Consider the following 72,089-nt stretch of genomic DNA (forward strand, 5'->3'; position numbering starts at 1 on the left):
TAAACAACCAGATTATCAAAGAAGCAGTAATAACAGTTAACTCACCTCTTCAGGTCTCATTACCCAGTGGCTGGCAAAGTGGAAGCCCTCTTTTGGAGCTTTGTTCCCCAGATACATTTTAAAAGCAATCTGCCTTATTAATACTAGTTTGTTTTCTGTGTAGATAACATTGAAAGGCTTGAGGCTGCTCATCCAGGATATGCTAATTAGAAACTGAAGGGGCATTTTGCAAGGCATGATTCACTATGCTTGTATAGTGAGTGATAGTGTGCATTGGCAGAATGTATGAAATTTGGCAGCAAAAAGGAATTTGTGCCTGTGATATCTTCCCCCAAGTATTCTCAAATTCAGGAAGGTCAGAAATGATAGAATTAGAGATCTGGAAGACCCATGATACATCATCAGATAAAGGGATACAATCCAACATTGCAGTATACTTTCGTGAGGACGATATTATTTGCTAACTCAAGGACCCCTGGGTCAGAGAGCCAGGATTGTGCATCCCATTCTGCAGGCTGCTTCACACTGAAGGGAGATGGGTGCACAACCCGTTCCAGAGAGCGCTGAGCTAAATGGATAGACTACTGCAATGAAGACACCAAAGTCAGCAGATCTTCATAAGCCTCTTAGGATCGAGGTTTTATATAAAAGCAATAGCAAGCCATATAAAAGTCACAAGCTGTAGTGGACTCTGAGCCACTGAATAAGAAATTACAAGGTTGAAGATGAAAATACACAGAACATGTCTTATATAAAACAAGTATCTTATTTTGAACGACCTACCTATTTTTGAATGACCTACCTCCTCCTTCCTCCAGCGAGCTCCAGCTGACTGTTGCCTATTCCCTACCCATAACATCCAGAACCTTCTCTGAACTGTCTCTCTAGGTATATATGGACAGGTTCATCCAAACCCAGACAAGGGAGGAATATAGCAGTGCCTCCAGACACGATATGGTGCCCTAACACTTGGGCGGGAAGCGTGTGCTCTGCTGAGTAGTATTGGTGACAGGAGGTGGGGAAGAACAGTCTTAGTTTTTCCCAGAAAATTCATGTCTAATGTATAGAGACATCTCTTGCTGACAGAGCAGTTTGTGCCGCCCCAGACAGAATAAAAGCCTCATCAAGGCTGGGACATGCTCCTTCACCCGCAGCCATCTTGGAACTGCTCTCTTTTCCTTTCTGTAGCCTCACACACCACTGGAAACAAAGAGATAATCAGGAGGACAATGTCTTCATTTAGAGATTGATAGTTCCCCCTCCTTTCTGGTAAAGGCTTAGGCTTGTGGCTGAAGGTCAGCTGGGATCCAAGGGCAGCCAAGTAGCTCTTTCAATCCACAACGGGATGGAGCAGCCATTTTAATAAAAGGGAGAAAGAACTGTTTCCTCTGTGGCTGCAAAAGCTTGTAATTGACCTGGCAGAGCATGCAAGCCCTGGTTTGCATGGGAAATGCTCTCTTTTCCCTTACACACGTGCTCCTTTGTAATACTGCTGGGGGCTGCTATGTTGCTGTCTGAAGTATCCAGCTCTTAATTAAGTGCAGCAGGGTCTGTCGACAAAGTGAGACTGAACAGGAGGCTGGTGGTAAAGCTCTCACCAAAGACAGCTCAGACAATGCATCCAAACCTGGAGGGAGAAAAAGCAGCTAAACCAGGGTCTTGTCTTCTCACCCCCAAGCATGCTAGAAGAAGACTAAGAAATCCCTGGATCCAAATTGCTCCCTCCTCTGTTTTTGCTCCCTGCATAGCCTAGAAAATGACCTGGAAGAGGCTGCAAAAATGACATACATCGAGCTGCAGATCAAGGTGAATGATACCTTTAAAAAGAGGAAATGTTAGTAAGACTTTTGTGTTATGATTAGCCCTTTTCTGGGCTCCCCTCCTTCTTGTTTGCTGCACAGACACAGGTGAGAAAAGGCATCCTATCCAAAGAGCTAAGTATTAGACGCAGTGGACAGGTGTATATAGTAACAAAAGGACACAAGGATAGTTTCTTGTTCTGTAGCCCTGATAGTACTGAAATTCAACCGTAATGAAAAGTTTAAGTGCACTGAAATGGGGATGGAGGAGGGAGCATAAACTCTCAGTATGGGGAAAATGAGCATGAATTACCTGGTAAAGAGACACTGACTGTGCATTAGATGCTTACAGACCCTTCCATGGAAACTGCTGACTCAAAGGAGGTGAATCTGAGAAGTTTCTAAATCAGTGTGTTAGAATTCAGCATTCATTAGATCCTGGCTTTGCTGAGTCCTTTCATTGTGGGGAGAGGCATCACTGCTTTGATTCCAAGAGCTACTCAGGAATCTAATTTCCACCTATTTCTTCTTCCTCATTTCTTTTTCTCTGATGCCTCACTTCCTCTTCAACTCCTCTCCTATTTATTTTCTCACCATCTGTCCCCAAACACTACTGTCGTTTGCCTGCTGAAAAAAAATAATGATGCAAACATTGACAATTTATGCGTATGTATCTTTTCTTCCTTTCTCTTTGTGATATACTGAGTCATGTAAAACAGAGCTGGAAGAATGTGCCTGCCTCAAGGCAGGATTGTCTTTACCTAAATGATTTGTCTAACTTGCTATTAAAACTGTACAGTGATAGAGATTCCACAACTTCCCTAGGCAAATCTATTGCCTAAAAATAGACTTCTGTTTAATAAACAGGAGTCTACAAACTATGATCTGTAGCAAAGAATTATCTTATGTGCTCTACAGTATCAAGGCTGGGACAAACAAAGAGGCCAAAGTAATCTTCTGCCATCATTCAGGATCGGAAGAAGTCCTTAGAGCATAATCTTATGGGCTTAGTCACAGCAAGTCTCCTGGCAGCTCTGTGTACTGAAGTTAAACTGCTTGAGCTGGTTCTGATATGTATATGTAAGGCCTCACAGTAAACAAAAAAATCAGTATCTTATTTACTAAGATTACAGTTCTGAGTTGTGGCTACCTCCCTCCACTCTCAGACATCTACAACCACACCCACACCTTCCTTGGAGATGATCTGGGGTTTCAGTTCCAGAGGAGCAAAATGTGGGACAAGATGAGATAGGTTTTCTGGCAGAAGACTGGATTTGGTGGGTGTTGGGATTACTTTTACCCCAACATAGACAATTAGAGGCCTTCAGATTCTTTGGCATTTCTAAAGAAAGCTATTATCTGACAGTCCAGAACACTGTGAAGGGCAGGAGGCTGAAGTGCCTGCATTTGAAGGCCTGACTCAGACAACAGGAGGCATCAATAGAAACATGGTTTTGCAGAGGCTCATGGAGCCCGTCTAAACTTTTTTATCAACAAATGTTTATCTGCAAATATAACAGGAGATCTCCTCTTCTCTGGGCTGAACAAACCAAGTGACCTCAGCTGCTCCTCTTATGTCTTGTCTTGCAGACCCTTCACCATCTTTGCAACTGTGCTTTGGACACAGGTTTGTGAGGTCTTCTGGAACCCTGTCTTCTTTATGACTTCTTGAGTATTCTGCTCCACAGAAGTGTCTAATTCCTGACTTGAGCTGTATTGCTCAGGTTACATGAGGTACGACCTCCAGGCATCATGGTGGGTTAGAACCACCGATGATTTAGGAATAAAATATGAAGCATTTCCTGCACCCAGTGTTATAGTGAACACGGTCTTTCCCAGGAGGTGAAAACTTTTCTAATGCCTTCCCCCACATCATTCTGCTGTGTAAAAGAATCAAGACTCCATGTGCCATTGGTCCTCGATCCTTTTAAAAGATTTTTTTTAATTTTTTTTTCCTGCACAATTCAACCAAGCATCAAAGGTGAACTGTGGTTTCATGTGCTATGAGTATTTCAATCCTTATATGTAGTGTTCTGTCCTCTTATAAAAGAAGTTAAAAACAAATCCATATTTTCGAAGAAAATGACTCCAGTTCCTATGTACATGATCTATGCCCTGCTTAACTGAGGATTGTGCAGCAATTCTAGAGATACTCAGAAGCATCCCCTCATTAAGTGCCTAGGTCAAATACTTAATGTGGTAAAATGAAATCAAACCCCATGCTGCTCATTAGTCATAGGTGTGGGTCTTAGACAAAGTGTGACCAATGAGATGACAACCAGATCCTACTTTATGGGGTCTTTGTTCCCATTCCATGTGATTCACAAAGTTATATGACAATCTACACTGTTCACGAACATATATCCATTCAAATGAAAGCCCTATGTTTATTAAAGATAATGACCTTTGCCTTAGAAACCTTGCTTTCTTTTTTGGCAAAGCCATTTAACCCACCCTCAATGAGGTGCAGGATTGCTTTTGGCTGACTTAGAATCATAGAATCATAGACTTACTTTATACTTTTGGGCTATGGAATGCAGATAGGTTTCTAGGATGAAAATGGCTGACACTTTCTCTACATATATACCACTGGCTCCATTGCTAGCATCAGTGATGGTGGAACCATTGACCTCAGTGGAGTTTTTCCCATTTACTTTAGCGGCGAATTTGGCTCTCTTTCTATGCATGTAGAGTTACAAACCTCAGAGTGGCCTGAATTCACCTTGACTTTCACTGCACTTAAATGAACATCCATAAAGGGAACTTAAGAGGAGTCAGTGCATTTTCCTGTCCAGAATAAATGATTAGCTCCTTTCACCCAAAGGAACCAAAGACCGTACAAGAGCTCAAGGATGTCTGCCTAGTAACAATTGTAACAGATGCTGTCAAACAGTAAGTCTTTTTGGAATCACAGACTGAAGTTTCCATCCAGGTATTTCATTTTCCAAACAAAACCAAAATTCAATAGATAAATAAAAGACAAGCAAAGTTATCATTCTTGTAATTATTATTATCTGTCATTCTAGATCATATCTTGCCATCAATGTTGTTAAATCTTCAGCCTCCTGTCCGAACATGAGGGAAGTGTATTGGAATATTTATGGCAGCTGTTAAGATAAGGCAAAAGGCATCCAGCTGTGAGTCTGAATGGCTTTTTTTTTTTTGCAGCTGCACATGGCATTGCTGAGATGGCCTTGATATGCTGCTTAGTGTTCCCAAATTAGCTCCCAGCAAAGAAGTTAAGCCTCTAAGCTGAATGATGGTGAGTGTCTCAGTGTTCTAACTTTTGCTTATCCTGGGAATTGAGGTAAACACTTCTGGCTGCTTGGACTGTGAAAAATACGATTTGCCATTGAAATGTGTCTGCGTTAATTATCTTGAGGCCAACATTCCTAGCTCCAGAGTGATGTGATCCTCCAAAGGGTGTGATCTCAGACATATCCCCTTCCCCATAAAAAGAGTACTGAGGATCTGAGCCTCGTATAAATAACAGTGCAGTGTCCTATGCCTAATGCTGTTGGAAGAGGCTCTTTGGTCTCTGAGAACTTGGATCCCATGAGGAAAAGTTGTCTGTTTGGCTGATGTCCAATGCCAATCAAGTTTGCACAGGCTGGGAGGAATCTGGCACAGCTCATGACTGATCCTGAAGAGGAAGATTATTGCCTAGGAAAGGGTGTTGTGTTGGGCCAATGATGCATGGCCAAGTCTGATGAATTAATAGGATGAGGAGGAGCTTAGTTGAGTCTCTCTGAAATATTTCAGTCTGTAGACTAAGGTAGTTGCTTTTCATGGTGCTCTAAGCCTGTAAATTCCTTCTGGCCTGAATATTATTATTATTTTTAAGCATGTAGACTAAACACAATCCATACATTTCAGGGCTGCCCAATGAGCTATTTTCCCTGCATTGGGAAAACTGGGCCCTTTGGATTGTTTATAGCCAACTTTGTGCTTTGGATGGCTGACTTTGCAGGACCTCTCTTGTTTTTTGGTGACACAAGAGAGGCAGCAAGGAGGTCACTGCATCCCCAACATGCCGTACTTTATTCTTAGTGACTTGAATGAGCACCACACATAAACTCTGCTGGGACAGCTAGTTTCTGAGAAGACAAACTCCTATTTTGCATGGAGTGGCACAAATCCAGAGTCAATTCACTGAAATCAGCAGAGTTATTTTGGAACAGGACTGTTGTCACCAAAGAGAACGTAGCCTTAGGTCAGAATCTGAGTCAAACAATCCTCAGAAGATGCAGAGACTAGACAGTATTTACTTGGAAAGCCAAAGCATATTTGAAGATAGTTAGACTTAAGCTGTCTGACCTGACACAGTTGAAAGTAGCACCAGTTTTTAGCTCCAATCTGACAAGGGACATATAGGTTCTCTAGCTAATTAACAAAAACATTGATCAATTCACCATCTACCTCTAATGACTCCCTTAATGGCTCTCACAGGGTCATTAGGATCATCTGTTTTTCTGCTTTTATTACTGGGGCCACGACAGGACATTTTCTATGACAGACAGAGCCTTAGGTAGAGACAGGGACTGACTATGGATGAATGAATAAATGGGCATATGGGTGGTGAAAAGGAACACAAAGAACAAGAGAGAAATCAATCCCTTCCACAATGTTTTCAAAAGGCTCTTCTTTGCATAAAGATAACCTGTCCCTAATACATCCCCTCAAAAAACAATAAACAGACAAAGAAACAAACAAAAGTACAACCAAACCAACACATCAGAGGGAAGAATTTTCCATTCTGTTATCATATTCGTGATGCACATGGAAAAGAAATAATCTCATTTCACCTTGGCAGTATTATTTCTTTCCAAGTACTTTTCTGATATGTCTCCTATATTTGGTTCCACACTGTTTGTGTGACTTCTGGACATTACTCCAGCTCTGCAGCTAGAAAACCTTACATAGTCATATCGTCTTCTGCAGCAGAAGACCTAACTTGGCTTCAGACAGTTATAACTCATACCAAGGTTTGCCCTAGTTCAGACAATAACTTCCAGAGTGTAACAAAGTATTCTCCCTGATTTTTTTTAATTGGATGGGCTTGAATTTTTTATTTGAGTATCATCCACATGTCACAGAGGCTTCTAGGAAAGCATTCACTTTTACACCTTTTTGTTAGGACATTGACTTTAGGGTTGATGAAATTCTTACTTGAACCATCTCTATCCAGGAAGAGGGTGTCTACACCACTCCCACCCAAACAACTCAGGAATCTATGGCTGAGGGTGATATCTGGGGTCCATAGTGTCCCTCATTTGTCTTTTCATCTCTTTGTTTTGGAGTATCAAAGACTCAGGGGATGTCCATAACATTAAGCAGTGTTTGGTTCAAACCAAACTGGAATGATTACCAGAGGAAATGCAGCAGGAAAGAGGAGCTGGAAGCTGATGTTGTGAATCTAAAGGACTCCAGTGGATAAAACGAGGCAGAAACAGCAAGATCTGAAAGATATGGGGTAAGAAGAAGGAAGGATACAGAGACAAATAGACAATGTTAGGTAATCTGCTACAGCATAGCAGAATATACTTCTCCTTCTAGTGTTGCTGTTTGTGGTGAGCAGGGTGGAAGTAGAATGCTTTGAGCTGTCCCAATTAAATGGGTTTGTTCTGTTCAATGGGTAACTACCTGATGGCCAAAAGCATCTCACAGTTCTAAAATCTGCTTGCTTGCAATTTCCACATTTATTCCTAATCACAGAAGTATGAGTCAGAGGGGCAACTGTAGGTCAAAGGAGTAAGAATCCTCTATGCTTTTATGAACTGTCTTCAAATACCTATGGAAAATTAAAGCTGTGATTTCAGTCACCTAACAACTTATCTCCTGTCCTATTTATCATTTCATAACAACTGACCCCAAAGACTGGTGTCATGTAAGGTAAAGATTCCACAGTACGTGGCACATATATGAAGAACTGTTATGAACTTGGAGTACCATGAGTCTATCTCTCTTCTTCACAGTGAATGGTCCTAGACTATTTGAAAGTAGTGGAGAAACCGATCAGTAGAAAACCATCATATGTGTGCATTGCATTATTAAGTTCATACAATTACATACCCCTCCACACAATACATCCAGCTACCCACCAGCAGTTATACTACAGAATAACTGTCACTTCTTGACAACATCTGTTCAAGCATGTTTTCTCCAGCACAGATGACTTTGCCCATTAAGCTTGGCCCCAGGCTTTGAGAAATCCTATATCCATCTTCAGCTCCACCTCAGTTTTCCTGAACAACGTCAGAAAAATCATTTAATCTACAAGGATCTCCCATCTGTGATACTTATTCCTAGCCTCCTAGAAGCTATGCCAGGATGCTGGATGTGTGAGAGAGTTTTTGCAGTGGTACAGGATGCAGAGGTTATCGTGAGCTGGACCTATCAAGGTTTTGCAGGTGAAACTTGGCTGTGTTTACACCTGGCCTGAAAACTGCTGAACAGGATAATATTGGGTAAATTTTGAGTTCAGAACTAGATGGCAAAGTGTTTTTCTTCTGGTAGTCCATTATGCACCCCTCAGGGCTCACTCCTACATTTTCCAGAGCTGTTCCCAGCTCTGGAAAAGCTGTTTATAAAAATCCCATGAAGTACAAAATTGACACAGCAAAGCTGGCTGTACAACTCCTTTTAAAAACCATTTTAAAACTCTGTCACGTTAGAAATGGACAACAAAACAAGATTTCAGAAACTTTTTAAAAGATTTTCCTCTTCTCCCTGCCCCTATGAGGAATGCCTCTTTCTCAGATATTAAATATCTCTGGTTCTAGAAGGCTTAGGCTAGAAATTTACAGGAAGGAAAAAACATGTCCTTTGGGTTATAAAGTGCTTAGTAGGGACAGGCAGACATTTCTTCTCATTGGGTACCTGCTTGGCTTAAAATAAAAACAAAATATTTCAGATGATTTTAAAGTAAGATGTTTTGAATGAACTGAAATTATTCTCAAAGTATTTTTCAAATAATTCAAGTATTTTTCAAAGTAATAAATAATAACGGATTTTTTTTTTAGGAACAATGTTCAAATTTTTTTCAAATTTTGAGTGTAATCAGAAAACCTACATTTAAGTAAAACCTATTACTTTTCCTCATCTTCTAGTGAAGTTGATTTGGACTCTTAAGGTACCACTGCAAATCCCTGATCAGATTAATGAGTAATTTTTACTGTCAAATTAGGAGCATTCTTAATGTCTTAATAAACAGAAGTATTAAAAAAAAAAAAAAAAAAAGAGTAAAAACTGTCCTCATTAGCACCTAAGTATCAGGTCTTCACATTTTGTCCAAAGGTTTACAACAAAATGCTTGCAGCTTTATTTCTAGATTCATACTGAACATATTCAGTACACACATCAGTAGGTGTTGGATCTTTGTAAGTCAGGCCACCTTCTGTAGGCATTCAAATATGGACATGAATGCCTACTTGAAACACTCATCTCAAAAGCTATATACTCATGCTTAAAAAGAATTTCCTAGAGCCCATGTAAAAGAAAACAAGCAAACAAAACAAACAACAACAAAACTCCCACAAATTAGGAGAGAAAAAATCAAAAAACATCCAAAAAATCAAAGCAGAGTGGTGACTAATGTCAATTCTGGAAGTGCCAAGAGGTAAAGAGTGATGTCCAAGCCAGAGACTTGATATTTGCTCTGTTGCAAAGGTGAAGATAAAGTTGATCCAGTTTTGCTTAAAAATTATTTTAATAAAACCCATTCACTTGCTGGCCTGTTGGCTTGGCAGCCACTGCTTAATGCTGTCAACTGGAACATCTAAGTTTGGAAATAAACTAAAGTTCCCAGGACCTAGGCTGGCAGAGGGTAAGTGCATTTGGAGATGCTGCGCTTGAGTCCCTTGAGGGGGGAAAATGCCTGTAAAGATCTTCAGGGCAAGGAGATTCATGGAGTCTTGTTACAGTAGGCTCCCTTATGACTCATTTGTCTGCCTTTCTGGCTATGGGGAATGGCTTGAGTGGATTGGGCCATGAAGGAAAACAAGGGCAAGAAACTAGGTTTTATTCTGGGCAGTAGGCTCTAGACAGGCATTTTATGCCAGACTATGGGAGAGAAAGAATAGTTCTTAAAAGAGGGAAATGAATTAGGGTTACAAATAACTCAAGAAGGACTTGTGTGTTAACCCTGTGGATGCTGTCATCACTGGAAGCACCTAACTGAAGTGTAGATCTTGCTCTCTGTGACTGCAGGTGTTGGAAAGTTGTTCTGTCATAGTGTGACATTAATGACCCAGATTTTAAGAAATGGAGGCTGTTGAATGACATTTTGTGTCAATGTGGTTACCCATCCCTTAGGAACCCAATCAAGATTCACTACCTCGTTATGCTGAGGGCTCCCTGGAGTCCTTGGGTGGAAATGCTATTGGCTTACACTGGGCATGGGACTAATGTGAAACATTGCATTCAATTCAGCCAGATTGCAATGAACCACTTTTCAGTAAGCTGTGAAATTCTTGCTGGATTCTTCTCATGAATGGGACTTTGGTCCAACCACAAGAAACTCTCTGAAAAGAGAGACTCTCTCTGCCTTTTTCTAGGTCATCCAGCTAATTGCATTAATTTTAAACTGTGGCCCTGTTTGTAAAGAGGCAGCAAAGACAGTGATTGTTTTTTGCCAGCAAGATTTCTCAGTTTCTCTTTCAGGAGAGCCATCTGGACTCCAGTTCATATTTTCAGTGCCACTTCCTGGCATCTTACCTATCCCCACTGCTGGGTTTCTGTGGAAGTGAAAATCTTTGGCATGATTCATAATGTTAACATTAAACCCATCAGTGGTACTTGGGGCAACCCCGTATGTCTTTCCTTCTAATGCAAATTTTGTTTCCTTCCTTGCAGTCTGAAATATCAAAGCCATTGCACTCCAGCATTTCTTCAGAGAAATATCATTCTAAAAGGGCTGGAAACTACTCCACCTTCTAGTGCTGATATTCCAGGGTCACTCATTATCTCTTTTTTTTCTCCCTCAGTGGTCAAATAAGAGTCTGTAAAAGAGAAGGAAAGAATCCCAATATCTTTTGATGCCAACTATAAAAAATAAAGGTCAGTTGCATCCAGATATTTCCCTTTCTATCACATTCAAGGCCTCCCTTGCACAAGGACCTGGCCTTGCTCTCTGTTTCTGTGCTTGTAACCTACAATTACAGCCTCTGACCTCAGGCCACTCAAGAGAAATGAAGCAAGAAGGGACATCTTGCCTGAAATTTGGTAGCATTGAGGTTGGTGGCTTGGGGCCTTATCGGAATGTCTCAAAAACATTTCAGCTATTTAATAGCAGGAGCTGAGTTTCTGGGGTGGGTGTGAGAAATAAGACACTTTCCTATGAAAGTCAGCCTCTGAGGCAGAAGTCAGGAGATGGGATGGATCATTTGCAGCATTATGCTGTAGGATTTGGTGGGGTTACCCAGAAGGAACTGGCCTCAAAACTGGCCCTGTGCTTCTTGCAGAAAGATTTCACCACTAACACTTTGCAGAATTACATCTACCAGTTATTGGCTGCCATTTCCTAGCAGAAGTAATTTATACTTTTTTTTTCCCTTCTAGAAAAAAAAAAGAGAAAAGAAAAGAAAAACCACTGCCTTTCTGAAGGAACATCAGAATGTTTAACCAATAAAGCATTTTCTTTCCTTCAGGGGAAAAAATTACCCTTCAATTTCATATAGATTTTATATGAATTTTAACCTTTCCAGGCTTACATTATAGAGCCTGCAGTCCTACTATGATAAAGCTGACTTGTATCCTGGAGTTAAGGATAATACTGTAAGACTAGGAGCTCTGAAGTCCTTGACTCATTTTGTTGAGGTTAATGAAGTGTGTCCCTTTAATGTCAGCTCAAGTATGGCTAATGGGGAAAAATAATGTCAAAATTAAGCAAATTACAGGAAAAGTGACACTTAGTAGCAATGTGAGGCTTATCCTCGAGACAAACATCAAAACCTGCTGTTTGTCATTTATGCTATGTGTTATTTCAAGTTGTTCTGAGATAAGTACATGACCAGATCAGATTTTTCTATACTCTGTCATAACAGGAGATCAAGCCTCCATGTAAATCTTTCATTTAAATACATACCCCTAACAATTGTAGTTCTATAAGTCCACTCAGCACTGTGCTTATGAAAAGACAGGTCTAAATGAGGCATATTCATCAATGTGCGAAAACTTTGTTATCTAAAGTCTGTCTCATGTTAGCTTGTCCTTGTTATTGTTTCAGCAAGGACACAGAAGGGGTGATCTGGGTATTGGCATGTCCTATTTTTTGAGCACTCTGCAGGTTATATTCTTTCAACATACCTAAACTAGAGTATCTGTGTGAACAGAAAGGTTGTAAAATTAAATAGCATAAAGTAAAGTTCCCAACATTTCCCACAAAGCCTCAGCAGATGGCAGGAGTCAGGTTGCTCTCGATGCAACAAGAAAAAGATGATTGTCATTTTATTTTCCAAGAGATTCCTTCTTATTTTCAGTTTACAGTGAGCAAGTTGGATTTATCCAGGGCCTCTCTCTCTTGGATGAGTCATACACATGGATTTTTGTGCATACAGTTTTGGATTAATCAGCAATTTCACTTTGACTCACTCCCTTTCTGTTCTCTCCTCATTAAACATTCCGGCAAATGACTTTGGGTTCAATCCTGTGCTTGTCCAATCCCACAAATTTTGGCATTCTCTTAAATGGTGAAAAGATGAAACCCATTTCAGGCTGCAAACAAGTTAATTTAGAGAGAATGCTTATGAAGACCAAATTTAAAATGAACCATGTGGAAAAGCTGCCCAATCAGAATGGATAAGTCCCAGCAACAAATAGCCCATGAACAGGCTAGGGAAAAGGGCCATTTATTTGAATGACTTCACAGCTGGACTCACACAATATGTATATTTGAAGGCAAAAATGAAATACAAGTCATCCAAGAAACAACCTGCTATGAATCATTGACAAAGAAATGCATTTGCAACAAAGAGTCTCAAATAGCAAAATTTTTGCACTAGGCAGTGTGTTGTAGATTCAAATCTTACATGAGACCAATGCTTCTGAATGGACCAAGAATCTAAAACATAGAAAAAAAGCAACTCTAATACCTTTTAGCTGCATTGTATTTTGGGAAAAACTCAGGTATTAACTCTTTCCTTTATGTGATCTCTCTGACAATTTTTTTGAAATGGCACTTTTGCAAAACCAGTGTCCTTTTTTCTCCTTAGGAAAGGCCTGGGCAGCAGTGGCTGGTGCAGTCCAAGAAGTGCAAGCAGAATGACTAAAATCCTGTACATAGCTCTGAACACATAATCTAGACTCTAAGTCACTGAGCTGGCTTGCCAAAAGGACACAAATGAAAACCAACTTCAGTTCCTGCTGGCAGCAAGCTTGGAGGAAAGATGATCTGTTTAAGTCTAGTCTCTTTCCTTGGGCAGTCCCTTGTTCAAAATAAAAAAATTAAAATAATGTCACAGTGCCAATATGTTTACTGAAGAACCCTGCATGGCGCAAGCACTGTGCGGTCCAGGTGACTATGAGCCAGAGTCTGCACTTAGAGCCGTGGCAGGCTATTCCAAAATCTTGCTCTCCCTGCACACTCCTCTTCTAGAGTCTCTGTACTTCCACAGTCTTTTGTGATGCAGTAGGAATGGCCCTAATGACCCCAAAACCTCCAGTTTAGATTTCAACCTAAATACATTTATCAAATTATTATCAAATACATTTCTCCCAAGAAGGCAAAGGAAGGAGCCATTCAAAACCAGTTTATCCTTTTTAGTCCAGTTTTATAAAGCAATCTATCTCTCTACCTTGTTCATCTTGAAGGAAGGTTAGGGTTGAGGCTGGATGTCATTTCAGGTCCATTTCTAAAATCTCATGGTCACTTGGGAGCCCAGTATACATTTATTTATTTATTTTGCACTGGGAAAATGCAACGTGTTTTTTCCCAATAGATTGAGGATTTTTCTGGGAATGAGAGGGTGTTGGGTTGAAATTTCACAGATTTCATGGTAAGTTACCCAGGTTTTCTTTGTAAGGGATATCTGATATATTTGTGTGTCTACGGAATATTTGCCATCCTCTTCTATGAGGCATTGAAGCCAGGCTTCCAAATGCTGAGTAAATTTTTATTCCTTTTTCATGCCCAGCTTATTTTATTCCATCAGCACTGGCTACATAAAGACATAAATCTTCTTATGGAACAGTACAAAATAACCAGCATCAATTTGTAATTTCTAATGATTGAGCTGCAACTGGCAGGTGGCCAGGAATTAGTGCATTTCATCTTTTCCTCAGGCTTCATATAATAAAGTGAAATAATTGGGGTAATCAATTTTGAGGAGAAAAAAAAAAAAAAAAGCTGCACCTGTTTTGCTCACAGCACAATTTGGAGACCGGAACCCACCAGTTGGACTACAACATCCTGGTCAGTAAGAGGCCATGATTTAGTTGAAAATAAAGAGAGGTCTTGAAGCTCATGGGGAAAGGAAACATCTTGAATATTCAGCCATGTCTCCAGAGCTGCCCTAAGTCATTTGTCACTGGAGATCTGCTGAAGGACAAGGTCTTTCATGAGGTTTCCAGCTCCATCAACTGGGTAGTGAGACAGGAAAAAAAAAAAAAGAGAGAGAGAGAAGAATCAGGTGTCATTCTTTCTAGCTTTGATCTTCAAACTCTGTGTACTGCTAAGAACTTCAGCTACTCCAAACGTTTGCTTCAGTGGAGGGTGGGATTTTATGAATTCAGGATGTTTGAGGGAAGAGACATTTCTAAAATAAACATCTTCCTAACAAAAGTTCTCTTGAAGTAGTCTGGATTACCTTCTACCCTCTCCTCTTTCATGCCTCCCTATGAGAAACTACACCAGAGGGAACAAGCCTATATTGGGAGTGGCTTCCTCATGGTATTCAGACGGTGGCTGTGGGGAAGCAGTAGCTTGAAATAGAAGAGTCTCTGGTTAACATGCTGAGGAACTAATCCAGAATGGATGTGAGAACACATTCAGATCCTCCTCTCCTATACTGGCTGGCAGACTCAACAGGCTGCAGTAGACTTAGGTCTTTAATTCCTCTGGGTAAGTACATGCTATTGGGGGTGGGAAGGGTGTGCATGAGTCTCCTGCATCAGCTAGAGAGCTCACTACCTTTGAATGTACATTGCATATCCACCGCGTGAATTGGAGGTGCAACTGGCAGAGGTAACATGCTGTTACTGTACAAGAACAGATGGTTAAAGAGAGATGTGATACATTTACATCTCTTTGCTTGCCAGCAAAAATATACGGATATTCAAAATCCTGGCTCTTCTTCCTGGTTCTGGGAGGAAACGTGGCCTAAGCCAGTACACTCAACATGATCAATCACTTAGATTTAGTATGTAATCTTTCTAAAAGGCAGATTGTCGTAAAAGAGATCTTAGCTCTGTATACATCTCTTATAAAACCTTTCCATAAACTTATTTTTAAAATGTATAAATGGGTTCTTATCTGCCTCCTCAGGCGGTGATATGGGGCTCCCTTAAATAGAAAACTGCAAAAATGAAGAGTTGAGACTAATAACCATGACCTTCACTTAGGCTGGCAGCTCACTGCACTTTTTTTATCTCAGAGAACAAACACTGCTGTGACCACCTATATTGCTGTTGTTTGCAGTTATGTCTTTCTGTTTAGGGTTTCAACTTATCCGCCTGCCACATAAGAAATTTACAGAAACATTTTGCACACAATGTTCAGAGATTTTAATGTCTGGGTGACATTCAATTTTTATAAACTTTAAGGACCATAAGGACATTGCCATATCCAGGGGTTTAACCCCAACATAACAGCACCTTCCTCTTCCCCAGCTCATTCCTTCTCAAGTTTCTTCCTGAAAGCATTAAGATTTCAGACTGTTTCAAGAAAAACAGTTAGGGAAAAAATGTCTGGTTTAGAAGAGTAATTTATTTTCCTTCATTTCATTTTCAGAAATGACCAGACATAATGTTAAAACATTAATTAAAAAAAAAAAAAAAAAGGAAAACCAAAGGAAAACCAGCCTGAGTCACAGCATAAACATGGAAAGTTTCAGTCCAAATGATTAAAATTTGACAAAGTAATAAATCCATGAAAAGAAGACCTTACACTGGAGAGTGTTAAGAAAAGTTTAACACCCATATTGTTATTCTCAGAGTTAATTACATAATGCATTAATAAATGGGTAGAGGTTGTTATTCACATAGGTGTGTTTGGCCAGTACTGCACTTAATGCCCCTTAGGAATTCACTTTCTTACAGCAGCTGCTGGAAGAAATGCTATCTGCTGGGCAGACACTGCTGTGTTGTTTGGAATTGTAAGAAAGGAGTAAGATCCCATGTAAGGTTATGAACCCCTTTTCACCTTGTGTTATGCATCATCAATCTTTAAACATGATGTTCCTGTTCGTAGTCAAGCAAATACCATACTGCTTTAAAAGTTTCTTAAAAAAATAATCATCAGACCAGTTATAAAGGTAGTGAACAGAGAAGCCAATTCATTGTAATAAGCTCAAATGAGAGATAATGATCTAAATACCTCAACATTTTAGGAAAATGTGCACCTGGAATCTACCCAGGGCTTTCACAATGGGCTGAACCAGCTCCTTCAGACTCTGGGAAAGTTCAGACCCACATTCCCACTCCCTAGCTCGGAACCATCTCAGCTTTGATCTTGTATATATTTCATCAAGTTGCACACCAGTGGTTCCCAATTGTGGCTCAGGTCAATTGCGTCATTTAAGGAAAGTGTTACAGAAGGTGTGGGGAAAACAAACATTTTCAGTCCACAATCTCTACAAACATCCAACCCCCCCCCCCCCCCAAAAAAAAAAAAAAAAAAAAGGGTAAAGAAAAGAAGAAAAGAAAGAGGGAAAGGGGGAGGGAGGAGGCAGCATGTGATATCATGTGAACCATTTTCAACCAAGCCGTGTTGCTGCAAGGGTGAAAAAATGCTGCCTTCTTAAGATCTATTCATTCTCAGCCAGAAGTTATGGGCCCAAAGAGGGGATTTCCCAATGAAATTCTGTGGCTTGTGTTATGCAGGAAGTAAGACCCTATGAGTTTTAATGGTCACTGAAAACTTTAAAGACATTTCAGCATGCTTGCAAGATACACACATAGTTTTACTGAGCAGGCCACTCCAACCTACATTCTGGCAGCTGGATAATTTCCATTGGCCTCACATTTGCTTGAGTGAAAATGAAGATTTGGGCTTCTGATTCCCAGTTCAGACTAGAACCAGCTTGAGTCTGTGGCGTTGTTTCCAACAACATATTTTTTTGGTTCTCTCAATGAGTTCAGCCCACATACTGGTGATTTGGAAAAATGAGCCAGAACAAATGGCCCAGCTTGGGAGTGTTTTATAAGTACTGATATGACACACAGGAACAGGAGTTTACATGCCTGGAGAAGCATTAGCACCATAAGAGATCTTCCAGCAAATTTGCCTTCTCTCTCTTCAGGGCACTGTGATTATGTTTCATGGGGCTCCTGACAAGACCTCTAAATTGGCCAGTTAACCCAGACATAATCCCACCAGAAAAACAAACAAACAAACAAACAAACAAACAAACAAACAAACAAAAATAATAAATACATTAAATTTTAGAATTCAAATATTTCTCATTTTGAACTCAAAAGAAGGAAAAAGAGTTCAAAGAAGTGATTTTTAGAACCATCCACCCAACTTGTTATGTCATTTCAAGAAATACTTTAGGTCATTGTTTTCGATAGACAACAGAGGAGATGGACCCTTCACTGGTAAGCACTGATCACTCTCTGTGCTGTGCTTCTGTTTCTGCAAATGAGGTCATGCATGCTTACTAACATCTAAGGAGCTTGTGGAGCTGCACTGGGAAGGGCCACAGTGAGCAGAGCTCTTCTTCCTCATTTCATTCATCTGGATCCCATCATAGAGCATACTGTGGGCAGTATGCTCCCTGTGTTGGTATTTCAAAGGAAGGTAGCCCTACATTCATAGTACAACCCAGCTCTAATGACTCCTTGGTAAAAAAGCAATGGGAGTTTCTTAGTGGTAAACAGCATTAATCACAATTTCCCATCGGTGCAGACTATTATGAAGCGATTAAAGACTGTTACAAAGAAGGAGGGAGGGTGTCATGGGGGTGGTATTTGTTTTGACAACCATTCATTTCCCAAAATCTCTGGGAACCATGTTCCTGGTTTAAGTACATGGAAATCTCTGAGGTCAAAGGACTGAGGCAAAATATTAATAGTTTCTCACTCCCTTGTGTTACAATCTTCTTTCTCTGTCTCCATTAGCCAGCGTCAAAAAGTGACACTGTTAAGGGTCTTTCATAGACCCTTACCTTTCCCCCAGGAGGTTGTGTCTGTCTACTGCTGGGACCTCACAGCCCATGGGAAGCTTTTGGAATTTGAGTAAGCAAATGGTTTCTTCAAAATTTGTTTGCCCAAGTGCATTTAATTCTTTTGGCTTTGGTACAATCTTGTATCACTGCTGTCATTCCTCTGTTACCTGATATAAACATTTTGAGACAGTTTCTTTGTCTAATAAAATGCCTACAGACACTGCAGGTTGTTTTGTTCATGCCTGGCAAGTCTCCAACAGCTAACCCACGTCCTGCTCTTTTTCCAGGAACCTTCCTCAAATAAAATTAATTGTTGCTTAGGTGTACTTTTGTCATCAAGCCAAAACTATAGGGATCAGAGCCAATTAACGATCAGAAGTAAACAGAGCCACAGTGATAATATTAAGTTCATTAATATTACTGTTGTTTGGTACTTCCTGGTTGCCACAATATGGAGTCAGGGATTTCCTACCCTTCCTAGCCCTTCATATTCTTTTCTTGTTGCAAATACTTCTTTAGCCCTATAGTTTTTCCAATAATAATAATAATAATAGTAATAATAATAATAGTAATACTTAAAAACACAAAATTGCATTTTACTTCTTCTCCAAATATGGAATGTATCAGTTTGGGTGTGGTGGTATTCAGCAATTTTACATGGTTTTGGCGGTAGTGGTACTTAGCAGTGCTTGCAAGCAGCTTGGTATAAGGAAGACTCTGTATGAAGGCTATCCCACTGTGGTATTAGCAGGTAATTAGAATAAGTAACTTCTCACTGTGCAGGAGATGTTGTCTTCCTAGACATGCTGGGGGAGGCACTGGGGAGAGAATAGAGACAAAAATGCTATTTTCATCTCACAGAAAAGCAAACAAGACAGGAATGTGATATAAGATGTCTGAAATGGGGCTTAGAAATCACAGTTAGAACTCATGAAATATAGGAAAAGGCATGATCCACACATGTACTCTTCCTCTGGGATCTCCAGCCAACAGCAGGAGTTGAAGATAGTCAGCATATTGCAGGATTTAGCTCAGACTCTGTTTTCCAGAAAAGTAAAGGGGATTGAATATGAAATTTGTAATACGTGTCTTACCACTGCAGGAAAAGTGCAGAGGACACTGCCATGCTATGTTAATTCCAGGTCTTGCAGGGAGTGCCAGCATCTTGACTGTAGAGGAAAAAACATAATTGTGAATAGGTGTAATACACAAAATCAGGAACAATTAGCAGCAGGGGCAAGATTTAATGGCTTTTTAAAGTTTCCATCACTCAGTCATAGGGAGGTTTTTCTAACATAAACCAGTGACAAATTGCTAGTGAGAACAGAGCCAAAGGAATGGTTCTGTTTCAACATCAGGAGTTAATCGACCCAGCATAATCACACACTTTGGTTATATTTATCTAATATAATTCACTGAGAAAAATTCTTGAGTCAAAATAGCAGGTTTCCAGAGTCAGTCAGGGAGCCTGTTAAATAAATACCATGTTTTGAGGGGAAATATATCAAAAGGAAGTTTCACGTTTCTCAAGCGAAAGGTCTGAGCCCTGGCATTTTTCTCTCTGCTGTTCAATTCCACAAACATCTGAAATAAGACAGTCTGCTTGCTACTGAAAACTCCCAATGAAACCTGAAACTGAGGGAATATCCTGCAAGGAAAAGACTGGATGCTCTGGTGTGAAAAGCTGTCTTCAGCTTGAGGACAACACAAAATCTGCCCCTTGCATGGCCTTCTTCTGATTTTCTGCTCTAGGGCAAATTTCAGTTCTGAATTACTGAGTTTAGCCAGTTAGACCAAACTAAGGACATGAAAAAGACTTATAAAAATCAAATGGCTTAGCCAAGAAAGAGTGTTCTTTAGATTTTTTTTTTTTCTGGTTTTATAAGTTTATTTCCCTAAATGATCAACTCTCACCATCTCTGCTTCCAGAGTTGTTTCTGAGTGAACCCAATCAGATACTGGGAATTATTGCGGGGGTTATAAGAAATTCCTTGTGATAATTCACTCTCTTTTTCTCAGGCACCTGAACTAGCATGAATATCTTGTCCTGCACCAGATTAATATATATGCTTTGAGTCTCCCAAGTAGAGATAAATGACCACTTTTCTGCCAGGCACTTTTCCAGATACATTTATCTTCAAGAATTACTATCAAAAGATGCAAAAAGAGAAGGTTCTTTCCTTAATTTAGGGGAGCAGTGTTTTTTCTGAGAGCATTTTTGGTGGTTGGTGGCTTCTTACTATTTAGAATTGATGAACAATTAGTCCAGTGAAGCTGGCTTGTCGAGATCACTATTTCATCAGTCCCATTGGTGTCAGTGGCTGAAAGGGCACAACCAAAGACAGAAACACTCCATGTAGCATCTCTGTGTTTTAACTCCTTTCATAAACTCAGATTATGGCCAAATTCAGAGATGGGATTTAGGAATCCTGGACCTTGAACCTGGTCATTTCTATGTTTTTATGAATGATATGTTTCTGTTGAGGATGACAGAGAAAGACATCTCTTCTGCTGGGATTTCTGAAATGTTTGACTGTAATCAAGATGTTTTTGCATAGGTATTATTTGAAAGATTCCCTGAAATGTCTATCCTCCACCTCGAACCTAAGGTAGTGCCTAAAATTTCAGACCAATTTCCTCTGCTGGAAAGTATTCACATCCAGAATAAATATGATCCCTTGTCTGAAGGATTTTCTAGGAGCAATGCAAGTGAAAGCTGAGCAGATGATTATTTCCAATGATGTCTTAGATCTTGTACAAAACAGAATAACAGAGTGAAAGGAATTTTGGAGAGATTAGGAGAGAGGTATCACTAAAGGCTCCAAATGAAGACAAATGGAGTGGGGAAAAGCACTATCTAGGAGACTGACAAGGATACCAGAGGGAATGGAAAACAAGAGAGACAGCCAAATCAAGTAACAGAGAGAGTGTGCTACTGATGATCCAAGGACTTTGTCAAAAGGTTGCCAAGGTCAGAGAGACCTGGAACAAAGGGTCCAAGGGTCCAAGGGAGAACCCTCCAAAGCACTGACAAGAAGGGAGAGAGATCAATAATTCAGGGAGACACTGCAGGAGTCTTGCCTTGGACTCCACAACAAGGAATACAAATGATTTCCAGGTTACTTTAAGAAATACAAGAAACCTGTAAGGAGAGGAGAACTGTTTTTTTTTTGTTGTTTGTTTGTTTTTGTTTTAAAAAAAAAAAAAACAACTTTTTTAAAAAAATGGTAAGAAAAAAAATGGTTTTGTCAAATGCATCCCTTGGCAAATGTGCATTTGAGAAAGATATATTCAGAATGTTTTACCTCTCCCAAATTCTTGCACAGTTCCTGAGCAGTAACTAACCTGAGGGCCTCTTGCCCATCAAACTTGGAAATAAATGCCTCCTTCAGTGGAAACAAAATGTTTTTTTCTCCCCTCCTCTGAGTTATCTCAGTAGGTTTATTGCTATGAAAGGACTGAAACACGTCTTTTCAGCTTTTACTTAATTTTGCACTTGCTGTTTGAGAGCTTGTTGTATGAGTAAAGGATAGCCAAGGAGCCTTGACCCAGGCTTGGTCCTTTGCCCTTTTTGCTCATGGTGAAGACCAACATGGTGTGCAAAGGGCTACCTAGAGAAAGGTCTTTGGCTGATGCAAACTCCTCCCTCAGCAAATGCTGTAAAGGGTTAAATGCAACCCAGTGGGGAAGGAGAAGAGAAGAGAAGGCTAGCCAAGCTGTTTCTTGTGCAGCAGTGCCAAAGCAGTTATTTATAGCATCCTGGACCAGAGGCTGCCATTTTCCCTTTTCTCACTCCCTGTGAGGTGAGAGGCATTTTCACTCTCCCCTGCTCCCTCTCTCATAATTTTGGCAGCTCTGCTCCTTGAACTTGACCAAACGCAGCCAACCTCAACACAGCTGTTTGATAAACAGAAACAGGGGCAGCAGGCTGGGCTTTGAAGAGGCTTTTGCAGAGCAATAACTGAAGGTTTGAATAATGGTGCACAGTTGGCTGAAGGCTCCTCTAGTTTGGAAGGACATCAGGCAAAGCAAGAGTTTGTCAAATAATTAACAAAAATTGAGAGGAGAAATAAGCCAAGACAAACAGGGGCCTTTGAAATGGTGCTCACTTCATGGCCTCTCTTCTAAACATTTGGTTATGCACATGCACACACACTCATACTGAAGGAATCGCCTCATACATGTGTGTTTAAACAAGCTTGGTACCATGGTGAGACCTCAGAGGAAGTTCTTGACAGACCCTGTCAGAGAAGAAAACATGACACTGGTGAGAAAAATTGGCTCTTTACACAGAAATCTAAACATTTCACCCACCTTTTTGCTACCACATTTTGCCTGCCTTCCCATGCACAATCTACAGACATAAAATGGGGCAACAGTAATGAAGGGAAAAAATGAGCAAGCACCCAAAGTTAGAGGGAAGTGAAAAAAGTAAATGATATGCTAATACCTCCAGCCCCCTTGGAAATATGAAAGACTGTTAAGAGGATTTGCTAGCCTACCTGTGAGTATACATGTTCCTGTTCTCTGATGTGGGGAGTATTCAAGAAAAGGAAATGTCTTCCAGTGTGATGGGCAGTATGGCTGTATTTTTTTAAGATATTCCTTTCATGAGCTGGGCTTTTGGGATTACACCAGGATGTGGAAAATGTTTAAAAGGAAAGGCTGATGCTCTCAAGATGGGTCAATACCCGTATTCTGGAGCCTTTGGGACATTTACCTCAGAGTTCAGTTCTAATTTGATAAATTGGCTGGCCTTTTGTTTTAGATCTGGCCTTGGACATCTGCTTCTAAGTGAGTTTCAGCCCCATTCATTTAGACATCATTCTTTAAAGGTGAAAAAGATCTGATGAAACCCAAAGCTCATGTTAAGCCATATTACCTCAAAGAAAGCTTGTTCCTAAATAAGTACTGTTGTACATTGCCTGGTCTTTTTTTTCAGTATCTCAGGAAGTGGATTTCTATTCTCCCCTTTATAGCATTTCCCACTGATCCAGGCCCTGACACCAGAAGCTTTGGCAGACTGTTTTTCCCCCTATTCACCTACATATATAAATATATGTATTTTTTTTTTTCATTTGAGGGTACAGGAGGAATGAAGGAATAACAGACTACCCCAAGGCTGTACTTTTTCCTCAGCTTCTAGCACACGCAGGACTTCACAGTTCCACAAGCAGCTAGAACAATTGCCTTCTGTGAACTCAACTGGGGATTAATTTTGCACAAGGTGTTTCTGAAGGCTTGCAAATAGTTCCTGAATTTCAGTGTCAGTGAGTGCCTCTGGCAATAGGTTAACAAGAGTGTTAAAGAGAGAAGGCTTGTCTTTCCTCACCAGGCTGACAGAGTATGGTCGTTAGCAGTGCCTGCTCTCCACCTACACAGACCTGCTCTGGAGTTCTGTCTCCTTCACCCTATCAGCCTGTTTCTTTGAAGGCATTTATTTCTGTACTCATACTGGGGCATGCCAAGTAGGTAGGACTCTGTCCATTACGCAAACGTTTTAGTCGAGACCCCTCTGGGTTATACTAAATGCCTCGCCTGCTGAGGAAGCACAGGCATGTGTTGATGCACAGCAGAACCTGGGATCAGGCTGTGCATGGATGAGAGCCTGGAAGCTAGGCTCCCATTTTCTCCAACCAGTGATGTTTAAAAATGTGATCAGAACTTGCAAATGATTGGGGCCCAGTGGGATTCTGGGAGACTTGCCCCTGTACTGTTTGCTCTGGCAAGGGAAACGCAGCACCTGCCATCTGCACTGGTGGCATGGTGCCAAGAAAGGTTTTGTGGGGTGGCACCTAAGGGAAAGACAAAGTTTTACCCCTTTCTCAGGCCTCAGCATTGGGTGTGGACACAGGCTGTGCTGACAGAAGGCAGCTTTTACTGGCACAACAGGTAGTGCAGACGAGGCCTGACACTGGCAGAAAAGATCTGAATTCGTGCCAGCAACAATGGTGTTTTTTTGGACATTCATCTCAAAGGAAGGGGACCAGAGACCAGTGATTTGCCAAGAAGCCCTCAGATGCTAACCACTTTCAACACCTCTAGGCATGAGCTGGATTTAATCTGGCAATTTCTGAAGTAAAGCACTCCAAAACCCATTACCTCCTCTCTCCACAATCTCATCAATAAATAGTAACTGGAGGTGCAGCCCAGCATGAGGGACCAAGCCTGTGACATGCAAGAAGGGGCTGTTGCTTCATGACAAGTCTGATAGTGCCATGTTTTTGGACTGACTCCATTAATATGACAAGGGACTAGCAAAAACGATGTCTAAGTGCTTTCCCTCTCTCCCAGATTTATCCTGGGGGCAATTTTTTTCATCCACAAGAACCCTGTCTATGAAAACATGTGAAACAAATGTGTCATTTCTCTCTTCTCTCTCTCCTCAGTCTCCTCACTGTAGTCTGGCAAATGTCTTTTTATGAATTTGAAAAAAAAACACATTGGTGCACTTATTTGGGCATGCTTTTATAAGCAGTATTCCTTTCTAGGGCAGGTGCCATACAGTGTAGAGTTTTCAATGTGATTTCTTCTTGCCCTTGTCAAAAGGAAAATTAGACTCCAGGCACCTACAGAGGTGGTGATGTGCTTTCTTTACAATGGTTAAACAAAAATCTTACACAAAATTTAAATTCAGTGGTTACAAGACTGAAATCAAAGCCTAGTGTTGAACCAGAGGGGGCTCCAGCGTAGCTGAGAGTAAATAAATGAGCCAGTTGGGCAACTTGATTGAAGAGAGTGAATTCACAAGCAAAACAATTACATGGAGCTCTTATCACTTACATGTGAAACGTGCTGGCCTTTGAGCCCTCTCAGCAGGGAAACAAAGGGAGACACCTAAAGCATACTTCTCTAGGGAGATACACTGGAGCACCTATAGAGGACTGCCAGCCCTGGAGGATAAGTGTAAAAAACCCCACCTGTCTGTAAGTCATGAGGTGGATATGTGGTATTCAGCACTGCCAAGAGACAAGTACAAGTGTGGTTCTCTGTTTATGTATGTTAACAAACAGCAAACGGAGTCATAAAACCATGAAAACATAAAGAGGCTCAGTCCCTGCTCATGTGTGAACTGGTAGCTGAGAGGTAGAGAGAAGACCTCTAAGTCTTAAATGCCTTTCCCCCAAAGCTATTGCAGCTTCTGCGAAGTCACCACTGTTGACACAGCCTAAATCACACCTGCATTTGTGTCCCCAATGGCTAATGGCTAAATGTTCCCTAGTGGTGCTAACATGAATTCACCTGCTTCTGGGCAGCCGAGGAGCTTGCTGAGGACCATGGCAGAGACACCCCACCTCTTTCTCTCTCAATACTATGACGAATTTGTCTGAAGAGGACATGACACAAAATGTTGTTATGTGCATGGGAAACATTGTGGGGGTATATTCCACTATTCCAGGTTTAGCCCTTCCTAAACCCAAGCATGGGCATTTCAATCTTGACCTGCAGCCAAGAGCGTGGTGAAGCTACAAGCTATAGACTGCTTAATTCTCTTCTCAAACAGTTTTCCCCCTGTGGTGTAGCCCTAACCTGTTTAAAGGCAGTTGTCTCAGAGCATCTGTAGGAGACCTGGGCACCGATGAAGAATTTTTGAAACACGAGGTGTGTGTATGGCAGGGGAGCAGCAGAGCAAGCCTGGCCAGACTGGTGCTTCCTTTGGGTCAGCGTGGGGACTGTGGCTGCAACGTGTTGGAAGCCCACCAGCCAGGCTGTCAGTGACCGGTTGGAAGGAACAGAAGGATCTGAAGGGTTTGTTCATGGGGTTTGTTGCACTGCGGAGCTGCTGGCTGCAGAAACAGCTGGCCTTAAGGCAGGGTCATCCAACTGGCTGTTCAGCACAGCCAGCTCTTGGAGCAGAGGTTTCCTCGGAGAGCAACCCTGGCTAGCGAAGTCTATCTGATACTGCTTGCTCTGGATAATCACTGAACCCGGATTTCAGGTTGGATGATGTGTTTCCCATTAAATTTGTTCTGTCTTGTGCTTTCTTACATGAATGGCACTGCAAACGGTACCTCTTTTTCTTAAATGCCTTTCCAGATTTGCACCCTCCCACCCCTGCAGGCAGGCTGCCTACTCATATTTAAAGGCACAGCACTCAGAAACCCGAATTAGAGCTGTGCAGCCCACGCAGTCATGTCTGCAGGACAAACATGTGCATCAGTAAAGTACAGAAGGCAATGAATAACTTTTTTCCTTCCTTTTTTTTTTTTTTTTTTTTTTTCTTTTCTTCCCTTTCAGGTGCTATACGATGAAATGAAGATATCTAAGAACCACAGGAAGCATTTATTTTAAGTACAGGCTAATGCCATGAATGTTATTTGCATGACAGCCCAGTGAACCGCAATATGAATAAAGAAAGGAAAAACTAGTGTTTTCCTGACCAGTAAATCTCTCTGTTGCTTTCTCAGCCGTCCTATCAATGCCAATTTGCATTTCTTTGCAGACCGTTAGTTATGTCAGTAAGTAACAGACAGCATCAGTGAGGGTTCAGAATTGCGCGAGGGTTTGTGAATAGACGCTGACATATTTCTGGGGGGCAGGAGCTGGGGGGTGCAGGAGCTGGGAAAGGAGGTGTTGGTCTGGCTGATATCTGTCCCTTGATATATAGCTGGTAATTTAAGCCCATCAAAGTGAACTCAGTTTTGATATCCTGGAAACAATGCTCTCTTTGTTCAGCTGCAAAAGAGAGACAAGCAAGCAGAAGCAAAATATTCTAGCACAAATATCCTGCTGGTTATCAGGCTGATAGAGAGAATCAGGCAGAGGATAACCTCTGTCTGAAATGGTCAGTGTCCTGGCAAATATCAACAGAAGTAACTCGAGTTCATCAGCCTGCATTTAGGAGCAGATGCAGAAAGCCCTGCCCAGACACAGAGCGTTGTCTTGCATTAAACTCTCAACCACCTGAGTACCTCAAGTGAAGTGTGATTAAGTGTCCTGCTGACCAGCTGCTCCGTCCAGCTGAGAGTAAGCTGCTTTTCAGTAGCGGGTACAATCTCTTCTGCATAATGTCAGGTAGGCATCCTGCCAGGAAGCTGAAGATAACCATCCCTCCTCTTGCTGAGCGGGTCACAGACCCTCTCTCAGCATTTATGGCTGGGAGGCTTGCTGGGTCTTGCTTCTCCTCTGAAAACTACTGTCAGCCACTGCTGGTCTAGGGATGCCATAAGCTCCTACTCTCACTGTCAAGGTTTTCCATGAAGGGTTGTCTGGTTGTCTGCTCACACCTTGCCCCAGTTTCACTCAGCCTGTCCTAGGAGAGGGAATTTGTCAAGATCCCAAGTGGCTGGTGTCTCTGTAAGGATCACAGAGAAAGTGAGCCAAGAGTGGCCACCAGCTCTACTAGCTTATCCACAGCAGGTGATTTGGAAGGCCAAATGGTACTTTCATGCTGAAATGTCAAAAAACAGATGAGGAGTTGGTTCTGTACGGGATAGGCATGCAGGGAAGTTAAAAGGCAACCCTCAAAATGATACAGGGTTTTTCACAGGAGCAAGAATCCCTACAAAAAAAGGCCACCCACAGAGAAACAGAAGGCATCATTTCCATTAACCAGAGTGCTAGTTTAGTTTCTAATGTTCAAATTGGATGACAATTTCTTCTGCATCCTAAATTACAGAGAGGATGTAACTTCTGGAGGAACTGGATTTTGACATCCCCACCCCATTGTTCACCCCTTTCCTTCAGGCAAGGAAGACAGCAGCAAGCACCACTCAGCTCGTGCGTGAAGGGTCATCCGATACGAGAAAGGTCCGTAGCTGTGTGAACGTGGTTTCTCTGGTATGAAAGAAGAGGCCCATTAAGATTCAAGCCAGTGTCAACATGACTCATTGGCTAATACATCCTTCACTGCAGGGCTCAGGAGGTCACTGTAGGTTCAAGTCTCACACTGGGACTTGGACTAGTGCTTCCTGCTGTGGGGAGGGAAAGGGAGGTGCTGCAATTCTGGAGGTGCTTCTCATTGGAGGAGAGAGAGATTTTAATCAGATATCCCTGCTGGCAACTATTCCAAAGGGGAATTAATTAGACCAGGACAAATTCATCTCTGGTGGAGGCTCCCTTAGCTTCAATGGAGCTGTGTTGGAAATGATTGTGTTGGTATTTTGGAGAAAGGCTGAGTGCTATTTCTTTCATTTTGTTGTTGTTGGTTTGGGGTTCTTTTTTTTTTCTTCTTTTTTTTTTCTTTTTTTTCTTTTTTTTTCTTTTTCTGGGTGACCTGGTCTTCTGGCTTGTGTCCCCCCTGGCAGACAAACAGGTCCAAGTAGCCAGAGGTGTATGTGTTTGTATGAGTCCTTGCAGAACTGCTGCACGAGCTTCTGGCCTGGATAAATTACCACTTCATCGTTTTGTAGATCTCTTTCCTTCACCTTTCTGCTAGGACCCAGGGTCATGGGGAAAGGGGTATACTGTCCATCTGTCTCTTTCTCCATTTCCCAGCCATGCAAACCCCTAGCATGGATGAAGTGATGGGACAGCCACATATGTCTCCTGTTCCCTGCACAGCTAGCTCCTTTATGCTTTTCCATCAGCAGCTCTGTTTTTAACACTGCTCTGTCTTTGCAGAGAAATACATGAAGTTGCAGCATCTTGGGGAACTGTGCACCAATGGCCATGGGCTCAGCAGGGGATAACGTCAGAGCAGGTATATCCTTCTTTCCTGTAATTTCAAACATCTTGCTGGAGCTTGGTTAAATGGTCTTTTGCAGAGTGATGACAGCTGAGGAACACACAGAAAAAACAGAGTTCTTCCACAGCCAGCTTCTAAAGGCTTAAGTCCCTTTTTCTTGCTGAAGCAGAAAGGAGTATTCATCCCTTATGATCAGCTCAATTGGCAGTGAAATACAGCCACCTCTGTGGTGAAAACACAGCACTGTGGACCAGAAAGGGAGGAAAGTCCTCATTGTGAAGAAAATCTAGTAGCAAATTTAAGGGAAGGTGAATGTCAGTGTTGTCTGAGCACAGCTGGGCTCATTCTCCTCTCAGAAAGAGGCCTCTGTGGAGGTCTTTAATTCCAAAAAGTGTGCAGCACCTGGTCTGAGGGCATCATCTAAAATGTGAGAAAAGTGGAAGCTGTCAGAATCTCTCTTTGTGGAAATATTCTGAAGTATGAAACAGGCTTCCTTACAGACACAACATCTTGGTGTAGAGTAACCAGTAAAAAGTATCCAGCCCATAGCTCTTTTTGCTTCTTTCTCCTGAGTGGCCCCTTTTATCTATCCCCTCTAAATGATCTGAGCAAGCTGCTTCCATGATCACTTTGAATTTTCTTCTTTCCCATTTTTCAAGCAAAAACCATCCACCCTCGCTGTCAGTTACCCACTAATAACCTCGAATCTGTCTGCTGATCAAGTTTGACAGAGGGTGAAAAGCAGTATTGCATTCCTACTGGTATTGTGAAAATAGGCAACTAGGGCAGAGGGAAGAGAAACCCTCTGAAGGGGAAAGTTACAGCAGGGAAAACACTATTTTTAAACAACACAAAATCCAGCCAAATAACATTATGCCCCAGAGTCCACACAGTCTGTTCTGCTCTTCACAGGACTGATTGTTTCTGAATCAGATGCGCAGCAGATTTGACTGGTTGCTGCCTGTCTCATTCGTCATCTTCCTTCTAAAAATCACTTTTGTAGAACCAGGGAGAACAGAAATAGTTCAAGAGAGCAATCCAAGGGGCTACCACTTTGGGAGAGACGTTGTGTTAACCTAGCTGGCAGCTCATTTAAGGGGACAATGAAGTGGGTCAAGTCATCAGCTCTGAGGTCATTTGAACGCAAAGGAATAAAGATGGGTCAAGTCATTTATTTGCATTCAATTTGTCAGCACATACAGGTGATGCTGACTGGATAGTTTTAAAATCTCCCTTTTAAATCATCAGAACTGAAGGTACATAAGCAGCCTGATGATGTTAGTGTAAAAAGACTCATTCTAAGGCTTTGGCAGACCCTGCTGTCCTGTCTGATTTTCCACAGTATGGATAAAGGAGGATCTTCAGCAAGGCTTGCTCTGAAAGAGTTAATATATTTTACAAGGAAAGCTGCCATCCCTCAAGGTCATTTTATCTCTTAGTTACATGAATTCTAGGAAAGCAAAGATTCCTTCCAAGTAAGTTGCTGGTTTATCCAAGTGATGCTGTTACAGAAATTGTTGTATAAGATCCAGGTTTTTCCAGGGTATAGCGAGCATGTGTGGTGTTTAGATTTAGGCTGTGTGCTGCCAAGCTACTGACTCCCTTTTTTCTTCCCTTTTTCCTCCTCCCACCTCTCTGCACCAAATCGCACGCTTAAGAATAATTAATAAGAATAATAAATAAACAGATCAAAGTGGAAACATTCCCAAAACCTGTTATCACACAAGCAGTTTCAGCCCAGACCATGCTAGTTTCACATCAAGCCTTGGAATTGTCAATTCTCATTACTTGCCAGTGTTGAGTGCGGGAGGAGAGAATTTCAATCTCTGTTTTCCAGAATCAAACCCTCTGTTTAATGCGGTGGGGAAAGTTGAGATGAAATATAGGTCTCAGGGGACTCTCCCTGTGTGAAAGCTTATTACAGCTGTAACAAAACCTTCTAATCGGAACGGATTCTGTTACATGCATGATATTCTGGTCTTGGGTGCTGGGGGTTGGGAGGTGGACAGGGAAGATGAGGAAAAGAAGACAAAAAGCTTTAAAAGCAAATAAATGAGAAGTGCATTCTTTCCCTTCCTCCTCCTCACTGCTTGCATTTGCTGTTTACACAGAACATTTTCTCTTTTGCATTTTGCCAGGGGTCTTGTGAGATCTGTAGGAGTTTTGCTGGGTCAGGCTATTGAATGGCACTGTACAGCAAAGCAAAATTTGCAAACTTGGATTCACCTACAGGAGTGGAAAATAGTTTAGTGGTGTTTAAAATATAGAATCCATATTATCATAGCAAGAGAGCCTAATGAGCTATCAAAAAACAATATTAATTTACAGTTGAAGACAGGGAACTACTTAAAATGTGTCATGATATCCAATACAATAATAAAGCTGCAGACAGAATAAACCCAAAGGTACTGTCCCTGCCCAAAACAAAGTATCTCTGAGTCTATCTTGGCAATATATAATGCTTTCTCAGTTGTTTCACTAAAGCAACTGATATAACAATTAGTGCCAATCTCTGATGTAGACATGTACAAGTTATTTTCCCGTGGTTTGCTTCAATGAAGCTATAAAAGAGATGCAGAGAAAGTGTCAGAGGAGAAAGAGGAAGGTATAGAAAGATGAAGTACCTTGCTCAAGATCTGGGATTAAGGCAGTATTCAGTGCTATGTCCACTGGTTTGCACTGCCTCAGAGCATCAGTTTCTCATTGCTTGTAATGATCTAACAGGATGATGTACACCTGAAAAATTACTTTGGGTATATTGACATACTGTAAGTTCTCTGAAGCAGGATGTAGCCCACAGATCAGAGATAGCTTGTCCTCAGCTAGAAGAGTGTGGAAAGGGACTGCATCACGTAGGGACTCCTGTTAGGACTTGGAGAAAAGAGGTATTAGACAGACCCTTCGCTTCTGTATACTTCCCTGTCCACAATTTGCTGGACGGGGCTGAGTGTACTTTTGCCTGCTAGTGGTGAAGTCACTACTCAGTGATCACAGTACAAGGTGCTGGTCAATTTGAACACCGTGGGAGCACTGGGTGATTGGAGCTGGATTAAGGGTGTGCTTTTCAAATTCCATTTACACCATGCTAGAGGCTTGGTGAGCCACTTCAGCTGGTGACAGAGATGTCTGAGACAAAGATGTCTTAGCACATGAGTCAGAGTTTTTTCTCCCCAAGCCAGTCAGTGTGTTTCTTCTGGAGAGGCTTGTCATCATGGGACAAAGGCTGGCATAGACTTTGTCACTGTCAGATTTCCTTTCAGAAGGGGCTTGCAGTCAAGTCTTGTGCTCAGGCCTTAGCAAGTAAGAAACAAGATATCAGGCTTAATACCCCTAACGGTTTTCCTTCCTCTGTTATTTGGCTTAATGTAATATTTATCTGAATATTCAGGATTTTTCTGCAAAACTTTTCTGGGGCAATTCCACTTCCCTGCTCTTTCCTTGTTTAGACATTTTATTGGAAAAAAAAAAAACAAAAAAACATACCACAACATCAGTAATGTTTATCCCAGCAATGAAAAGGTGTTTCCTAACTGTTAAGATTTGGATTCCCGTCTGCCCCTACTTGTCTATGGTTAGCTCTTCTGGACATGGATCTTCTCTTAGTTCTCTTAGGTCTATTGGTTTGCATGAATTTGGGGAAAGTTTAGGAAGGTCCCTCTCCAAAGGGTTCATGTGACGTTGCCAAAATAACAACAAAAAGTACTCTGGTTTCAACAGCAATCTTGCAGTGATGGTGATCCAAGGAGGAGATAATAAAACATCTAATCCTCCTTGCTATTCATGTCAAGCACTGTTTATGTGCAGTAGCTTGAAGGAAGGGATCTCATCTTTAGTTCTCCCATGAACAAAGCTTCATTTTAAAGTTGCTCTCTGCTGTGAAATGAAGCTCAGATAATGAACCTTTCCAGCCCAGCCAGAGCACTTTCCAAGGTATATTTTTAGCTCTACAGTGCCAGAGATTAACTGTACATTTGTCTTAATGGTATCACCCTTTAGTGTTAATGGAAGCTATGTGTGTAAATCCCTGACCATCCAAATGAGAATACGCTTTGAATGATCACAATAAATCAAAGTAAATGGAAGACCCCTGCAGGCCAAATTCATCCCTAGAGCAGCTCCTGAGGCTTTTAGGAACCTCATGCCGATCAGGCACTGTAGCACAGCAAGGACAAACACAGTAATCATGTCACCTGCTGTATGATTTTAAGGTAGTCATGATGATGATCCTTCTAACTGAAGTACAATAATTTACCCTTTAAAAATGACTTGCAAAGAAGAAAAAAACCACTGATTTTGTTCATACATGGAGAAACAGACTTAGTTGTTTCTTTTTGAATAAGTTTATTGGCATGTTTATACTTCCCAAACACATGCTTTTTCTGGTCTATTTTCCTCTCAAGAAAGCAAGATTATGGCAAGATTATGAAAATGAAGGTATCAAGAAAGTGACACCTACTGAAGAAGGGAAAATATATTTACTTTCAGCTGCTTAGATATCTTTGGACAGATTAAATTTGGTGAAAATGTGTCCATTTTAAACACAAAACTTATTAAATTCTCAGCAATAACTCCAAAACCCTTTTCCAAGAAATACAGGGAAGAGAGACATAAAAGAATAAAGAAACATAGTGTTCCTGAGTCTGTAAAGTGAAACAAATATCATACAATACATTATATAAAGTCCTTTGTGCTTCATTTTGCCACTATAGAATTAAAGACAGACAAACCATTGTCCCTTTTTAATTTACAGGCTTTTTTTTTTTTTTTTTAAGGTACAGTGCAACTTAAAGGACACTGGTAGAAACAGGAAAAAGTATAAGACAAGAAAGACAAGAAAGGAGTTTTGTCTTCCAAAGATTCTGCAGCTATCCATCTGTAGAAATGACATAGAATTATATTTCAGACATCATCAGCAATCTGCATTTCTTGAAAAATACACGAATTCCTATTGCCCACAGTTCCCAAGTAGAACTGCTTGAACAGAAAAATGAGAACTGGGAAATTAAATTAGCTTCTTGGTTTTCATTGTGAAATACAGCAAAATGCAGAAGGGAAGGCAGAGATCACTGTTAGCTGAAAAGTGAAAATATCAGTACTTAAGTTGTTGTATGCAGACACATAAAATTGTCCCCTTTTGAACAAATGACTCAGAAGTCCTCCTTCAATCTGGCTGGTGTAGTGACCTCTCTCCCTTCCCATGTCACTTTGGTCTGGTTGGTTTGAGGATTGCTGTTCATCTTCTGGGAGATGGCCAATGCTTATCATCATTTTCCCTGTGTTGAGGAGGATACATGCATCTTGGTGGCAGCATCCTTAAATAATTATTCATTACAGTGTTGCAAGGAAGAAAGAGGAAAATCTGGCTCTGAAAATCTCCATCCAATGTCTTTTGGATCTTGTAGATCAGATATAATGCAGGTGATTAGGGGGTTAGAAAATTACCAGCCAAGTGTCTGTTAATCTCTGATCATTTTAATGAACCCAGTGTTCCTACAGTGGGTAAGTCTTACCTGGAAGAATGAATAAGGAAGTAAGAGGTATGTAGAAGGAAGGAAACAAAGGTCAGGCTATTTTTATTAAGCATAATCTTCTGTATAGACTGCCTATTCCTCTACTGGATATTGATTAGAGCTGATAACGGTGAAAACCCTCCAGAAACACTTACTTTTCTTGTATGCATGCTTCTTTTCAAAGCTTTTGCTTTTGGTAGATGGGAAGGGGACCTGGTAATCAATTTGATAGTTTCAGATCCAGCATTCCATTGAGCTGTCCTTCAATGTAACTCTAAAATTAATATTTACGTTACTGACTGCTTTTCAGAAAGATTGTGACCATTTTCCATTACTGGAGCTTCTCCATTCTTGTTTCTTCAAGAACTTCTCTGAGCTTTGTGCTGTGAAATCCCTCCAGTTTCATGTAGAAAGCTTTAATGCAGTTTCTTATTTACCTAGGCAAACCTGGGCCACCAAGCAGTTCATGACTAGCTGAATTCAGAAGAAATGAAAAGTTGCTATCAAAAGTGAGAGGAAACCCTTTCACACTTTTGAACAATACTCCCTGTGTTACATCACCACAGAACTGGAAAAAGCCATTGAGTTAACATCTAAATCTAAACCATGCCCATCATGCAAATTGTTCAAATCTGACCTACAACTCTGAGACAAACAGAAGTCCAATACCTGTTTCTGGAACTCAAAGTATTTTGCTAGTTTGTAGTTGTTTCTCTCCTCTTTCTCCATCTGTTTCTGTCCTCTCCGAGTGCAACCAAGACTGAAAACCCAAGAGCCAACAGCCCGAAAGGGCAGTTCTTGGCCCAAGTGACAATCAGGAAGAGCCAAATTTGTCACGAGTCTAATTAAATTTCCAACCTGTTCTACAGTGAGAGGAGAGGATCTCAGAAGTCAGCTGGGACTTTGACAGGGACCTGCATTTAAACAGAAAGAGGCTGTGCCAGAAATGAAGCTAGGCGACTGCTGTTAGTGTCCCTCTGTTGACTTCATTGGCATTGAGCTTTAAAAAACAGACCAACACAAAACTCTTTTCTCAATAACCCAAGACCTCAGTGACAATGCTAAGAGAGTGAGCAAATGGGTCTTTTTTTGTCCCCTCCTCTGAAGAGGGCATGCAGCTTAAGAGCAGCCCTTCCGTCCTGCCCTCCCCCTTCGAGCTGGCAGCCCCACCTGTTATGAGCCAGGAGTAATCAGAGAGACGAACAGCACAAGCGGTATTTTTACAGGATGAACCCACCGGGTCAGCTGGAGGCCTGCTGTAACCCAATATCGAGTTGTGACTGCAGACAGGCACTGTGCAAGGCTTGGGGGAGGAGGGTGGTGAAGGATGGGTGGAGGGAAAGCGGTGCAGTCCCAAGGGATGCAGAACTTAGCTTAGGAGACTTCTGGTTCCCTTTCGTGCCCCTGAAAAATGAATAGTGGGGATTGTTGATGAAATGCATGAGCCAGGGCTTGTTTAAGGGGGGAGGATAAGAGAAAGTAGTGAGGCAGGGACAGGGGCAATGGTAACAGTACTTGAACAAAGAGTGCACAGACATTCTGTGCCCAGCCCACGCGGGAAGGCGATAAAACAGGGACACATTTCCTTAATTCACCTGCCTTTTTTTTTTCCCTCTTTCCTTTTGTGTGTAGCAAATGGAGACCCATATCAATTCAGACTTCTCCCTCCCCACCCCTCCTGGTACTGTCAGCACTGGATCAGCCCAAGACTTCCAGGGGAGCCTATTGTCTGAACACGACAGAGTTTACCCCTGCCTGCCTCTCAAGCAGTCACTGACGTGCTGCTGAAGGGGCTGCCTGGGGAAGAAACACCTGCAAGGAGCCACAGCTGCAGTGGGAGCTGCTCTCCTAATGCTCTGTTTAGGATTACAGCACTCCAGAGCATCACGTTACCCCAGTGGCTGCACTGAAACCTGGTATTAATTCACATTAGCAAGGATCAGATTTAGCATGTTGGGAGGGGGAGGACTGTTGTTATTTTTTCTAAAACTGCTGGAGCAAACTCCTAGGACTGGTCTTTCATTAATCCTGGCAATGGCCAGAGGAGCTTCTTTGTTCTTCCGTATCACTGGCCACTTTTTTTTGTCTCCTCTTTCACAAATGCTTCTAAACACAGGCACTTGTTTTGTGATGGTATTACTTGCTTATCTTTATTTTTGATGCACCAAAGTTAGTAACTTTCAAAGCAAATTTCTTATTATTGTGGACTCACATTGGATTGCATCGCGACAGAATGGGATCTTCCAGTATTAAGAAGACATCTGTGGTGTGGTGGAGGACCACCTCTTGTCCATGCTCATGATGGACTATCCCATGATCAGAAAAAAAGAAAGAAGATCTAAACAGTAAGAGCACTGCAACTCTGAGACAGATTTTCTTAGGGAGGCTATGGAGTCTTCATCACTGGATAATTTTAAGAGTGTCTGTACAGTAAATCTGATCTTGTCTTTGGGTAGGAACATGCCACATGCCCTGTAAGGTTCCTTCCCTTCTCCCCCCTCTCCCCTTTTTTTTTAAATGCAGCCATTGTGAGAGTGAGGTGGAATTGATGGTAATATACTTCTCACCCCCTTCTGTCCCCTCACAACTTCTTCATTTTGTGTAGTTAAGGCTGCTTCCATCTGAGAAGCGTAGGCATTCCCCAGGCTTATCTATTGCACCTAAAGTGATGTGTTTAGCTGTCCCTCTAGGGCCTTGTGACACCATCCTGGTGTTTTTCCGAGCTAAGGGCCATTCTACAGCCTTGGAAAGGATATGAAAAATTAAGTGAAAAAGAAGGATTTGAACTGAAGCCTTCAAAGGCTGCAAATCCCAACCATGTTTGTTCATTTTATTTACAGTTCCAGAATTACTTCAAAATGTCCTTCATATCTTCTGTTCTGCAAGATTTGGAAACATTCAAATGCTTAGCTAGAGAGGGGTGGACTAGAATGGTGTGGCCAGAGAAGAGACAAGAAGTCTGGCACTGTATGAAGCACCAGGGGCGAAGAATGAGTTAGTAGCACACCATCTACTGACCCTGGCATGACATTTCTTTGTGTAGAGGAGAGAATACTTCTGCCATTTGTTAGAATGGCAGCCTTGTGCATGGAAATCTGCAGATCATCCAGATTTGTAAAGCCAGAAGAAGACACCTGAATATAGGATTTCACCTACTATACAAATGTAGGCCATCAAACTTCAGCTTATTACTGAGCCCGAATATTTTGTTCCAGAAATGTAGCCAGGAAGTGAGAAATCAAGTGCTTTGTATGGTTCTTTATTTCGTTTAAGCTGCTGATTCCCTTTCCCTGCTGCTCTGGTGTGGTTCCACACTGTCCTGATAAGAACTGTGTGTGCTGCAGGGGAAAGTCAACCTTCATGGGTCTTATTGGCATCTCAAGATCAAAGTACTGTAAGAGCGACCATCCATCTTATCTCATACATGCCACGCTGCCGCTCGCAGATGGCAAACATTGCAGGCAGCTTTGTCATCAGTCAGCTTGGGATCATGTTTAGGGAACTGGAGTGATGGACTGCCAGAGCCTGGCTCCCTCTGGAATCAATGGAGAAAAGTAGCTGCTGCCTGTATGTTAGTGCATCTATGGCAAACAAATTTTGCTCTTTATTCCTCTGGTAGATCTCTGGAGCCATAAGGAGATCTTCCACTGAAACTTTGTTTTCACCTTTATTGCTTTCTCTTTCCCTCTGTGTTCTCACACCTAAACTTATTGATATTCACTTTAATTCTCCTTGGGAAAAAAAAATAAAAAGAAAAAAACTACCATATATATATATATATATATATATATATATATATATATATATATTATTATTATTATTTTTTTTTTTTCTGAGAACTCTCGGGATTGTACTGTAGTGTGTGCAAGCTGAAGGCGAGACTCTGCCAAAGTGATGTATCCTTTAAGTGTGTTATCACTCTGTGGACAACTTGACTTCATACGGGACAAAATTAATGGACTCCTGGTTTGAGTCCCACGCAATTCAGCTTCTCAATGGCCACTCTGTTTGGAAACTCTGGATATTTCTCAAAACCCCTGGAAGTAATTAGATGACTCCAAGAAAATCCAAGGAGGTAGAGAAATCTTCTGGGGCTGTCCAGTTGTGTTCTTCTAACCTGGGCTTGCATATATCCAAAAATTCATACCTACCCTTCTGTTTTGCAGGCCTGGCAGTTTGAGTACACTGTTTGCAGGGCAAGGAAAGGCCAACAGAAGAGGTTTAGCCATTAGCAGGGAGTACCTTTCTCTCAGTCAACGTCAGACACAACAGGGCTTTAAACCATCCCGCTTGTCAATCCGTTTGTGAGAACAGAAAGTATTCCCAAAACAGAAAGGGAGGTTTGGCAGAGAGCAGTGAGGGAGCTTTTCCGATGAGATGCAACTACAGCTCCAGTTGCTCCTGATCATTTAGGATCAGTTGGCATTTTCTGTAAGAGAAGTAATGCCCAGTGTCTGGGTAAGATTCTTGTTAGATCAGTTACTTTGATTCTGCTTTAATTTTCTGCTTTCCTGTCAGCTGCAGGCACATGACTTTTCTCCTTCCTTTCCTGATCTTTTGTAAACATTGTGCTGTGAAACAGCTACTTCTACTCCTCCCTAAATTTCATCAGGGAGCAAATATCTCCCTGATATGGCTCTTGGCTGCATTTTCTCAAAGTCAAAGGTGTTGATGCATTGTCTCATACCAAGCAATACTAACAAAGAAAACAAAAATGAAATGTAAAAAGCAGCATAGGGAAAGAAAATCACAACAACAACAACAACAACAAACTATTACAGAAATCATGAGCATCATCTAAAAATTAAAAATAAAGAATATAAAGAAAATAAAATCATTCTGTTCTTTTTCATCAGGACATACACAATCAAGTAAGTTGCCTGACTGTCATTACGGCATAGAAAATCCGACATCTGTACAAGTGATGAAATTTCATAACCTCCCCTGTATAACCTTGCTTGATTTTGACACTTGTGACTTATGATAGGTTTAGAGGTCAACCCTGAAGCGTGAGTATTGTTTCAATCATGCTGCTCCCTCTCATGAATTACGTTTGCAAGGGCTTGGTCACAGTTATCTACGCAACAAAGAAATATTGTAGTAGGAGTTGTAGCATGGTAGGATAGTTACTGTGGTGATGTAGTTAAAATGCCTGGGAGAGAGATTTTCATTGTCAAAAACTCTCCATAATAAAGTTTAATGTAGTCCATGGGACACTTTTTTTTTTCTTAGGATTTATGAGTGGAGCTTGGTGAGTGATACATATTTTGGTCTGGTCACCAAAATGGAAAATCAGAAGGGAAAAAACAGCCTCAACCAAAACAATAATCTTCTGAGGTTTTGGTTGAGAAGAAAAGGCTGATTTTGGATCTGACTAAATGTTTCATTGCACTGAAAATGAAAGGCTTTTTACACTTCTTCGTAGCTTAGATCTTTCAATTTTTTCCTTTGTTGCTTTTTAAATGCAATGTCTATTATTAATTGTGGAGTCACATTTTAAAACCTCTCTAAAAGTTCTGAAAATGTCTGAGAAATCTTGAAAGATGTCAATACTGATATGTTCCTTGGTCAGAAGTAATCACCACACTCTACCCATTTTGGTGATCTCTTTTAGTTCTACCCTAACACCATTTTTTGGCATATTCACTATTATTATTAATAATAATAACAATAATATCATCACCCAGCTGTGCTTAGAAGGCCTGGGCACCAGTCCCAGATCTGCTATGACAAATCTTTTCAACTCTCTGGGCTTCTGTTTCACCTCCCACTCTTTGGCTCTCTTATCTAGTTAGATTTAAAGTAGTAGAGTCAGGAGCTCTCATATACTGAGTCTCTTCAAGCAGTGTTTTTTTTTTGCTCCATATTCTCCCATCTACCAGCCCACTGTAGGGAACTTGGAAGTGTCTCTGCCTCTTAAGCAAAATCAAATAAGAAAGTTTTTTGTTTGCACTCTGCATGCAGAGATTACATTGTTTGTCTGGAGAGCGTGTGTGAAATCAAACTGTGACCATAAGCACTGCAGCCAATTTTTGCTCACATGTGATTAATTTATTCATGGAACAGAAGACCTGAAACTGTATAATATACATCCAAAATGCTGGTTGCAAGCAAGACCAGCAAGGATCTGAGGGGACCTGTGTGTAAATATGGGAAATAAATCTGAGAGAAGGGGAATAAAAATGGAAATTTTTTTTTTTTTTTTCCTTCGTCTGCAGGATGCTGGTTTAGAGAGGCCTTACTGCATAATAGCATATCTCTGAATGGAGAGAGGGACTACCTGCATTTTTTTGACTTGAGTCTTTCTCCATATATATCCAGCTATAGTCAAGGTTGGGGAGTGAGATATATGGGAGAGGGAACCAACATTAAACAACGCTTAGCTTTAGGATAGCCTCAAAAGATGCCTGACTGCCTCATCTCTCCCCTCTGTACTGTATGACTTGTCAATGTGTTTGCAGAAGGGGCTTGGACCTGCTGCATAACACACTCTAAATCATGATGCCTTAGCAAGAAGCTGCAAGAAGTTTTTGCAGAGCAGGAGAGTCCGTTTGATAGCAGGGTTGACCTGCCCTGGGTCTCAGACCTTTTTTTCCTGACTGTGCTTCTCAGAAAACAAGCTTAAAAATATATATTTTTGGTGCCAAACCACATGGAGGGTCCACTTCAGTGGGTTCTGTGACTTATCCCAGCTGCCTGGAGCAGCGGCTTCTGAATCCTGCTTCCCATATTGCCTCGGAAGCGCTGGACTCTTAAAATGAACAGAGCTCGTTTATGGATCTTCAGCGCTGGCTTTGCGGGGGAAGAGGGAGGGGGCTGCCTCTCCAGAAAGGTTGCTGTCCAAGAGGCTGGGAACGGAAGCAGGTTCACTGTGGTGTGAACAAAGGCCTGCAGGCACACCAGAGAGCATCTGCTCGCCAGCTGATGGTAGTGCACCTGCTGAACAAGTGCAGCCGTGCTGCTCCCCTCCCCTGCCCTGCTCACTGCCGACCCAAGGCCAGGCTCCCTCCCCAGCCTTCCTTGTGCTAACCCTGCTGAACGCCAGTACCAGCAGAGCACCTGGCAGGAGGCAAAGCAGCTGCAGAGATTCTGTTGTTAAAGATGTGACAATGGGGTGAGAAGCTGCTCTAGCACAGGGATACATCTTCCGGATATTTGCCCTGATGAAGAGGTTTTACCTGAGCCTCTGCATCCATTCTGAAGCATGGACCTCAACCCCACAGTGTCAGATGGTGGCTGCCTGTTAATTGTTCGCAGCATTCCTCCTGTGACTGGTCACCAGGCCTGGCATCAAAAGGGTGATTTTGAGCTGAAGAAAACTCTTTTGTGGGTTCTGTGCTAACAGTGACTGAAACTTGCTACTGGTTCATTTCAACCATATCCACCGAACCATAACTCACTACTGCATACAAGTTCAGCAGGAACATTCCCAAAACCCCCGTAGAAGAAATTTACGGTTGCTCAATGCTCTGTTACTGGCGGCCACAACTGTGTGCACTCCACATGTCTTTGTAATCACTTAATGACTCATTTCCTTAATCTCTCATTTCCTATAGCCTTATTACAAGCAATTCATAAACCCAGATCCATAGCTGTTCCCTGGCTGTAGTCAGGAAGCACTGAACCGACTCTGCATCTGGTTGGTTGGCCGAAGTACCCCTCTCTATTCCCCTCTGAAACTTTCCACTGGACCCTGTCTTTTGCTGCAGTGACACCTACTGATGAGGTAAGAGTGTATTAACTACACGTTCCCTTGTTGCCAAACCCAGCCAGCAACCACTTCCTGGCTCTAGCCAGATGTTTCTGCTCTTCTGGAGCAAATTTCGCACTACACCGGGAGAAGTTTTGCACGGTCTTGACTTTAATGCGTCGGTGGCCAGCGGACCTGAACAGAGATCAGTGCAGCAGGAGGAAATGACTCTTCATGTCCAGGTTTTCCCATTCAGCCCTCAGCAAGCCATCAACCAACTGATGGCCTTGGAAAGCAAGACTTGCAAGAAGGTGTTCCCTGGCGTGTTGTGTGGCATTGTCATGGAAAGCATCAGGAAGAACAACCAGCATGCTTTTAGTTTCCTCTACAGGTTTCTTTCTGCAAAGAAACAACTACTTCCAGGAAACTCATGCCCTTGATGCCTCCACATAACACTTGTGATGACTAGAATATGGGGGTTGGTTATGAAATCAGCCTGAGCTCCACTGCTAGATGCAACCAATCTCAATGATATCTTTTTTAGTGAAAAACATTTTCCTTCCAAACCCCAATCTCTTCCATAAACAATTCTTTGTAAAATTTCAGTTTAAGTCAAAATACTACAAAAATGACCTGTAGAACCTAAAGAAGAGGTGGGATAAGGTCAGTACTCCAGTGGTGTGAGAAGAGAATCAAGGAAGGGGGGAAAGAAGTAAGGACACTTCTCTATGTAGAACCTGGCTTTAGCTCAAATCATCATGAAGTTTATCTGTTCCCCAATATGTCTAGACATTGATTCAAGGGACAGAGCATAATAAAGGAATTAGGCTAAGCTAGGTTAGGAGGAAATGACAATACATTCCCCAGTCTCCTCCCTGCTTTGAGATCCCATCTAACATTCACTGAAGGTTTTCATCTTAAAACTGAAGCAAGGCAGCCAGGGCCAACAATAGTTGTGCAACAGTGCTGTAAATCCATTATCTCTGAGCCTGTGTGTGAAGGAAAGTGTTACAGGAATTGTAAGAAGGCTTTGGGACATAGCAGGTCTGCATAAGAAGAGGGTTAAATAAGAAGCTCTGAATCTCACTAGAAAACATGGCTATTTTTTCAGCCATTGCTTTGTAGGGTTGGAATGCCTGAATACCAATTTCCCTTGTCTTTCTGATGGAGGAGCAATGAATCTTCTCCAGCCACCTCCTACTTCACCATCAACACAGCACAAAATGGGCAAATACACTAACAAAAATGAACTATCCAATGCCTCCAAAGAAGTTTGTTGAGCATTATAAAGCAAAGCAGATTCTGTCTGCTGGCCAGCCATAAGACTTTCACTTACAGGTTCTCCTATTAGAAAGGACATCAGTTACTTGTGACTCTGAAACTAGCTACAGCATAGCAGGTGCTGTATGTAACACCACATCCTCCTGGATGGATCCCGAACACCTCTTCTGCACACTCTTCATGGAAATTCAGTGTATTCTGGGCACAGGATCATTCATCTGAATTCTTGTTGTTTTGTTATTGTACCTTGTTCTGGTCCCTCCAGAAAAGAGGTCCTATTTTGAAGACTTGAACACTTCTGAAGATGGGAGGTGCTACTAAATAAGGGAGATTGCAGAGGCAAACTTTTTCATGTTGGATGATGGCAGGAAGCTTCACATTGAGGGACCTGGGGACAGCAGTTTGAAAAGGTCTTCAGCTTTTTAGGAAATTCTATCGTGATTGACATGAACCACATTTACCCATAGGGTATCCACAGAGGCCATAAACATAGTCAGCAAGATCCTTCACAGATACCACATTTGTCCCCAGTAAATATGAGCTGCCAGAGTTCAGGTAAAGAGAAAGATGTCCTTGAGGCAGTACATAGAGATATGTAAAGATATGCTCAGATAGCCGAGCAGCCTTCCAGAGTCCCATTTGTTAGAATAATGCAACAAGACAGATCATGTAACATGAAAATCTTATCTAACTCCCCCTGCACACAACCTGACCTAGAGCTACAAAGAGGTCCAGTGTTGCCAGCTGAGAAACCACAGTGTTTGCACTGAGATCTTGCAGTCCCCCAGTGCAGAAAGCCATGGCATTGCAACAGATTATCTGTGATTCCCAGTTTTTGCAGGCACAAGAGGTCAGTGCCACAGCGCCTGCAGGGAATGTGACTTTTCAGCTGTCTCGCTCTCCCTGGTACTCTTTGACCTTTGTGCAATCTGATATCAAAGAACCAATTATTCTCAACACTCATATATTTTCTTCCATAGACTCAATGGCACATGGTTGCCGGGGGCAAGACATCATGCTAATCAAGGCAATAATTCAAGGGAAGGCAGTGGGGGGCTGACATGATCGGGAGCCCTGGGTTCTACGTCTGCCTCTCAGCCATGAATAAGGACTCAGTCATGCCTGCTCCTTCCTTCTCTTTCCCCACAGTCCTCTCCCCCTGGTCCTCTCCTGATGTAAGTTATGGAGGAGTCAAAGGAAATACCCCAGTGTACACTTACTCTTTCTTGTTATAGTCAGTTTTCCTACTGCCCATGAGTCTCCTCTTGATAGAAACACCATTGTCCAGTTCTTATTTCTCTTTCCAATCCTCAGCATTCAGAATTACCTCCCCTCTATCCTTGTAGCTGTGTCAACTGGAGCCACTGGAAAAGTGACACTAGGAAAGGAACACTGCTTTGGTGGGATGGGGGAGGAAAGAGGAGGCTGCAATTCTACAAGACAAACCCATGCAAATGTCCCACTGCTTATCCAGTATCTGCAGCCTGCTTTGACCTCACCATCCACCACCACATACTGTGAACTCTCAGCAGCAGGACTAATGAAAGATCAAAGGCCCTTCAGGCAAGGGTCTTGCTTCCAATAGCAGGCATAAGGAGCTGCCTATCAATTTTTTCCACCCATAAAATGGAGTTAATGTGTAAGAAAATTCATTACATGTTGCAACGTACTGACAACTTGGTTAACCAGAACCACCAAAATCCTGAAGCTAAAGAGTGAATGAATTTCCCAGTTGCTCTGAGTGTCAGCCCAACCTTGGGTTGTCTGAATGTATCTATCCCAGGTTATATCTGAGCCCAAATAGATTAGATATTAAGTTTAAAGTAACTCAGAGACCCACTCTCCAGGGCTAATATTGTACCTCAACATGACCTCAAAGAGGCTATGAGGAGGCAAACCCACCTTGTCAGCTCCTAGAAGGAGAACGTTTTACAGATATTTTATATGTTTCAGTAGTGTTGACTGTTCTGTCACTAAATCTCAGGGGCTTTTTCAGTGGCAAGTGTAGAGTGCTGAGTGAGTGTGCTGGAAATTCATTCATCCCCTGCAGACAGGTGGGGTTAATTCAGACTAGCACAAATCTAATTGGGGGATGGAGGGTGGGGGGTGAATAAACACATGGAAGAAATAGAAATTTAACTGCACAGTTAAACTAGACAGGTAGGACTACGTTTCAGTATAATTTGTTTTCCTATAATTGATTCAGATTTCCTTTTTTTGCAAGCTAAAAAGAAAAAATACAAAGGACCTGCAAGCTTCAGATCCCACTTGTACTGCATGGAGGTGGTGGCTGCTCTTTAAAAGAACTTAGGGTTATTTGGTGTCACATCCTGGAGTGAAAATCAGCTGAAATTTAACCCTAATCACTATTGGTTATTGGCTCAGTTCAGTATACAAGAATAAATATAGAAGAGTCTGAAAATATTCAAATCTTCTCAAGGAGGAGAACTCTGAGGCAGGGATGGTTTGGTTAAGAAAAAACTTCTTTCAGGAAAAAAAAAAAAAAAGATTAAATGCTCAGATTATACAATGTTCAGATGTGTATATAGAAGCAGAATCTTCCTTGTTCATAGAGGGATAGAAATGTTTCCATCTTTCTGCTTGTAAACAGAAGAGACAATTTCAACCTGAAAAAGCCTGATTTCAGATGAACAAAAAGTCAGCACTTCTCTTCCCCAAAAAAAGAATTGGCAAAATATGACAGCAGAATAGAAAAACACTAAAACTAAAATGCCTGTTTGTCTCCTTCAAAATGAGGGTCCTTAGAGAGTTAGAGCTGCTGTACACAGAAAGTAAAAACATTACATACTAATGCTTTAAAAATAAAAATAAAAATGGTGGAGAAAAAGGCTGGTGTGTCTTCTTTGTAACTGAAGCCCTGAAAAGATGGATATTTGATAGTTTATGAGAAGTGGGCACCACCAAAACAACTGTTTTTTTAGTGTTTTTTCCAATCTGCTCACTTTCTAAAAAAAAGAAAAATGTCGAAAATGATTGCTCTGGGACTCATTGCCACCAGTTACTGTGGAAATCAAAGGTAGAAGAGGATTAAAAAACAAATGAGATAAGTTCATGGAGAACAGGTCCATTGGTAACTAAAAAATAAAACAGTCTGGATCCAGCTTCCAACTCAAGAGGTTTCTAAACAAGTGATTGCTGAGGGGATATTGTGGGGAAAGTTGACATGATATCTGACCTGGTTTTATGCTTTGCCTTTACCCATATACCATGGGTCACATTGGAGACAGGTTGATGAGAGGGAATGTGCTGGGAGAGATGGCTTCTATTCTTATCTAATAACAACTGACTGGATATCATTTCAGGGATGAACCCGCACTACAAATCAGGTACTTTGATTGCATGGGGTAAATATTTAGTGAGGTTTTCCCAGTCCTACTTTCTCTGGATCTTGGAGAAAAGTGGGGAGGAAAAGAAAAATGATTTTTGTGTTTTACCTTCAAAATGTCCTCCTGGAAGAAGATTGATTCAAGTTGGAAGTTGGAGTACAACTTTCAGGAGTTTGAATTCATGATCCTTGTGGTCCCTTCCAACTTGGTATACTCAAAGGTTCTGATTCTAGTCCAGTTCAAAATGGAAACTGGGAAACTAACTTCCCAGTAGGAAAACTAGCTTCCTCTAAATGGCTGTATTTAGAGTTAGGGGAAAAACAAAACAAAACAAAAATGGCCTTCTACAGGGTTTTGTTATCTTTTTTATCTTTATCTTTTTTTTAATTTGTATTCTCATGGACTCACTACTGTGATATCTGAGAAACTACAGCTCTGGCCGCTAGATCCACCTGTGGAAATGATGATATGCAGTAGTTGCTGGGATTAGCAGGAGACAGGGCTTCAGTGACAGACAGGCCCTTTTAGTCTTCGCTTCTTTATTTAAACCCAGCTAAGGAATTTCCTTACCTATTATATTTGTAGTCAGAGATATCCATTCAACATGCATGGGGTTTACTGGGGAGTGACATGGGACTTGTCCCTGGGGATAGACATAGATTTCGAAACCTTTTGTAACTGGAGGGCCCATTTTTCTGAGGTGATGCAGGTTCTGTGCTTTTTTCAGCACTTGGCCTCTGCCAACTACTATCATTTAGGGAAAAAAAAAAACAACACACACACAAACACAAAAAAATGTTTTACTTTGCTCCAGTTGGCCTTAGCCCACCAACCCATTCCAGAGAGAGTCAAAACCAGCTGTCAAGTAGTGATAGATTTTTTTTTTTTCCTTTCCCTGATCATTCCTGAGCTGAAGCTGAACTGATAACCTCAGAGACTGTCTTTTCTGGCTGGCTCTGGACCAAGAATGTCATTTCACAAAGAAGTGCTGAGGTTTCAGAAACAAGGTTTCACTGCAATGTGGAATGAAGCTGGGATGTTTTAAACACTGTCAAGAGGCAGTGAGTGCCCTTCCTGAGTCCTGCCCCTTGCCGAATTCCCCACCTTGCTCCTGGAGAGCAGAACACCAATCTGCAGTTGTGCAAAACACACCTCCGAAGTGGGTTCCTGCTCATGTATAAAGTCTGCATGCCCCAGAATTCACTGGATTGTGGAGTAGAGGGAATAAAATATCTTATTTCTCACATTCCAGTGAAGATACAGCTTTCCTTTGGTAACAGGAGTGAGACACCCCTGGGACAGGGGCACTAGTGGATTGTCCCCAAGGAAGCTACCAGCTGCGTTAGCTGTCTCTGGCCCCTATAACTCATCCTGCAGTGACTCTGCCACAGCCTTCTGCTTCTTCAGCTATGTTTACACTTTATGTGGTCTTGTTCAGCTGAGGTGGCAGTGCTGCCTAGCAGAAACCATCCGTGAACAGGGTCTTCTTCTGAGAGCACCAAGGTAAGTGACCCTGGTTTGCACACAGAAAACAAGTGAAATACAGCCAGAATCTGAGGTTGAACCTCCCCACTTCAAATGAGCACCTACTATCCCTCCTTTCTTGACCACAGCTGACACTGTGTGTGAAAGACACTTATTTTTCCCCTTGAATCAGTACATTTCCACACATGCTTTCTGTTTTCATAACAGAAAACAACAACAAAACTGTCACAAGATCCCAAACAAAGTCCACTGTCAATCATGGCAAGATGTGTCCACCACTTCCATGGAAATTGCTTTCATGCTGCTAGGAAATACCCTCCCTGATGATTAGTTAGCTACAAAGCCACTTGGGCCCCAGTGCAAAGAACTGGACTGAGATACAACTCAGCCTAAGAACACAACAGCCATTTATAAAGCTAATAATCTTCCAGGGGACATGCAGAAAACCCTCAGCTGTACTGTTCCGAGACTTGGATGTCCCTTTCAGTACCTTCTGTTTCTTCTTGTACTCTTTCAGATGGTCCTCAATTTTTTATTTTTTTTTTTTAATTTTATTTATTTATTTATTTTTTTGCAGGAGACAAACTTGCAGCAGAGCAATGCAACCTGCTTTTGTGTTAAGTTACCCAGACACACACAGACTCATCTCTCCCCCCTGGTGCCAAGAGGCACAAGGGAAAAGCAGAACAGTGTGGATTACCAGCTTAATCAAACAGCCATGCTCCTGCCTGTGCTGAGGGCTTCTCTACTCTCCCATGTATGGTGCAGCTGAAGAGGATCCTGAGGCTGCAAGTAAGCCAGGCGCTGAAGGGCTTCCATATTTATATGGACACATAGCTGAGTGTCTTGCATATGTTCCCTGCTGCTGATCTGTACTCCATTAGCCTGCTTAGCCGATCTGCACAACAATAGCCAGCCTTGCGTGGTATTGCCACATTTCCAGACAAATAAAAATGCAACTAAAACTTTGAAGGTTTGTTTATAGCTTGAATTTTCCCCCAGTGCATTTGTTCTTTCACTTGTGTGCATGAGAATGCGTGTCAAGAGAGAAGGGAATGAATCCTAAAAGAAATCAAACAGTCTGTGGAATGATGTCTGCTGTTTTATCTACAGTAGCTCATCAGCCCCATTGGAGACACCCAGGTCTACATGGCATGGCATATGCGGGTGGTGGGGGGGGTTGTGAAAGAGAGGGAGGAAAGAGAAAAAAGTGCAATATTGTTCTTCAAGTGGCTCATTTCCTTCCTCTCAGATACCAAACAAAATTTTAATGATGAAACCTGCTAACAGCTGGGGCTAATTTGGAGGTTATTTTTATGGCAAGAGCTACAAGACAATAAAAGGCCAGCCCCAAATGTGGCTCAGTTCAAGTGCTTGTCCCAACAGATCCTCTAAAATAGTCATGATCCGACCTCCTCTATGCCAACTGCGTCACCTCTGCCTGGTAGCCGTGTGTCATGGGGATGTGTGTGACCACACGCTAGGCCTCTCCAAAGGATGCTGAGACCTCTGCAGCTCCTCACTCAGCAAATTACTAGGAGTGGCCAGGGTCTGCAGGGTTCATCTGGGGACTCCCTAGAAGTTATGCCACTGCTTACATCTATATACTAACAGATTTTGAAAATTTTTCCACTTTGTTGCTGGCTGGCCCTTTCCATCCAGGGTCTTCCTCCATCTAATGTCCCAAGGTTGCTCAGTGCTCATGAGTGTTCCAGAGCCATCCGTTCCTATACGATATGAGGCTATTGCTGTGTAATGACACAAAATGAGGTTTTGTTAAGGGCTGTTTTTTTTAAGGTTTCGTAGGATTACCTTCATGCAGACCTCAGCTTGGGGGGTTGGTAGAGTTGGATAGTTTGGTAAAGCAGATTTTCTAGCCCTTACACTAACTATGCTCAGGTTCCCCTGGAGAATCTGTGGTGGGGCATGGAGCAGACCAGGAGTCCCACCAGCCGTCAAGGGGGTCCCTCACCCCAGGAGCTGGCTTTGGCAGTGGGGAAGGAACGTGACAGACACAAGCTTAGCATTCTGGCGCTGCTTCGAGCTTAAATAACCACCATAGGTCATTAAACTAAAGCCATCAGCTCCGGGGATAGAGGAGGGCACCAGCTGAAGGGCAAAGAAAGCCTCCTTTCACAAGCGAGAACCAGCGCCTCTTGCGACGCTGCCATATAAAATCACACAGCACCTGTTAGATCTTTTCTCGCTTCACTCTCAAGGCGCAGGAACAGCTTGGCTCTATAAAAGACCCGATGTGTTTGTTTTCATTCAGAAGAGCTAATCCAAACCCCTCTCTTCCCAAAGGACAGGGAAGGAGGGGCTGGGGAGGGGGGTATTTTTATTTTTTTCCTTCTGCTGGGGAAACAGGTTGGAGCTGTTAAAATAATTGGCAGCAGTAGATTCCTGCAGATTTCTTTGGCTGCATTTTAAAATGGAGAGGTTTTCTTCTCCCTCCTTCCCCTTGTTTTTTTGTCTTCTGATTTAGCCATAAAATTGCCACTTATGACATTAGCAGTTGCAGAAGGCAGGAGTTTTCCTCATTAGAGCGGCTCTGCTTGCGGGCTCTGGTAATATCATTTGGTGGGAAGAACCTTGCCAAAAGGCTATTAAACCAGCTGAGGACTCACACGGCAGTGTCAAGAGGTTGCTTTCTTGGTTACTTTGGTAACACACAAGCAAAAGCTTCCCTCTCTTTTCAGGACAGGGAAATGGATTTAGTTTTAGATCTACCTCCATGTCCTCTGTCTTATGAAGCAGTTTGCAAGCAATCTGCTGAAGGGAACACAATATGTGTCTAGCCCATCTCCAAAGGCTGTGGCTTTTTGTGTAGCTCATCTTCTGCCTGCCTCCTCCTGAAGTCCATCAGGGGCCGGCAGCATGGAAGCCTATAGCTTTCCCAGTCCTCGGAGAACACACATCACACAGCCCCAGATGCTGCCCACTTTAGAGAGTATCACCTCCCCCAGGACCAGACCCTTTCAGCAATGGGCAGTCAACAGCGATGGCCCTTTTACCCCAATTAGAACATCAGCAGGGACCTGATCTTAATAGGGTTTTCTTCAGCACTCTTTTATTCTTTAATACGAAAGACTTGAAAGGGCACTTCAGCCTCCAGCAAATTAGAAACTCTGTTGCTAGAGAACATAAGAAGCATTTCTACATCATGTTTCTCATGTCTCCTGGTAGATGCGCCCATCTCTGATGAGACCTTGTTCTGAGTTGATTGAGTCCTGCCTTAAACATCTCCATTCAGCCCTAAAAAATAATTCAGAAAAAAAAAAAAGGCAGGAAAAAGGCAGGAGAAAGTCCTGCCTGACCACACTACCAGCATCCTGAAACTCTTTCTGGTGAGTTTAATATGCATTGTAAAGCTCAGGGAAAAGGCAAGTCTGGAAGCTGATCACAGAATCACAGAATTTCTAGGTTGGAAGAGACCTCAAGATCATCACTCCTGCAAATATATGCCCTTGTCAAGGTTGCTTCATCAGGTGCAGATTTAGACTGTTGGGGCCACAGGAAATTGCTGGCCAAGCCACTGGCCTTTCTGCTTTGCTTTTTACCTCTGTTGAGTGCAACCTGGCCAGCCAAGTGTTTGTATTTGTAATTGAACAAGTCTTTCTGAGAAATGGACCTTATTCTGACTCTGGGAGCTGAAGAAATCTTGCTTTGGGGACAAACAAGAGTGAAAAACCATGTTCCTTAGCAAGCCCCCCTCCTCCATGAGGCAATATGGGGCAAACATCATATCAGACAACATCTTATCAGACAGCATAAAAATGACTAAAGCTTTCATTCTGATGCTGCATCCAGCATGACCATTGTAATCCTCTACTTTGTTATAGCCCCTCCAGAGCCACTTGTTACAATTCCATGAGGTCACCCATCCAGTCAATATTCTAAAAACAGGGATGTAAACGTCACAGAAAATGGGTCAGAAAGGCTGGAGAGTCCTGTGCCCTTTTTCTCCAACAGCTCCTCCTACCCTGCCTTGAACTTTCCTCCTCTTTGGCAAGAAATGTCAAAAGTCATTTCCATGGCTTTATGGACAGTTCTATATAAAACAGTGACTCAGGCTGAACTCAGTTACTGGCAGAAATGTATCAGCTGCGAGCCACTTCAAAATAGTGAAATATAATAAAAACAATTAAACAGAAAAATACAACATTCTGGGAAAAAAAAAAAAAAAAAGAAAAAAAAAACAACTTTTGGATGTAAAGGTTTCCAGACATGTCAGCAGTTTCTGCCATTTAATTTTAGAGATGGGCCAAAAGATTGTTCTCCCTCAGAGCCCAAAGAATGATTGGAGGAGGGGATTCTGTCTATTTCACAGTAAAATCTGGTAGGAAAAAAAGGGGGAGAGAGAAGGTGCAGGTGAAGGTGCAATCGACTCAATAGCTCAGCACCAAATTCACATTTGCAAGCAGTAAGGTCTATAAAGGTTTCTGTTCTGAATGCCTGGAGGACATATTTCTGATCATTATCAAAAAAAAAAAAATTTACTTGTTCTTGGTCACTCTAAGTTACAAGTCTCAAGAAAAAAAAAAATAAAAAAAGAAAAAAGAAAACTGCTAGTGATTTTAGATGCTTTTTTTTTTCTCCTCCCAGAAATTAAAACCAGTGCCTGGACTGGTGCCTTTGAATTTATTTATCTTTTTAAAATTAAAACAACCACTTAAAAAAAAAAAAAAAAGGCAACAGCTACTGGCTTTTACTTTAGCTAAAAGTTTCTGGCAAGTGTAATGCCAGGATTTTTTATTTATTTATTTATTTATTTATTTAGTATGGGAACTTAGGGGCAAGTTGGTGTGAGAAACTTTCCCAAAGAATCTGTGTAAACCACACCAAAACCCCACAAACTCAACCAGTCTGGAGAGGTCCGGGAGTGAGAGGAAGGCACATATGCAGACAGGCAGGGGACATCGGTGGTTTTCAGCTAGCTGCCAGCAGCACTGACTGACAGCTTCTCCATCCCCTCAGGAGATAGGGGCTGGATTTGGGGGCACTGGAGCCAGCACAACACCTGGTCCCGGCAGCCTTTGGCTTCTTCCCGGAGGAATTGAAGGGAGCCCGAGGAACTGAAGCACTCTTCTGTTGCGGGCAGCCCGGGCACCTGACTCCTGCAGGCCGATGGGGAAATCCCAGCCAGCGCTTCTTAATGTTGCAGGCAGGTGTCCAAACCTTCAGGCCAGAGGGCAAGTGAATCCTTGAAACTTTAGTTTCAGGAGAAATCCCCATGGAGTGTAAGACTAGAATATCTCTGCAACCACCTGTGAAGAGGTCTCCAGAGGGAAGAGGACAAACCGGGACAAGTCGCTTCAGTGATGTGAATTAGCAAGGAGTGGTGGTATTGTTGGAGAGCACAATTTTGCCATTAAAATGTTTTTTTTTTTTTTTTTTTTTTTTTGTTTGCTTGTTTGTTTGTTTGTTTGTTTTTTGTTTTTAAATAGGCAGTTCTCATAGGAGGTCTACTTGCTGCATGCCTTTGGACAATGCACTGCCCTCTGCTCTGAACTCCTCTACCCTAGTCATGGGAACAGGGGCATTTTGTGCCAGCACTCGGTGCGTCATTGAAGAGCCTTCCTTCAGGCTTGTGCAGGGCGTTGAGTGCCTCCACCTGCCCCTGCAAAGAGTTTTGAAGCTTAAATGCCCTCAATGTTATTCTTGTAGGTACCATCGCTTGCCTTTTCACCCCTACTCCAGGCTGGAGAGATGAACACAGTCCTACCTGCTCGTGCTAGTGCAAGCCCCAGTTCACCACCTTTCTCTCAGAGGTTGTGGTACCTCTACCCAAAGCCAAACCTCACCACTGGCTGCCATTTCTCTCTCCTCCCCCTCATCCTCGTTGGGCTTGTTTCCTGTTCTCAGACATTTGCGGCAAATGCATGTCTCTTGCTTTGTCCTGTAAACTCTGTGTGACCATGGGAACGGTTGCTGACCCAGCTGGCAGCCTGTGTGCTCTTCTCATTAAACTTTGGCTCTCGCCTCAGCTGGATCTTTAGGCAACATCCAGGTGAGCACAGCTGGGAAAGCACTTTCATACATCTTGAGGATGCATACGGCATGGCTTCCCAGCCAGCCTTTCACTGGGGGAAGCTTTGCCCCTTGTCTCTGCTAAAACACCATCCCTCTCCCCACGCTACTGCACCACCTCAGATCAGTCCTTTTTGTAAAACTGCCCCCCCCCAAAAAAAAACTTTTTTTGGGGTGCACACTTAGAGCTAAACCAGAGGAGGTCTGCAAAATGGTTAGTGCAGGAAAAGCCTGTGCTGAATTAGAGATTGCCAGAATTTACAATCAACAGCATTTTGTGGAGCCTGTGCTTCCTATGGAACCTGTCAGTGCACCTGAAATATTTTTACCAGCCAGAACCAGTGGTTCCTGACTTTGCATGGAAACTCTCAAAGAACCGTCACATTCCTCAAAAGGCCACATGGATCCCATCTGTTTCTTAGCCCAGCCAGGTGATTTAGTGCCCCACAGATGTCTCCCAGCATCAGCTGGAAGCAGGCAAACAGCTCCACCTGTGGTCAGCACCCAGCTCTTGTGCTTGGCACTCACAGGGGGACAGGAGAAGGGATTATGGTTGTTGGTGTGATGCCGGCCTCACCTGTGCATGGCACTACGATGCCCACTACGATGGCACAACACCCACACTGTCTCAGCAGAAGGAGGATGGGAAGAGAGGCAAGAAGGCTCACAGGCTGGTCCCGTGCCATGGTTATACCCAAGGTTGGGTAGAGGTGTGGGGCAGCCCTCAGCTCTTCCTGTGAGTGGGAAGCAAGCCACACTGCTGAGGGGAGCAGTACCAGGTCACTTTGGGACTCAGCACCAAACTCCTGAGGAACCATGGTCAGCTTGTGATTTTTTTTTTTTTTCAGGAACCTCTGTCATCCAGACCCCTGAAGTGCCTGGTGGAAGTGGCTGGTGGTGTCAGGAGGGGGGAACACTTGGGAACCATTGTTTTCTGGCAAAAACAATGGAGAGGAGAAGAGCTGGGTTATCTGCCTGGTCGTCCTAGCCTACTTGGTGTGTCCAATACAGAGCTGCAGTGAATAAACAGGGTAGAAGATGGCACCAAGGCAATGGCTTTGGCCAAGGATATGTACACCTCTTGCTGCTTTCAAAGAGTGCTGGCATCAGACCAGAGGAGGGATATGAAACACAATAGGGGCTGGGAGATCCATTTATTTATTCATTTATTTTTATTACTGTATGAGAGTTGTTGTAGAATAAACTCTCACAGCTGTCCCTGGGGAAGACTGAGTGGAGGACTGCAAAGCAAGCGGCTGTGTGCACATGCACGCGCGGGCATGAACAGAGCAAATTGCAAAGTGTCGATTGCATTTTGAAGAGCATGGTTTAAGGCCATTCTGGGGATTTCCCTGCTCCAAGAGATAATTTAATTTCCCTCCACAGGGTGGGAAAATTCAGCAGGGGGTTGCTCAGGATACTGAACCAAGCGGGTATGGTGTGGAAGCAGGGTCTCCCACCTGTAGCAGATGAGTTGGGTGCAGCCATGCCAAGATATTTAGGCACACTAAATGTACTTTTGTTCCTGTCTTCTGTGGGTTTCACCTTTGTGGATCTCATCTAGACAGAGCAGGAGTCAAGTCTGTATGCTTTATGTGCAGCAACAGCCCCCAAATCTCCTGCTAAGGAAGGAGAGGGTGGGAGAAGGTCATCTTCATGGGTTAAGCTGGAAGCACAAGAGCTTTCACTAACAGGGCAGATGGCAAGGCCAAGCTTGCCAGAATTCTATTGATTTCTAACAGAAGAGAAAACATGCTTTTCAAATCAGAAATCTTCCAGATTTGCAGTGGGAGAGGGGGGGAGGAAATTCAGGGGGGAGGGAAAAAGGGCGTCCTAACTCCATGAAAAATAATAGGGAAGGGAAGGACTTTAGAACATGAAAAATCCCTGGCACCACTTCTTGCAGTCCAGTCTGTTGAGTGAGTTCTGAAAAGAAGTTTACTTTGTTTGCAGAGTGAGGAGATAATTGAAGAGGCTAAGAAGAAAAGGGTCTGTCCTGGTTTGTGCACTTTAGTGCACTGGCCTAGGACTGGAAGATCTCCATACTGTTCTCTGTCACCAGTGTCCTACGTGACCTTAAGTAAGGAATTTAAATCACCTATGCCACAACCTTTGTTGATACAATAGGTGATAACTGGATGACAAAAGGGTTTTGGTTTATTAGCCAAGCTTAAACATCAACATTAAAAACAGGTAGACTTTTATTTCATCTAAAATATTTCCATTAAAGCAACAACAACAAAAAGCAGTTTGTTTTATTTGGAGGTCAAATATAAATATTTAATGCAATCCAGTATAAGAGTTTTTGTTTAATTTTCAAGGTCTACAAAGGGGTGGGGAGAAAAGTGTTATCTTTTTTTAAGAAAAGTTAATTTTAGGTAAATATAAAAATAAAAATAGGAAAAGCAGAAAATAAAAGCAGAAATGATTTTGAGATGTGAGGGTTTTTTTTGGTTTTGTTGTTTTGTTGTTTGTTTTTGTTTTTGTTGTTGTTGTTTTTTAACCTACAAAATTCCACATTGGCAACATGTCAAAATGGAACAAGAGGAAATTAATAAAGAATTATATATACTGATAATAAATTATCACTGCAAATCCAACAGCACCTCCTAACCTTGCAGGAGTTTGGGGAAGGTAAATGCAGGCAGACCTATGAAATCCTCTGAAACTATGTGACAAGATGCCAGATAAATGTCTCAGAAAGACAGGATTTGATTGTCAGGGGTCTGTTCTCACGGAAAATAAAAGGCTTCAGTTTCTGTACAATTATGTACAGACAAGACATGTGTTTTCACTGCATGGCACCAAGCCTGGAGTATATTTTTTGCTCCTGATTTACAAGGAAAACTTGGCATGAGGGTGACCCACACAGCAAGAAACGGGCAGATTTAAGACAGATGCATGGAATATCCTTTCAAATTCATAAACCTTTAGTGTCATGCTTAGTTGTTTTCACGTTGATCCATCTACATAATAGCCTCCACAGGAAGGTTCTGAGCTCAGACTGGGTTTTTTAGGTGTTACCACCTTGGATTTATAAAGGGAAAACTGTCTGTCTTTGTGCCCTTTCACCTACACCTGGGATTTTGCACTAGCAGGGCTTTTGGACTACCATGGTCTGAAAGAAAAGGTGAGGTTAGGCTGGGAAGGGAGAGGATTCCCTGCTTCTGCCTGTGATTACAGCAGCTGTTGAGGTTTGTGCTTTGGGTACTTTTTCATACGCACTGCCTCCACTTCCTTCCTTCCAAGGCTTCAGGAGCAGGAAAGTGGGAGATGTTCTTGCTTCTCAGTCCTATTTGGGAGAGGGGGAATTCAGAGAAGTGGGGATTAATTATGTTTATCAGCAGTACCTGCATGCCTGTGCAGCCCCGACAGTGATTCAGAGCAGCTGCCAGGCTGGTAGGTTGTCAGAAATGAGGTTTTAAACTTCACTACACTGGTCTTCCCACTTCTGCCTTCAATGCTGAGTCCTTCTGGACATTTTCCAGCTGAGTTAGCCACATCACATCACAATCAGTCCATGACCAGCAGCACCTCAAGGCCCTGACAGCTCTTCTCCCTTGCAGACTGGTTCTTCGAGACACGCTGCAGAATGTTTGCACCACCAGCCTTCACGTCTGTGGACCTCCACTGGCAAGCAGCCCATTCACCATCTTTCATGAGTGGTAACATAACCAACACAGAGAATTAATGTTGCTCATTTAAAGAGGAGGTTGGCAGTTAGTACCAGGAACAGCTGTGCCCTTTTCAAGATTTAATCAAGGTCTACAAACAAGCCAGAAGAAGAGACAACAGCCTTTGAGTAACAAGCTGACTAGGCTCTGACATTTTCCTTCTGTATTCCCAAGGAAGACCCTTCCCTCAGGAAAGCAGACAGGCAGAGCTACTCAGAGCTGGAGATTTTACTTGAAACCATAAAGTGGAAAAGCCACTGTTTTCAAGCAGGTCTCCAGGTGGTCTTTGCTTCTGAATGCCACACACGGCTATGTCACAGGGACGTGTGTCCTTAAAGAGGTAAAAACTTCAAGTCTGTCTCACTGAGGACAAAAAAAAATTCCAATTTATTTTTTGTCCCCAAACATTTCTAATAGTAGAAAGTCTCCATCCTGGCATTTGAGGGTTTGAAGGACAGCCTGACAAGTTTGCTTGTGTGCATTGAGGGTGACCATGGGTATGAAGTATCACATACATAAGCACATATCTATGTATGTATATATATATATACACATATATACATACATATATATATTGCAACTGTGATGGGATGAAAATTCAGGCCCTCAATATTTATAACTTTGGCTCATATCCCAAGCCAAGCAGCCCTATTGCAGAAGCTCTATTTGTGGCAATGGGATCTACACACTCCATTTTAGTTCTAATCCTAGGCGAGCTGGCAGACATAAGGTTTTATGGGAAGCGGAACAACTAATCCATGCTGAAGTGCAATGCAGAAAGTTTCCTAAGTATAGCGTCCCCTCAAAAATATGAGGGCTCAAATTAACCCCCTAAATCCTCTTTATCAAAGTCAGCCAAGCTTGGGGATGGTAAATTGATTACGTGGCAAACCCCAGCAACCCAGGCTCTTAAAACAGTTGGAGCACATGTTGGAGAGGGCTCTGAGGGAAGTGTAGAAAAAGGACAGAGCTAGCAAAACTACTGACACGGAAATCTCCCAGAGTTCAAAGTTTCAGCGTAGTTCTGCTGAATCCACAACATTCACGTCAGAATTTGGGAAGATTTGGGTCTTGTGGGGAGACTCTGATTCTTTTGGATGAACAGAAAGGTGCGTCCCTGGCTGAAGCAGACCCTTGGGTTTTTCCTGAATGTGAATTATTATGGCCCTGAACTGTTGTTTGCTACCCCTTGGCATTATTGCCTAATGCAGTGTGTACTCTTTGGCCCATGATATTCCCAGCCCCGCTCTCCCATCTGAAACCATGGCTGTGTCTAGCTCCTGGGCTGCATTAAACAATCAAACAGGGGTTTCATTTTGCTTTGTGAGTATTGGCAGAGAGCCAAGTTTAGAGTGGAGGTCTGGTTACAAACTTTCTTACAACACAGAAGTGTGGCCAGATCCAGGCTTTATGTTTGGACACATCTCTCCCAGTCAAGGAGAAATTTCCAGTTGTTTGGATGCTGAGTCAGCAGAAATGTTGGGAATTAGCAACGTTTTTTTGTTTTTCTTCCCCTTTGAACTTTGAAACAGGCTCAAATCTTTTTGCAGCTTTGGCCAGTGGCTTACATGGCCTCCCAGCTGAGATTTCTAACAGGAGATTGCCAACTGTACTGAGAGTTTTCTGTGACCCTGACAATTGGCCCAGAAAGAAGGGCACTGAGACCCATCATGCTCATTTCATATGAGATCCTGGAGGGACTTACAACCAAAGGTTCGTCTTACCAAAGTGCAACTCAGAGATGCAAAGCAGCAAAGGAGGGAGAGGAACTCAATAAAAACATGTATAGAAGCTCTTGGATAATATTTCTCTGCTGAACAATTTTCTTTTTTTTTTTTTCTTTTTTTTTTTTTTTTTTCCCTTTAATGAGTAATCCTGGGAGAATGGCTATTATCTAGAGGAAAAATGTCTAATAGTGCAAAAAACAGATTTTGGCACACGAGTTCAGCCTCATGAACCCCAAAGTAGGAACAGGTTCACCAGCTTCTCCTTTCTTAATGGCCACAGAGTACAGAAGGACTACTGATGGCTACCATAGGGACTTCTGCTTCTATAGCCCCGATTCAAACATGATCCTGAGAATAGTCATTCTGACAAATATGCCTACATACCTAGTACTTTTTCTAACTTGGAGACCCAGAGTAGTTCCAAACTCACCTAAATCAGGCTGTCATCATTTAAAAGCTAGGAAAAAGATGCATTAGGGAAAAATGCTTCAAGGAAATTAAGAGTCTGTTTAGTGGGCTACGAACAACAACAACAACAATGAAACAAAACAAATCCAGAAAAAGCCAGCCCAAACTAACAAAATATAGTACATAGGGAAGAACCTTCTTAATCCACTTTATCAGTGATCCCAGACAAAAGCCCACAACAACTTGCCTCTGAGATCTGAGAACCTAAATGTGTAGGAACACTGGTTGTAATTTCCTCCAAACTTAAATAAGCAGATAAAAAAAATAAAATCTTGTATCCCTTTTACATTCTTTTACCCCTTATTGCTGCTTTCCTTTCTTTTTTCACATGTGGGATTTTTCAAGAGAAAGCATTCTGGGAACAGAGGAGTAGTTGGGACAAAATACATCATGAAGAATTTCCCAAGTCTCTGGTGGGGTGGAAGTTTTGTGAACTGCAGCCCAAACAGTTTTCATGCACCCTCAGAAACCTATAAATGTTTTCAAAGAATATTTACTAGCAACCTTTTCGCTAAGATTTGCCAAACTCATTTGAAAAGGGGACCAAATTCCAAATTTTCTGTCAGAGGAGCAATTCCTAGCAAGGAAGCCACAAGCCCCTTTGAGCTGCCATGAAAAAAAAAAAAAAAAAAAAGCAGGAGGAGGGTGAAAACGCATCTGTAAACCATAGTCTGCAATTTTGGCTTTGGAACTCAAGATAATAAGACCACTGACTGACAAATTCCAAGAGTATTTTCCTATTTATATTAGCTTGTATTTATTTGTTCAATATGTGAGGATGTGATTCTTTGCATTAATCATTAACTTGGTAGAGCTTTTCCTGCTTCCTTGCCAAGATTGAAAAAAAAAAAACAAAAACAAAATCAACAACAAAAAACACACACCTCCAAAGTTTCCATGTCGATATAAGTAGCATTGCATGGAACAAGCCCCCCCTGTAGGAAAGGGCAGGACAAGTTGTCAAGACTGTTCTGTAGTCTACATTTGTATTGGGTTTTATTTATATCATTGTTGCTGGGAGATTTGTGAAAAGTCGTGCAAATAGTCTCTTCATAGAAAGAAATATGCCATTTGAGTTGGATTTCAGAGAAGGCCTGGAGAAATCTCACTCAGCCTTTTCAGCCCTGTGCTAAGTCCTCTGTGTGGAAAAATTCAGGTTATCCCTTTGGTTTGAAGGCTAAGTTGTTTGAGACCCAACCTTCCAACCTGGACCACAGTAACAGCTATGATTACGACACACTGTGTAACTCACCTGTCTTCTACACCTATAGCAGTTTCTCTGGAGATGTCCACTAGCCTAATAAGATGGCTAATACCATACCAGCAGGATCCTAAGGCCCTGAGGATACTGGGACATGTTCCAGTGTATTGGGACACAAATCACATTTAGACCTCAAAGCGTTATATCTGTATGGAAGAATAGGCAAGAGGTGTCATAGAATTGGTTTTCATTTCATGAAGAGTTAGACCTTTCTGTGTTTAGTGCTGGAATTAATAAGTATGTCCACCCACTGCAAACACAAACAATTGCTTCCAATGGTTCCCAGCACCAGTAGGAAAAAGTGAGCAATTGGATAAATGCCTTCCAAGAAGCTGTAAAGAGAAGGGAAGGGAAAAGTGAAGGTCCTACAGTTGAATCAGTTTTTATGTTGCCTCAGTAACAGTAGAGTCTTCAAAGAAAAGAGATTCTGCCTTCCACCTAGAAAAAATCACAGTCCAGGAACAGAATCATATTTGGATTAAATTGTCAAAAACAGTATGTGAGATAGTAGCTAAGGGTCAATCAAAAGATGGGGTTCATCTGGGTTGTGTAAGCAGAGGTGATTCCTCTTCTGAACAACACATGAGGCAACTGCAGAGAGAGAGAAAGGAAGACCTATAAACTATTGGTGTGACTCAGTCTGCTGAATGGAACAGCTTTTGAAAATGGTTCTTGGGGTTCTTACCAATTCTGTTAACACTGCTAAAAGTTACATCCCCAGTCTTCCTAAGCACTGAACCAGCTTCCTCCCCTCCATTCCTACTTATTTTGTGACTTCAAGCAGATGGCCTCTTTTACCCTATAAGAATTCATCAACTTTCAGGGCCAGAAGGAGGGAAGGTAATGTTTTCCATGTATCTTTTGTGTTGCTGGGTAGGGATGGCTTAACAACTGATGATTCCTTGTATGCTTGTGGAGCAGGTGAAACAACAGTACTCTCTACGCAATGAAGTCTTCCCTTCCTAGCAAAGAGAGACACGTGTCCTGGCAAGCATTGCTCAGGCAGTTAACCCACCAGCTTAAAATTCATCCTGCACTTTGAAATGAGTCATCCAAGTGGGGAATGGAAATCTCCAAGGTACACAGGCCTTCTCCCTGCCCGTGTGGGATAGCTCACCGCAACATGTTCTTCAGAAACAGGGCCAGTCCAGGGCTGTGTGACTCAAACAATCAGGTTTCCATCACCTCCCCTGGGAGACCAATCCAATCTTAGGAAAGTTTTCCTCAAGCTAATTTTTCCTTTGCTCAGCCTCAACCCACTGCTCTTAATTCTCTACATCTTGCGTTAACCCCCCTCCACCCTGGACCTCCCTGAATGACTGATCTTTCTTCTTGGATGATCTTCAGATATTTGCACATCATTATTTTTCTCTCCTGCTAAGTGGTCTTTTAGCCCATAGTAATGCTTTTGTGTCATAATGTTTTGGGTCCTGTGTTTATCTAGAGTCATTTTCTCATCTTCATTTTAAGAAAAAAAATGTCAAAAAACGTAAATGGAAAGCAAAATCTACTAGATTTACTCACAAGTCAGGATGCCATCTGCCAAAGTGTCTTCCAGAGTGCTTTTATTTATGGCTGACTTTCAAAACTTTGCAAATGAAGCAGCATAATGGAAATGTTGGCACCACCTTATCTTTTTCTACACTAATGTAGAGCCATATGAGCACACTAGGGATTCATGGGTGTAATACTTTGACCCTATGGAAGCCCAGCTGGGAATAAACAAACACCCTTTTGTCCTTTTTTTAAAAAAAAAAAACAAAACACTTCATTGGGTTCATTACTAATCATCCTCACGATTACCTTACATATCTAGAATGTCAATCAACCATCCCGAAAGATTCTTATGTCCTAGACACAATCCATCTGTGTTTTTTTTTTTTTTATGTGTATGTGTGTGTGTGTGTTTGCTCATTTGTTTGCTTGTTTTAATAGGAGCAGCAAATGCTATATCAGAGGACTCCCACATCCCATTAGCAAATATCAGCTCTTTGAACAGGAAGGTACATTAACGAGAAGGTGTTAAAGATCATGACAGGGCCAATAAGGGAATCACCAAGGAAATATTTTGGAACGGGTTAGACATGTATGTTTAGAGAGGGGAATCACCTTCTGAAAGTGACTTCTCTCCGCTCCTTGTAAACAAGTTTGGAAAACTTGCTTAGCCTGCAGTATCTTCCTTGCAGACATCTAAAATTAGGGTAGGAGGAAAGACTGAAGTATGAGAGTTATACTTTAATTGTACTCCATAAAATGGGAAATGAACAGCAATGCTTACTAGGAGGAGAAATATCTTACAAACTTTACTTCAGACATTAAGGCCACAGAAGTAGTTGCATTAGATTGACAGCGCTACGTTTCATTTCCTCCTTCTCTCTATGGTGCTTTTAACTTAAGTCATTCATACCCAAAAGGTATGATGCCAGTTATAGAAGCACTACATTCCTTCCTCTGGAATGGGTCATGATGGTTATTTCACAACAAACACTCAGGCTATGCAGAAGCTCTGAAGCACAGTGCTGCAAGTAAAGGTATGTGATTTTCAGTCTGGTTCAGTGGATTACCCCTAAGAGGGACATGAGTGATGAGTACAATGACATAGTTCATGTCTGCCATAAAACAACACAAAACAAAACAAAACCAGAAACAAAAACAAAAATTTCTCATGCGACATTTCTAACAAAGTCAATGCCTTCATTGGAAAACCCATAAAAGAATCCACAAACTGAAAGGCACTTCACTACTGTAGGAGGGGTGATGAGGTGTCAGTGAAATGGAAACTGGGCAGGATCTAAAAATTAATGATGCTGACAATTTAGAACTTCAGTTTTCAGGAAGTTTGTTTTTCTCCATTTCTCCCCCATTGGCTGCAGTGGCCATACCCTTAGCATAAGGCTCCAGACCTCAACTGCTTAGACATTATCGCTTGCTGACGCTTTTTCCTGCAGCATATTGCATTCTTTCTAAACATCTGTTTGCACAGAAAGATGTGTTTAAAAGACTGTGGTTATTCATTTACTCTCATTTTGACATGGCACTGCTGAATGATTATATTAGCAATGCTGATGAGTTTTCTTTACAAAGGGAAGCCCTGTGGAACCACATGAAACAGGCATTGCTGCAATTTGCTGGAAGGAAAGGGAAAAATTCAGACCCCAAAAAAGCCTCAGCTCACAGCATGTCTCCACCCAGCAACAGAAAGGCAGGCCAGAGATCTCTGAGCAAGCCCTAATTAAGGCAGTAAGTTCACAGAGCAACAGGCAGTATCAAGGGGTCAGGCTTCCTGGTCTGAGAGCAGCATGGCTGAATCAATGCATCCGAAGGTGTAAAGCCCTGTTTTTCCTTTAGAATGGAAGTGCCTTGGGCACAGCACTGTATGATTGCAGATGGGTTTCTTCTGAGCTCACACCAGATAGAGGGAGAGGCCGTGAGTCATGCAGTTAACCTGGAATCCAAGAAGCCTGTGTTCAGCTCCAGGTCTGGTAACCTATTTGCTATATGCAAAAATATCAGCCGTATGAAAATAAATAAATGAATAAAAATGTATTTAGCATGTCAGTCCTCTCCTGCACAAAGAAGGTGACTTAAAGCAAACTGCTGAAGATCTTATACTGTGAGGATCTTCCAGCCACAAGTAATGCAAATGGCTTGTTTCGCTGCATAATTGGCTATTATTTGGGGTCTGCAAATTTTCTGTGGCATCTCTAAGATACAGGCTTTCAGAGCATTTCTCTTATCTTCTTCTCTTCTCTCTCTTCTCTTTTCTCTTCTCTTCTCTTCTCTTCTCTTCTCTTCTCTTCTCTTCTCTTCTCTTCTCTTCTCTTCTCTTCTCTTCTCTTCTCTTCTCTTCAGAAAAGCTTTGTTTCTGCTGCTTTCATTGTGAATTCATTGCTCATGAGAGGGACTAAGCTGATAGCTCCAACAGCTTTGTTTCATTTTCGGAAGAGCAACTGCAGAGGCGGGCATTGGCTGATGCCCCAGGGCTGGGCTCCAGTGCTCCTGCAGAGAGTCAGCAGGTGCCCATCCTCACCACAAACCCAGTTCTCCTTCTGAGCTGGCAGGCTGGGCTGTGACAGTCACGTCAGTGCTACGTGCCATGGCACAAACAGGATCATATTCCCTGCAGTTGACACCGGCAGGTTTATAGGGAAGGGCTGCTTTATATTTGCTGAACACTACTTCAAATCCAGTTCCTGGAGGTCAGGTGGCCATCCAGGGCCAAAATCTGAGTCCCCACGAAGCCAAGACTACCTTGAAAGCTTGTCCCCAGTTCAGTCTCCAAATTCTTTTCTGTTCTGTCCTTCAAAGGCTGGGGGGGTGAGGGGCGTGAGGGGGGGTGAGGGGAGGAGAAGTAAATCTGTTCATTGGGAGCATTTCAGGCTAGAAAGCATGACTTGCTTGGGGCTGGAAGACAGACTAGATATCTGCTGGCTTTCAGAGGAGTGAACTGCTTCCTCCCCACGGCACCCCACTGACAATCTCAGTAGAGATGAGTGGTGCAGACAGATGTGCCCTCTGCCAGCTGCTGTGCTGATGGGAGAAATCACTTCCCTTCATACTTGTCACACCTTTCCTGCCAACATAAAATCTCCCATTGCATGCTCCCTTACCCATTTCAGCCACAACAAGCTGGATTAGTTAATTACCGGAATTAGAATGTTTCTGCAAACTTCGGCTAATACGATTGGAAACGAGTTGGGGAACTTGCACACAAGCAGCTCTACTGTTGGGTGGCTCTGACAGAGAGCATGTGTGCATGCTTGGACACCTTTTCTCCTCCAAGGTGCTCATGTTCAAATAATACAATGGGTATTGTTCCCTGGGAAGTGCATCAGGAAAGACTTCTCTGTTGCTGATTGCTTTGTTTCTTTTCCAGTGGCTAAAATCAGAAGGATTCAGTGGACTGCAGTTCTTGCTCTCCCCCCTCTTGGATATTGCCTGAATAGAAAGGTTCCCCGTGGAATAAAAATAATAATAATAATAAAGGTTGCACTAACCTTTATTATTATTATTATTTTTATATTAGTGCAGCTGCGACAGCGGGGAAACGAATGAACTGGTGGGTAGTGCTCATGGCAAAATGTAAAACACCAGGCTGTATTTGACACTATAGTCTGTTCTTGCCTTTATTCTGCCCATCAGGCAACATGTGACTGGGACACTGGTTACACAGAGTCCCAGCCCGGGAGAGAAACCATGTAACCGAGGGTGTGCTAGCCAGCAGGACCCTGGCTCATGGGATCTATTAAAAGCAATTTCCTCCCCCCCTGTCATAGCACCCCAGTTCTTTCTCTGTCATGTGCCTTGAAAAAATGCTGTTGCATGTGTCAAAGTGGAGCAATTATTCTACACATATATTCATCTACAAGGACAGCTTGAGTCACTTGAGGCTTCCCCAAGGCACTGGGGTAGCAGCTAATATCTCACAGAAGAACTCCAGCTTGTAAACAGAGAGCCGGGCAAGTCAATATACTCACGCCTCTTGGATACATGTCAGGAGCTCACTGCTTTGTGAGGCTTGGCTAAGGCTCCCAAGTTCTCTCCCAGGGAATTCATCAGAAGAGATAGGATCGCTCTTCTTTGTGTGTGCAAGTTTATGTTTTGCTTTGGACCCAGCATCCATACTGATATCATATTTGATTTTTCACAAATCCACCCCCCCCAGGTGAATGGATGAACCAGAGGGAAGCTAATCACAGCATTTACCTCCCTTTTCTCCTCAGCTGTCAATCACCTCTCTGCTTTTGTGACCCAGAGTTCAGTTCTCTCAAGGTTTATTTTTATTATAATTTTTGTGTTAATTAAATTTGGATTCCAAGCTTAACAAAAGCAAAAATGGTATTGCTGAGGCTGGGAATCAGGAGTTATATCGCTGTTATCTGAGTCCAGCCAGGGGGCAAGTGATACCAACATTGCCAGAGGCTTCAACAGGACAAATAAAAAGGGAGAGAGATGAAGAAAGAGAAAGACAAATGGAGAGGGAAAGAAAATGCAAGATCACTATCAACTTGCAGTTTTCATGGCTTGTATGTTCCTTTTGGGGGTGGGGAGGAGGGGATCTCTGTGTGCTCTGGCACTTTGCAAGTTTTTCTTAAATCAACTTATGTTTCCCCACATCTGTGTGTATCTTACCATCTACATGCCAGCATAACAGGAGAAAAGCCATATGTTCACATCATTGGTCTACTGTCTCTTTACATGCCCATGAATGTAATATTAGGTGTGTGAGGCACAGAAAAGAAGTGGGAGAATATGACCAAAAACTACTCTCTTTGGGTACGCTGTGGAAGCAGTTAGAAGTGCTCAGAATGGTTTGGACCCCCTGTGATATGTGTTCTGCACACACAGCATAAAGGTTAACTCCAGACGGCCACCCTGCAAATGTGCCTACTCACCTCACCCTTTTTTTTTTTTTAAGCTTGTCATGACAGATTTACAAGTAGTCTGCCACTGTGTTAGGTGCTGCACAACCTGGAGTAAAAGGGCAACTTTTGTGCAAGAATCACAATGCAGATTAAAGATTTTTTTTTTTTTTGAGGGGGGACGGGGAGATGGAAGGGTATAGGAGCCTTTAAATCATCAGAAAGTTGGTGGTTGAACAAAAGCTCCTGGCTGTAGCTTCTTCCAGCACAACCTTCTCTCTGAGCATGTAAACGATACACATCTTCCTACACCCATGTGTAGGTCAGAGCAAGGCCAGGAACTCTCCTCCAGACCTCTCTCTGCTACATGGGAGGTGTCTGTCCCCTGGTCTCTACCAGCCAAGAGGATCGTGTGAGCACTCCCTGACCTGCTCCAACACAGTTAGCCAGCACTGCTCGAGCAGCTGATCCAGGTGGTATGAGCTAATCCAGATGACTTTTGCCTGAAGCAGAGCTGACTGCCAGTAGAGCTGCAGGAGAGGTAATCTTTGGCTGGAGGGCTTCGCCAAGCATCTGCGAGCTGTATTGGCTTCAACCGACACAGCCATTTGCCGGCTGAACGTCTGCTGGCAGCTATTTATAAAGGATAATCGGTGCATCGGCATGGTCATGTGCCTGATTGTGCATGAGACAGGGCTTTACTTGTGACATCGCTGCCTGAAACTGGGGTTGCCTTTCCCCTCCTTTCCTGTCCTGTCCTGCCCCCAGCCTTCACATTCAACTTCTTCATGAGAAACCCACTGGCTGTGTGCATGGAGTGGAGAGGGAGCAGAAGGAGAGGACTGCAAAGAGGCATTTCTCACCCTGTTCCTTCTTTCTCTCTGCAGTTTCTGTGCATGCACATGGTCTTGTGTGCTACCCGCTGGGGTGAGGCCACGGGGAGGGAGCGCCTCAGATGGAGCTATCATTGGAGCATGAGTCCACGGGAAGCTTTGTGTTCAGGTGCAGGCTGCTCCTCTTAGGTAATTGCCCGAGCCCCAGCCAAGACCCTATCTGCAGGGAGCTGTACTTCCAGTCCATAACACCTTGGCATTATTCTGCTCTCATGAGTCAAACTATTGAGCAAGTCAAAAGTGCAGAAACATGGAACGAATTATCTTTATAGATCAGCTTGTTCAATACCTCCAGCTTCCCTGACTCTTCTCCTTGCGGGATGTTTCCCTTTCAAAATGATGGAGATTATTAGGCCTGTGGGCAAGCCATGATAGTTCTCTTTAGAGAGTGCTAGGAGTGATGAATGACTTTTATATGTGTCTTTCCCCCCTCCAAATTAATAATGGTATCCCATCATTTCCCTTCTCCAGATCTTTTTTCCAGACTTTGGTTGATCTCAAAGAAATGTTAAAGGAAAAAAAAAAAAAAAAAAAAAGTCCTTTTCTGAGAAGAAGGCATCTGAAAAATAAAAATAATAAAACATTATCTGTTACTGAGCAGTCCATCTAGGCACAATAATGGATAGTGTTGGGATCCAAACCCTTCAGGAAGGGGTTAATCAGCACGGTGTCTTGGGTCATTGGAATATTTTGGAAGAAAATGACCGTTCATGCAAGAAGGAGACCGGATGGGAGCTGCTTGCTGGATGGTAACAGCACATGGCTCACATAGCGCTAAGCTTGCATCACTCTTTCCGTTATAAATCCTGAGCCCGTTTGGGATCCAAACTATCGGCTCAAGGATGAGCAATATTTATTTTCAAATATTGTGCAAAATACTTTGAGTCTTTTTGGAATCCCAGGGTGATGTTGGGGGGGGGGGCGGGGGGTTGCTGGGGCAAGGCATTCTGGATCCTTTCCTCTTTTGCAGAGCGTCCAAACCGTTTTATGCCTGAAGTTCCAGACCAAAATGGGCTTAATTTTAAACAAATATTTATTCTTTCTTCAGTCAGGAGGGCTGAGGCAGAAATAAAAGCATCAGTGTTTGACCTCTAGCAAGCAAGTTCAGGCTGTGCAAAAAATGCATGTGGTGGATGAACCAGACTCCAGAGAGAAGCAGAGAGAGAAAGATAGGGAAGCACTCTGTTGTGGCCTGGAGGTTAAATATTATTAATATTATTTTGCAGGAGCTCTTAAAGGGTACCCTCAAATTGCACTTGGTCTTTATGTGAGTGCAGAAAATGACAGCTCCTCTTCCAAATGCAGCATCTTATTCTGATGTTTGATTAGATGTCATTCTGAATTAGCCTCAGTTTCTCGACTGGCCAAGGAGCCAGTGGAAGTGGGGTGGTTACAGACTAAGGAAGAGCAGGAAGGAAAGGAATTCCTAACCTTCCAAGAACCATGCCACCTCTTAAAATATCCCACTGCTTTCTGATTTGAGAATGCCTTTTTTTTTTTTTTTTTTTTCTTTTTTTTCCCCTCTGGAAGACCTGGAGGAAAGCTGATTATACACACCATGGGGAATACAGTTGCTTTTGAAACTGTTATGATTTCACGATTTGTCATAGCTGATAGTGCTAGTGCTTTTAGTAAGGAGGATCAAATCTCAAGCTCATTTGAAATTAATAGGATGATACGCCTGTTCTTTTTAGTTGCCTTGGTCCTCTGTTGCTTCTGAGGATCATTTTGAGTAAGAGCAATATGGAATATTCAACCTTTTTCTTATACAAATCCTCCACTACTTACTATCTTACCACTGTTGATTGCAGCTGCAGCAAGGTCACCAAGCTCTGGACTTCCAGCACCCCAAGCTTTTGTACAAAACCGATGTATGCTGCAGTGAGTAGCAATGTGACTTTTACCCAGATAGTAGCCAAGCACATACAACCTACAAAAGAGTGAGAGAAAGTTGGTCAGTGCCCCCAGTTCTCTAATCAAAGGAATCACCACTACAGAGTAATTTACAATTTCTTTTCAGTTCAGAAGTCTTCTCTTTAGAGTCAAGGTGAGATTATCCCCATCTTCTAAAGAACTGAAGATATTGCCCAGCTCTGTCTGCATTTCCCAGGGAGAATAGAGAACTCTGAAGGTAATGGGGTCTAGTTCAAGGTCACAAGGCTTACTCTGGAATCCTGTACTAGCTCTTCTTACAAGACTTATTGACTTTCAAAGTCAATGGTAAGGTTTTTCACTTGAGCAAAATTCTTAATTCTCATTATGACCTGGACCTAAAAACTGTTCTGCTATCTAATTCCATTTGCCTTTGGGAACTTTCTACAGACTTGAAGATATTTGGATCACACCTACAAAGCCTTCCACTGGAGCTTGATGCAAGTCCATCAGTTCAGATTTCAGTCTCAGATGAGATATAATACCTCAGGCAGCGACCCACACATGGACAGCAACAGATCTCACAGTCAGCAGCTGGCCTGTGCTAATCATCAGTATGTACTGACACAGACCTCACTATAAATCCCTTTGCTGTTTATAACACAGTCATGGCAAAAAAATAATGTATTGTCTTTTGGGGAACTACTCTGTAGTTCTTGCCCTTGATTGCATGATTCACGTGATCACAGAAAGAACTGTATATTAAATATACATATATATATAACTAATACTATAATGCTGAGGCTGTATTTATAGAGAAGAGCAAAAACAAAAACAAACAGGAAAAAAAAAAAAAAAAGCCTGTTCCACAAGAGTAAACTGCTTAACTCTGTTGTTCTGGCTGGTTTTCATTTACAACAAGGTGACCTTGATGACCTCTCGAGTCTCTCACCCATCTCCTTCTATTTTTACTTACAAACACTACTCCCCTTTTCTGTATTAAAAAACTGTTGTGCAGTATTGGAGGCACAGAGAGCAGTGCCAGCAAATTTTTCAGCAAACTTTCTGTGATAACACATGTCCCTGTTTCTTGGTTTGTATTACAGGAGCACTGACAAGTAGATACATTTTTTTATTATTTTTTATTTTTTTTTATAAAGTATGATCTGGAGACAGTTACAGGAGGCAGCTGACACAGGACAGATCTGCAGAAAGGATGAAGACGTTGGAGTATTACTCCACTTTGTAGCCTGGGTCTAACCTCTGATCTCCCTATACACTTTCCTTCATTTGCTATCTGAAGTTAGCATGCAGTAGTATTTGGCTTCACGAATGCTTTGTATTGGGTTTTCAATTTGGTTTAAGCAGTCCCAATTTAATGAAACAGTTTTTCTCTTCTTGGTTAGAGAAGTAAAGCATACACAGTGCTTCAGATTTTCATCCTTCAGGAGGTACTGTAGGACAAAAGGGTTAAAATAAAACGTTTCTGAATTCAGGACATTTATCCTGGCCAAGAGATGATGAATTTCTCTGTTTTATGACTTAGAAACTGCTGCCTGTCTTTATGAGGCAGAGAACTGATGGCATACAAGAGTGCCCCCATACCATCTTCTCTTCACATAGGGTCTTAGAAATTTTATTTTCTACTATTTTTTGAAGAGAGGTTGCCTTGTTTTTTAAGGGAAAACATATTTTATAAGAAAAATGGACTTCATTCTTTCCCTTTTAGATACTGGTAGCT

At 42.2% G+C, this 72,089-nt stretch overlaps 1 long non-coding RNA gene across 1 annotated transcript; it reads left to right on the forward strand.

Moving 5' to 3' along the window:
• Positions 1-14,712: 14,712 nt before the first annotated feature.
• LOC137858835 (uncharacterized) lies at positions 14,713-38,018 on the forward strand. The gene is made up of 4 exons (XR_011098044.1): positions 14,713-14,856; positions 27,741-27,871; positions 28,685-28,763; positions 35,891-38,018. It is a non-coding gene; the product is annotated as an uncharacterized lncRNA (long non-coding RNA).
• The last annotated feature ends 34,071 nt before the right edge of the window (positions 38,019-72,089 follow it).

The sequence above is a fragment of the Anas acuta genome, chromosome 6 (assembly GCF_963932015.1).
Source record: "Anas acuta chromosome 6, bAnaAcu1.1, whole genome shotgun sequence".
Taxonomy (NCBI): Eukaryota; Metazoa; Chordata; class Aves; order Anseriformes; family Anatidae; genus Anas; species Anas acuta.